This window comes from Nicotiana sylvestris, chromosome 6, assembly GCF_000393655.2.
Source record: "Nicotiana sylvestris chromosome 6, ASM39365v2, whole genome shotgun sequence".
NCBI classification, from domain to species: Eukaryota; Viridiplantae; Streptophyta; class Magnoliopsida; order Solanales; family Solanaceae; genus Nicotiana; species Nicotiana sylvestris.
The window spans coordinates 76,502,902-76,574,990 of record NC_091062.1 but is presented as its reverse complement, the minus strand read 5'-3'; the positions used below and the strand labels follow the sequence as shown (position 1 = coordinate 76,574,990).

At 39.3% G+C, this 72,089-nt stretch overlaps 2 protein-coding genes across 2 annotated transcripts; one reads left to right on the top strand and one right to left on the bottom strand.

Annotated features, from left to right (window-relative positions):
- Window positions 1-20,052: 20,052 nt before the first annotated feature.
- Window positions 20,053-41,635, top strand: LOC104236444 (ABC transporter B family member 14-like). The gene is given in 14 exon segments (XM_009790367.2): window positions 20,053-20,406; window positions 21,356-21,751; window positions 21,833-22,481; window positions 35,364-35,416; window positions 35,554-35,754; window positions 35,881-36,140; window positions 36,256-36,569; window positions 36,646-36,869; window positions 38,498-38,693; window positions 38,696-38,840; window positions 39,020-39,450; window positions 39,621-40,444; window positions 40,446-40,946; window positions 40,948-41,635. Coding segments are annotated over 14 exon segments (4,707 nt in total). The 3' UTR covers window positions 41,107-41,635.
- An 85-nt stretch (window positions 41,636-41,720) lies between these two features.
- On the bottom strand, window positions 41,721-46,129 carry LOC104236442 (uncharacterized). The gene is made up of 6 exons (XM_009790365.2): window positions 45,922-46,129; window positions 45,701-45,797; window positions 43,400-44,202; window positions 43,139-43,250; window positions 42,021-42,116; window positions 41,721-41,939 (listed from the first exon to the last, which is right to left on the bottom strand). Exons 1-6 carry the CDS (start codon window positions 45,978-45,980, stop codon window positions 41,856-41,858), a joined length of 1,251 nt encoding a protein of 416 aa, XP_009788667.1. The 5' UTR covers window positions 45,981-46,129; the 3' UTR covers window positions 41,721-41,855.
- Between the last annotated feature and the right edge of the window lie 25,960 nt (window positions 46,130-72,089).

The following is a 72,089-nucleotide window of genomic DNA, read 5'->3' as shown; positions in this document are numbered from 1 at the left end:
AATTGCCTAATGGTTTGCCTAAATGAGACCTATAGGCATGATATCTAACAGTGCTTGCTCTAATTTAAAAGAAAACTTACTGATTATAGAAAAAACGAAAGTTCCGCAGATTTTAGACAACATTGCAACTGATTCTAAACTTGCAGATGACATAAGCGAATCAGATTCAAAGGTTACTCTTATAGGCATGATTTCTAGGCGTTGTTGGTTTTAAAACGATTATGAAAGTGCAGGAGTCCTATAGACATGGTATCTAGAGTACAATTGATTATTACTCAACCTATTACTGTTTGCGTAATGATAGATGTAAAATGCAGAATCCTATAAATAGGTTATCTATATGATACGCGGAGGTGAAGAAAACCTAAAGACATGATCTTTATATATGCAGGAGTGCGGAAAAACTATAGGCATAATTTATATATGAAATGCATAAGTGCAGAATCCTATACTCAGGATTTCTATATGAAATATAGAAGTGCAGAATCCTATAGTCAGGATCTCTATATGAAATGCAGAAGTAAAGCAGGTTGTGATTGCAGGAATAAATACCTAAGGTCATGATGTCTACCCGTATGCATACATAAGTGACCCCCCCTTTTCACTAGAACCCCATAAGTTATTACAACATAGTACAGACCAGAATGAATTAAGAAAAGGTGAACGTACATCAGAAATTAAGCTACAACTAAGGAGCCTAATTCAGACCCAAAGTTTAACAATATGAGGTGAACCAACTTCCAGGAACAGATTTCCAAAGCCTTCTCTTATTTGGGATGTGTCAAATTTCCCTAAGAGCCTCGAGTGGACTCCGGGCAGTACTTACAACCCAAATATTGTAGAATTAAGAGCATAGTGCAGTGTGGAAATGCCAGCCCTCAAATGTCCAAGTTTAGAGGGAACTCAAGGTCCCAAAGCAAGGCTCATAAGAGGGGGGCAAAACTTAGAATCTAAGAGAGAGTGTAAGTGCACAAGGGGAAAATCAGGGAGAGCCATGGCAGGCTGATGGTCATGCCCAGCAATCAGGAGTGCTGGCACACCCCTGACTAGCCTATTAGCCACATTTTGAGAGTTGGGATCCCTTGAGGATCAGGTTCAGACTAAGCAGCAATTCAGATGTTGTCAGGCCATGAACCTTAACTCAAACACATAGAAGGGAGTGAGGTATAGGGAGTTCATAACAAACAGCAGATACAAAGAGAGAGTAGCATATTCAATATAGAACATGAACAACAAATAGACCGGAATGTAGCAACTGTAAAATAAACACATAGGGATGGTGCTGAAATCGAAATTAAGGCATACCGGTTTCAGGGAAACAAATAAGTGAAAGCTGAAGTCTTGTAAACCAAATTGCAAGCAATCAGTATAAAAGTTCTCAGAAGAGAGTAGAGTATTGAAAGAGTATTGAAATTGAAAGGTGTATGTGCAAAGTCTTGAATTCGAAGTAATGAACTAAAGGTTCCAGGTTGTCTAAGTGCAGAAGGGTCATGCCCCTTTTATAGTGCAGAAAACAAGTAAGAAAAGGTAAGGGAATAGTTTGCAATCAATCACACAGAATCTCCCTTCAGTTAAGGATTTTGATTTCAAACGGGCAGAAGACAATTAAGGAAAGAATTGGATTAAAATCTTTTCCAAAGTAGTACAAGAAGGGCAAATACATAGAAACTATTTAAGGAAAAAGTTTGATATCAACACGATTTGTGCAAATAAGGAAAGACAATCAATCAACAGCCAGTAAAATCAGAAATTGAGTTTTGGTATGAATGAATCCAACCAGAAAAGGTGAAGAAAGGTTTAATTAAAGAAAATCAGTAACAATCAATCGAACCTTATTAAAAAAGGAATTTTGAATCAATCAAAAATTGGCAAACCTTTTTTGAAGGAAGAATTCTTCATATATAAAGCATACAGACATGTCAAACAGGAAGGAACTGTCATGCTAATTAGAAAGATCTAGTGTAGAAAAGTTCAAAGTCGTAAACAAAGAAATTCAAGTTCAGTACATAGACTCGAAACGAGTCTGAGAAAGCCCAGAGTTCCAAAGTAGAACCCTAGTTCGAACCCCAGATCAGAACTCGCCCAAAAACCCCAAATCCTAGGGTTTCCAACTCGAGTAAGATACAAAATAGAGGTGGCAAGTAATTGAAACATGCTCAGGAATCTCTTTCAGAGACTTATGAGAAAAACAAGCAGATACAATAACAAGTTCGAGGAAAACATAGTGAAGAAACTGATTTGAAGCATAAAGACATATTTTAATAAAAGCTCGGAACTTAAACAGGTTCAAAGGAGAAAACAGGTAACATAGCACTTAAGAGAACAGTAGATGAAACATGTTTAGAAAGAACTCGAACAAAGTCTAGAAGAAGGCAAATAAGAACTAAGAGCTTAGTAGAAAATATAGTAAAGGGACACAGGGTTAAACAAACACATAAGATAAACGTGTGAAAACATGTCATAGAAACCAGTAGAAGAAAGAACGGAGCATAGTAGAAGAATATGCATAATAAAGAAAACATAAGAACACATGGGAGGATCATGCGAGGCATAAAAAGAAAACATAAGAACATAACATAGGCAGATACACAAAAAGAAAAGAAGAAGAAGAGTCAGAAAATATTTTGAAACTTTTCAGAAACACTAAATCGAAGAGAAACAAATTTTGAAAGAGAAGATTGGGGAAAACGTTTTAAAACTACAGTAGAACACAGATATAACATGGATTCAAGAAAACACACAGAGAAAAACCTCGAATAGCTAGGGCTTCAGAGAAACCCTAGAAATGAGAAAGGCTTGGAAGAAGGTCCGATCTTGAGTCGGATGAGGTCAGAAAAGGCTTCTAGTACTTGAATATGCCGGAGCATGGCCGGAGAAGCCATAGATCTACAGATCTGAGCAGGATCTAAAGAGAACCATCAGAGTCGGGCTTCAAATCATCGAACAACTTAGGTTTGATGGTGATAGAGGGTGAGTACAGGCCATCCATGGCCTGAGAAGCCATAGATTCTGGTGAAGTAACGGTTGAAAAGGGTGGACGTTGACTAGGGTTCCGAAGAACCTTCGAGAGAGTTTGAGAGACGAAGGGATTCAAAGGCAGCTAGTTAGGTGAAAGTGAATAGGGTTAGGGGTGTTTGGGAAATTAAAAAGGAAAGGGGGAATTATGGTCGTTGATCAAAATGATCAACAGCCTGGATCAAAAGGGAATCTGGGCGTTTTTTTTAATTGGGTCATGGGTCAGGTAAAAGATGAAATTGGGCCGGTCCAGCTGGGGTTAGGATTGGGTTAATTTGAGGGATAAAATTGAAATGTAAATAGGCTGTAATTGAAATGAAAATGAGGCTAAATGTTAAATAGCCAGTTTTCCCTTTTATTTTATAAAAAAAATAGTAAAAATGATTTCAAAAGCAAATTAAAAGTACTGACCCAATTAATAATGTATAAATATTAATTTAAAAATACTGGAACCAATTTTACAATTATAAAATGCTATTACTCTTAAAATAGGCTATAATTGCAATTGCATGCAATTTAGTCTTTTAAATACCAAATAAATTTGTAAAAATATACAAAAATTATTTTAGCTATATTGTGGTATAAATATGGAAGTAAAATAAATTATTTACCAAAATTGATGATTTTGGGAATAAATATGAATTTAGTACTGCTAAAATAGACAATAAATTGATTAAAACTCTTAAAAAATTAGGAAAAATACCAGAACTCTTGGGCATGCTTATTTATGCATGTACATGATATTTTTAAAGTATTTTGTATATAAAAATACATAGGAAAAAATTGGGTATCAACAGTGAAGCACAGTCATGATCAACCTATACATTTGAGGTGCACGTGAAGGAAATAAGTCATACTGATCAAGAATCAATATCTCCTGATCTGATCAAAAAGTTTGTATATTGGATAAGGGGAGAAAGTTTCCTTATATGAAGAGAACACAATCCAGGATAAAGATAGTGTTGGAGTTTGAGATCTTCAAGGACTCAATTACGATAGAAGATAAGCAATTGAGTTCCAATCAAACTCTGATTGCTAACCTATTAAATGACAGTGATTGTTCTCTTTTACAGGTATTGCACAAACACAAAAGTTAAACTAAATTGAGAGCGAATGAGTAAGGCGATTTTGCAAGCAATTTATGTGTGATTTGAGTTTGCACTCCTGAAGGTACTTGAACGAGATAGAAGAACCAGTTCCATTGTGTTTTTATTTTATTCTAGTTCAATTGTAGTAGGTGGTTTAAAGTTGTACCTTTCATCTTTCATAGAAGCAATTGTATTAGGTACTTAGAGTGTTCAAGTTATAGCTAACTTGAAGTTGTCGCAACAGTTGGGGCTGTATGGCACAACGGGATTAGAGTTAATCCTTAGGTTTACAAAGAGTTTTGTAAATGCTATTTTGGCTCAGTGATTTCAGTGGAACTTTGGGAAAATCCTACGGAGTAGTAGGTCATGGTTTTTTCACCTTTTGAGCCAGGTGTTTTCCACGTAAAAATCTCTGTGTTTTTTATTTTATGTACTTATTATTTCACAAACAGTAGTAGTTAGAACACCTAGAAGAACCAGGTTCTTCTAGAGCAAAAAATTGGGTATCACACAAATCACCCCCTCTTGTGTGGTATTGACGATTAGAACATCACCATTATTTTGTGCCACAAATCTGCAGAAATTTTATCTTGTGCCGCGTTCAATTCACCTCGGCATATTTCTACATTTGTCCTGTACTACGTGCCACGAGTAACTCCCTTTGCAATCACCAATGATCCCTTGGTAAGTCTCCACTTTTGATTTGTAAAATAGTTCTCATATCCGTCTCGGTATAAATCAATTCCCGAGATCAAGTTCATTCTCAAATCAGGTACATGACGCACGTCCTTTAGAAATAATGTGCATCCGACATTTGTCTTGATACAAATGTCACCAATCCCCGCAATCTTTAAGTAACTTGTGTTATCCATTCTCATAGTACCAAAATCACCTGCTACATATCAGCAAAAAAGATCTCTTACCGGTGTAGCATGGTAAGATGTCGTTGTGTCAACCACCCATTCCGACTCTGGATCTGCCAAGTGCATGCTTTCTTCTTCCTCATTTATGAAAAGAATAACATTATCATTATTTTGCACCATGTCGGTTATGTTGTCGTCATTCTTCTAGCCATTGGTTTCACCTTTACCCTTCCTTAGATTTGGGCAATATCTTTTGTAGTGACCTGATTGATCACAATTGTAGCAATTTTTGGCTCTTGATTTTGATCGGTTCTTAGACTTCCCACGAGTTCGGGATCTACCATAGTTGCTCGAACTCCTTTGATAACTCCTGCCAATATCTTTTGTGATGAAAGCATGTCCTTGATTTTCAGGCTTCTTTCTCATCTTCTCATTGAGTAGAAAAACCGATATGACATCTTTCAACTCAATGGTAGTCTTACCGTGCAGGATGGTTGTTGCTAAATTATCGTACGAAGATGGTAATGAGTTTAATAGCAAGATGACTTTATCTTCTTCCTCGATTTGCACGTTGAGATTGGCAAGCTGTGTGATTAGTTCGTTAAACACATTTAAATATGACAAAAAATTTGTACCTTCACTCATGTGCAGGGCGTATAACTGCTTCTTCAGGTACAATTTATTTGTCAGCGTTTTGGACATGTATAGACTTTTCAGCCTTATCCAAATGCCATGTGCGGTGTCTTCATCAATGATGTTATTTACCACATCATCTGATAAGTGCAACCTGAATGCACTAGTAGCCCTTTCATCCAAATCAGCCCAATCCTCAGCTTTCATGGTATCGGGCTTTTTGGCATCAGCATCTAGTACCTTGTGTAATCCTTGTTGGATGAGCAGATCCCTCATCCTTCTTTGCCATGTTGAGAAACTGCTATCTCCATTGAATTTTGCTACCTTGTACTTTACTTCAGACATTGTTTTCACCGAGTATAGTAACACCGATAGTGAATAGTACTCATGTGAACGAGCAGAACATGTGCTCTGATACCAGTTGTTGGAAATAAACCCCCACAGAATAATATTCACGGTAATAAAAGCGTAATAATAACGTAGTACCGAGATACGGTAATCAACAAGAATAAAAAGAACAACAAGAACACAACAATTTTCACGTGAAAAACCCTTCTGAATGAGGGAAAAATCTACGGGCCTGAGAGGAGAAAAGTAATCTACTATAATGAGAAATGTTATACTCCGTAGGCCCGAGTAAATACTCTAGAAACCACTATACACTCAAAAGAAATAACCCCCTTTTGAGTTGCCACCTCACCATAATTTCGCTCACACTCTCTATTTTTCTACACAGACTATTTTTCTATATGTAAAATATTTGAAGCTTTGTTGCTTCTGTGTGCCTAAAGAATGAAGCCGATGCATCCATTTATAGGAAGAATGACCTCACTTTCAACCAACAAGAAGCTTGGCTCATTGCAACTTGCCAATTTGATTCTTGCAAATGGATATCAAAATCAAGTTTGGTCAAAACTTGTTTCGGTGATGTGACAACCCACCATTTGCCAAATCCAATTTGACATCTTGCAAATTTCTCTTTTTTTTTTCTTTTTCATTATGGGAATGAACCCCACAATTATCATAGTACAATCGTCCTCCCTTAAAATAGAAATAACTCTGGGGAGGTAGAGTAGATATTAATTAGTATGAGAAAATATACTAAAGTAGTTAAAATAAATGAACACGTTCAATTCAATTAGATATTTTTTCGATTCATTTTTGTTTCAAATCTAAACTCACTCAAATCTAGATTCTTGTGAGCATTACACTGATGACAAATACTCTTTCCAGCTCTCACCTACTCTAACCTTGTCAAACCGAGAATGCAACAGGTGAAATAAGGAGAATATGATCAATGTCTTGGATCTATTGAGTGATGGTTTGGACCTCCACAACTCCCAACAAACCAAAGGAGGCATGATCTTACTAATATATGAAGCCCACGGGATTAAGGGCCTCGTGGACCAATTAAGATCTATTATTCCACAATTGATGTTTGTAGACCAATTGAGCAAAAACACCATAGCAAATTGGAGCAAGAACTAGTACAGATGTTGATTTATTACGATCAATGCCATTGTTTATATTTTGGTTTCTTCTAAGCCCTCCTTAAAAAGTTACACTTTTAATTACTTATGCAACCTAAATCAATCTTTAGATTGTAAAAATACTATGGATTCAAGTCAGTTAAAGGTTCGACTTTCTTATCCATCTTTTAGCCGAAAAGACAACTGAAATGACAAGAAACCAAATAAATTATCCAAATACGTCGAGACGGATCTAAGATTTTAAACTAGTCGATGTAAAGTACTGTCACACCTAGTGGTGGAGTCAGAACTTTATATAAAAAAAATTTAAAAAACTACTATAGAATGCATAGTTGGGATTCAATCTTGTGACTAAAGCAACTTTTAAACCCCTTTGCCATTAGTATTACACTTGAATTTTCTTTTATGTGCATGAGATTCAATAGTTTATATTTAACCAACAAATTTTACGTTCATCCTATTTGTACGATATAATTTTTTGACGAAGAAATTCAATTCTTACTAGCTCCAGCTCTCAATTGAGATTAATGGAAAGATATATTCTACTACTCTGATTTCTATGTTTTGTCTAAAGATTGTTGTATCTCGTTATCTCGTAGTTGTATATGCTAGAGTTTTGATACTTTACATTTGAAAACGTTCCTCCGCTTCCCCACGCCCCCTTTTTTCCCCTGAGAATATACAGTTGATAATTAAGGAATTAAAGATAGAAAGGGACATTAGATCAAAATCCAGTATCTATCATGCTCTCTCGATAATTTTAAATGTCACAATAATTTATAGCAAGGTATTACATTCCTAATTCTGTCAATCGAAAGCAGGCGAAACCTAGTGGTCAACCCAATAATTATACTTGATAGAATATACTGCAGAATATCGAATATAGCACCTGCATAACGATGGGAACTGGCTTCATGGTTTTCCTCAGCTGCATAAAAGAATACGTACCGGCTAATGATGGCCCAAGTCAAATCATAAGGGGGAATGAAACTATTAAAACTGAATAAGAGGGTGTTTGATTAAGCTTATAAGCTGGTTAAATTTGACTTATAAACACAATTTGGCTTATCTACGCGTTTGATAAACATCAAAAGTGCTTATAAGTCAGGTGCTTATAAGCTAAAATAAGCCATAAGTCATAAGTTGGTCACCTCCAACCAGTGGTGAAGCTAGGAATTTTCCCAAGGGTATTCAAATTTAAAAGAAGTAAAAAATATTTCCGACAAAGAGTGTTCAATATGTGTTATATACTTCTAAAATGTAATATTTTACCTATATACAGAATACAATTTTTCGACGACCCTTATCACCACGTGGCTTCGCCACTGCCTCCAACTTATGGCTTTTCACCTTATAAGCACTTTTAGTTTGACCATGACTTTTACTAGTTTATCCTTAATAATATTTTTTAATTCACAAAATATTTTTCCCAAATAAATTTTCTAACTTTCTCTTCATTTCATATTAAATCAACACTTGTACCCAAACATGAAACTGCTTATCTATTAAATCACATTCAACACTTAAAAGTATTTTTCAGCATTTAATGCTTATCAGCTACTTCAAACTAGCTAATCCAAACGGGTTCTAATCCTCAGATTCGGACAAAAAGAGAAATGAAGTGGCTTAGTCAAATCTTTTTGTTGATAATCTTGGACTAATCCATTGAATATTGATAAATACGTAATTGATCGAATACTGCTTTAAAACAGCTTGTACGCACTGAATCACAGTTTACCATTAAATAAAGGTTTAATAACATGTTTGTACAGTATTTTACTTAGGTATATCCGAGCAAATGTTCCTCTTGGACGTTATTAACAACATGCATGTTTACATAAGATATGTGAAACACATGCATATAAATACAGGCAGTATGTCTGCATGAAAACAAGAAAAGAGGAAATTAAGATGGCTCAAGTTAGAAAAGCCATTGATAATCAGAAAGAAAAAGCCGAGGACGAAGACGACACGATTAAGAAAGCTAGATCAGAGACTGTGCCATTTCACAAACTACTGAGTGAAGCAGATGCACTTGACTGGACGTTAATGGCTTTGGGAACATTGGGTTCCATTGTCCATGGACTTGCCCAGCCTGTTAGCTATTTTCTTCTAGGCAAAGCCCTTGATGCATTTGGAAATAATATTGATGATACTGCAGCTATGGTTAGAGCCCTCAAAAAGGTATGTCAAAAGGTAGTACTGTAACATATAGTTGTACTCTATATTGCTCGGACTCTCCAAAGATGTTGTTGAGTGCGTGTCGGATCCTTCAAAAGCAGTGTATTTTTGGAGGATCCGACACGGGTACGGCAGCACTTTGGAGAGGCCACGCAACATAGGTTGTACTCTCACATTATTTCACAAAAAAAAAAGTGAAGATTTGTGAGTGAAAAGCATTATTTCACTTGAAATATTCCTCAAACAAGTTTCTCCATATTTCACAAGTACTTCAAATATTGAAGTTTAGCATTTGCAAATATTGAAACATCATTCATGGCCACACAGAAAATTCACTATTTTATTCACTTGGAGTTCTGGGTAACGACTTTACTGGCGAAGGGTCTTATTGATCTGTTTTTCTTACAATTATTTCAGGTCGTTCCTTATGTATGGTATATGGCCTTTGCGACATTTCCTGCTGGAGTTCTGGGTAGCGACTTTACTAATATCGCACTAATTCTTTTCTTAAAATTAACGTTATTACTATATACTAAAGTTTCAATAAGCAAGACTCAACATTAATGTTGACTCTGTCTCGGAAGGATTATGATAACAGCAGTTAAGAAAATGTCAAGTTGAAAATTTGTTGCGACCTACAAAACCAAGCAACAACTTTTTACTGTGATTATGGTTTGAAACAGTAGAAACTCAACTCCATAGATTTTGAACTTAAAAGTGCTAGTATGTGATATGCAGAGATAGGATGCTGAATGTACGCTAGTCAAAGACAAGTAGCAGGCTTGAGACTGAAATTTCTAAGAGCAGTCCTGAGACAGGATATTGGGGCTTTTGATACAGATATAACTAGTGGCAAAGTACTTACTGGCATAAGCAACCACATTTCACTCATACAGGATACCATAGGAGAGAAGGTACATAGCTCATGTTCAACATTATTCTTGGCTTCCATTAGCAATCTATGATATGCTGCTTTATTTTAATATTAAGGTGCCATGAATGCAATGCTTCTCCACTTAAATATGACCCAGTAGCCGTTTGAGCAGACCAGGCCAGTAGGGGGCAGGTGAGCCTGGTTAAATTTGGAGCTTTATCCAATCTAGGCCAGTTCAGGCCATGGGGTTGGACACCAGAACCCGGCTGGTCCAGTTGAGAAGGTCGCCCGGTCCAGGTCCCTTTAAGAACACGGACCAGCCCCTTATGAAGGAAATCGATCCAGTCCAGGCAAAGTTGACCAAATTTGAAATGAATATTACTTTCTACGAGAGCTGTTAGTTTAAAAAAAGTCCAAGACCAAACTTTTTGAACCATATTCCTCATAATGAAATTTAATAAGAAAGCACTTAAGTGATCAATGAAGTTAAGATCCGTAGGATGAAGGGAACTTGATGATTGAATCAGTGATGCAACAGCTCAATAATAATAATAATAATAATAATAATAATAATAATAACAACAACAATAATAACAATAACAACAATAAAAATAATAATAACAACAATAATAATAACAATAATAATAACAACAACAATAATAATAACAACAATAATAATAATAATAATAACAACAACAATAATAATAACAACAACAATAATAATAACAATAATAACAACAATAATAACTGTGAACACCTAACTTTTGACAATATTTAATTTTTTTTATCATTTCTTCTATGAAAATATTTTAGGGGGTTTTAACCTACAATTTTTAGCTTTTTTACACTTTTTATTATAGGTTAAAAATAAAAAATTTAAGAAGGTGAATTATTATTATTAATATTTTTTTTATTATTATTTTTTTAAAAACAATCCGAAAAATATTTAATTTTTTTTTTAAAATTTTTGGGAGAGATATAAAAAAATAAGAAAAAGGAAAGTATGGAATTAAAAAAAATAAAAGTAAAAGTAGGTGGAATTCTCTTTTAAAAAAGTAAAAGAAAGTGGAAAATTAAAAAAATAAAAGTAAAGTTTTGTGGAAATTTTAAAAAAATAAAAAGTAAAAGAAAGTTGGAATTAAAAAATAAATATAAAGGTAGCTGAAAATTTAAAAAAATTAAAGTAAAATAAAGTAGAATTTTTTAAAAAGAAAAGCAAAAGAAATTGGATTGTTTTTTGTAAGAAAAGTAAAATAAGTGGAATTCTCTTTTTTAAAAAGTAAAAAAAAGTGGGATTTTAAATAAGATAAAAGTAATTAAAGTTGCAATTTAAAAAATAAAAGTAAATGAAGGTGGGAATTCTTTTTATAAAAAAAGAAAAGCAAAATGTAAGTGGGATTTCTTTTAAATAAAAAATAAAAAAATAATTAAATAATTAAAAAAAATCTGAAAATTTTCGAAAATTCTCCTATAAATAGAAGAGAAATATTTGAAGAAAAAAAAGAGGGAGGAGGGGAGGAAATTGAGAGAAAATAAATTTTCTTCTTCTATGCTAAAGAGAATTTCTACTAGTTTCATTCTTTCTACCTATTTCTTTCAAAAAAAAAATATAGCCATTCATTACCTTGTTTAAGACAAAAAAAAAAAACCTCAAAAACAGGAGCTAAATCACACCAAAAATCAAATCCAAAAGCTTCAAACTCAATTTAAAAGATAGTCCGAAGAAGTCGAAGTCGAGTTCGGTTCGAAAGGTTTCCACTCGTTGCCTCTGATTGTGGTTCGTTTGCACATTAAATTTGATGGTTTTTTGCTCCATATGTATTGAATAATATCTTCATCTATAAAAGGTTCATTCTTTTCTTAACCAATGTTTCTATTATTTTTCATTCACCGTATTTCCTTTTGATTTGTATATTATATTTTGGTTATCTACCAACTTGAAAGATATGAACAAAAAATGAAGGAAGAGCATCAAAAAAATAGAATTCGTGAGAGACAGAATGAGTTTCTTCAATGAGATTGTAGTTCATAGGGAAAGATAGGAAGATGTATTCAAAATGGAGAGAGAACGATGTAATAGCTTGGATCCAAATTAAAGGATGTTAAGTCAATAGTAGATTTGATACCGACATGGGTGATTAGGTCCATAATAACTCAAATCATATATTTCTTCAATAATAATTCCATATTCATAAATCATGACCTTACAATAATCTCAAAGTAATTTTAGGAAGAAACATAATCATGAACATTTGTAGTTTCCTTTAAATTGAATACAATCCTTTTAGAATAATCGAGGCGCGCCATGCCAAATAAAATCTCAAAACTCATGGCCCTCATTTAATTAATTTTAATCCTTAGAAATTGAGACGTGTCATTTAGTTGAATTTTCAATGGCCCTCGCAAACTTGAAAGTTCGTAGTTGTTTTAGGGGCGCTATTTTTAAAAATTAATTTCCTAAACTCGGGTGTGCATTTCATGTGACCCAAATCCAAATCTCAACAATGTTAGATAAAATGTGTCGTGGACCGCGGGTGCATTTCATGTGACGTGGTTCAAGACGTGTTTTAGATGACGTTGAATTTTCCTAAAATTAATTAAAAGCGGCTAATAAGTTAAAAAATATACCATAGGTTGAAACATGTTTTAAAATCAGATAATAGGCCAATTGTAATAGTTTAAGCGACCGTGCTAGAACCACGGAATCCGGGAATGCCTAACACCTTCTCCCGGGTTAACAAAATTCCTTACTCAGAATTTCTGGTTCGTAGACTTCAAAAGGAAAGTAGATTTTTCCTCGATTTGGGATTTAAAATAAACCGGTGACTTGGGACACCAATTAAAATATTCCAAGTGGCAACTCTGAAAAATTTAAATTAAATAATCTCATTTCGAATAATGTCACTTTAATTGGAAAAACTACCTTACACCCCCTCGGGCGGGTAAAAAGGAGGTGTGACAGCTCTGGTGACTCTGCTGAGGAACATAACCCAGAACTTTTAGTTCAGGGTTCAAGAATTCGAGCTTAGAATAACTGTTATACTTGGCTTGTGTTATCTGATTTTACGTGTTGAGCCTAATATGCTAAATGTTGCTTTTTACCGCTTTGATATTGCTTGAATTGTATATAAAACTGTTACGAAACCCTTTTCTCTCTGAGTCTTCTAAGTCATCTGGGAAGTGTGCACTTCGTGTGACTTCTTTTCTGTTAGAGTCATATCCCAAGTTTAGAATGAGGTTTGGACAAGTTGCAAAGCCAGTGAAGCTTCTTTATTCCCGGTACGCTGCCCCCCTCAGCTCGAGCTGTCCGCTCGGGTAAGCCAAGTCTAGAACAATACACATAGGTTTTTAAACCTAGAATAGCACAACCTCATGCCGGATCCCTAATTGGAACATTTGTTTGCATCACGTGCATTTGACTTTGGGAACTCAACACAGGGGATGGGTCCGTCTAGGACAGGTGTACCCAAATTAAAAAGACCACCCTGATGCATCTTACGTGCTACTTGCGCATCTGTTTGTTTCGGCTTGCATGTTGACCGGCTTTTAGAATCGTTAAAGAAAATCAAAAAAAAAAAGAAAAAAAAAGAGAAAAAAAAATCAAAAATCAAAAATAGGAGTGAGAGGTAGGTATTTAGAAAATTTTGAAACTCTGCCGAAATTCTGAAGAAAAAAAAGTCATTTCAAAATGAGCCAAAATTTTCAAATGCCATGTTTCCCCTGTTCTGTCAAAACTGACCGAACTACACGTGTCTGATTCTCACCGGATGTGAGATACGTAGGCAAACCTCATCGAGTCCGACCCCAATTTTTAAAAATCCAAAAATATTTTCCTTGTTTAAAAGTCTTTCTTTCGTTAGATATCAAAAAGAATTGTTGAAAAATTAAAGACCAAAAATATTTTTGCTTTTCTTTAAAAGTACACTCAGAAATCTGATATGTTTTCTTAAAAGTCCTTCTTTCGAAAATCCACAAGTCAAAACAAAAATCCAAAAAAATATATTCTTTTATCTCTTTTGAAATCTTTCTTTCGTAAATGTTTTAAAAAAATTGAAAAATTGAAGTCAAAAAATATTTTTGCTTTTCATTAGAAGTACTTTTGCAAATAAATAAAAAGCTCCAAAAATATTTTCTTTCTTCCTTAGAAAAAGATAAAACAAATGAAAATTCAAAAAAAAAATGTTTCTTTTATATTTGGAATTCTCAAAGTTTAAATCAAGAGAAAAGAATTTTTGTTTTTAGAAGTCTTACTTCTAAAAAATAAAAAATAAAAAGAATCAAAATCAAACTTTCGAAAATTAAAAAAAAAAAAGAATTCAAAAAAAATGTCTTTCTTTTTCTTAAAGCTTTCATGGTTGGAGTTTATAAAAGTAACTAAAGGAAAAAAAAAGAATTAGCTTATTTACTCCATTCTCAATCTTCCCGAACTACGCCAGTTTGATTCTCACTGGATGTGGGATATGTAGGCAACCCTCATCGGGTCCAACTTCCCTTTTGCAAAAATAGCCCAAAAACAACAAAATTTTAGTTTTTGTCACAAATAAGTAGGGTGATGTCATTCTTGTATAAAATAAGCCGAATGTCCCCAAAAGGGCGTCGGAAGGCTATTTTTGCAAGAACAGCCACCTCTGGTCATTTTTTTTATTTTTCGACCGATTAGTAAGCACAACCTTAAAATCTTCTTCCCCGAAGTGCTGAAAGGCCGTATCTGCAAAACCGGGTTTTATTTTTAAGTAAAATTTTGAAAAAATGGTGTTACTCTTTTGGGTCAAAATGAGTTATTAAATCACCTTAATAAAAGTGCAGGATGAGAACAAATGAAATTGAACCCTTCACAGCCCTAAAAGAGATCCCCTTACAGCTCCACATGTGGTGGAATGGTCTAGAAAAAGGCAGTAGAGAAACTGTGGTAAAGGTTCTGGGAGGCCTCGTCGGACTGTTGAACATCGAGCCAAGGTTGGACATAATTGAAGCTTTAGTACTTTTTTGGGACCCAACTCGCAATGTGTTCCGTTTCTCTGACTTTGAGCTCACACCCACGCTGGAGGAAGTTGCGGGTTATGAGGGCCTTATTGGAAACCTTAGAAGTCGATATCCAGTGTCACCAAGACCAGTATCTCCCCACAGATTTCTGGATTTGCTGAGTATTAGTCGGGATATCCAGGATGGAAGTTTATCTGAAGGTTATTACACTCTCCAGTTCTTGTATCAATGCTATGGTAACCCTTAAGGTTTTGAAGAGCCGAACACTGGTCTGACCCATGCCGGGAATAAAGACAAATGGGAGGAAAGGCGGGGTTTGGCTTTTATAGTAGCATTCTTGGGTGTTGTAGTCTGCCCGCGAAAAGATGGTAATATAGAGGTAGGTCTCGTAGAAATGATCGATGTTGCAATCAAGAAAGCCAACGACATTGTGGTTCCCTTGATCTTATCTGAAATCTACCGAGCCTTGACTATCTGTCGGGAAGGGGGAAAGTTCTTCCAAGGCTGCAATCTGTTACTACAATTATAGATGCAGGAACATCTATGCCACCGTGTTGGGTATATGAATTACGATATGACCGGTTTGAGTTGCATTGAAGAATTTGAAAGCCGAGTAGTGGGTATTGAATTCCCCGAGGGGACTGAAGCTTGGCTTGCACATTTGAGCTCATTGACTGCCGATAAAATTGAGTGGGCATTCGGATGGCTTCCTGTCACCGAAGCGGTATACATGTCAGCTCAAGTGTGTTATCTCTTCCTAATGGGCATCCGGAGCATCCAACCATATGCTCCCCACAGGGTTTTGCGCCAATTAGGAAGATTTCATACCGTCCCCCATGACGAAGATTTGAGTAAACATGTCATTGAATTGGGCCCAAAAGCCGTATTTCCTGAAGGGTGAATTCTCCAGGTGTGGAATGAATGTAGATTTCTTGAACCTAAGACCATGGTGCGAGATCTAGCTAGAGGTGAAGTAGACCCTAAGTACATTGTTTGGTTCGGTAAAAGATTTCAGATTCCTGAGACACTTGCTAAGAGAGCTTACATTCAACAATTTACTAGCGACTCGCAAGAGCAGTGGGGCTGGTTGGCAAAAGAAGAAAGTTACAGGGCTAAAATAAACTAGTTGGAAAGGCAAGTCATGGACCTTCAGTTTGAAAATGGTTTGCAAGCCGCCGCAGATGAGGGAGAAAAGAAAAAACTAACTCAAGAAAATGAAGCCCTCAAAGCTCAAATCCGGAAGATGAAAATAGCTGCTAGAAACCCGGAAAGAAGCCGAGCAGATGAAAGGCTTATAAGCAGTCTGAAAAAGAAAGCCCTTGAGTGTCAAGATGACCTAAAAAAGTCTGAGACCAGTCTAGCAAAAGCCCGGGCTCAATTAGCGGAAAATACAAAAGGTTGGACACAGTTTGTGCAACAAATGAAGAGAAAATATGAAGGGACAATCACCAGTCTGAGAAGAAAGGTAACTACTATTGAGAATGAGGCAGCCAAGCAGGCTAAAGATTTTGAAGCTGACAGGGAACACTGTTATGATTTGAGGGCTCAGATGGAGGAAGGAATACAACAATTGCAAAATCAACACCTTCACGACTCTCAAGTGTTAGAAGCCAGGAATCAGCAGGTCGGGCGTCTGCTTCAAGAAAAGGGTAGAATCCGAGAAAAGGTTAGAGTCATTGCCGACTACATTGTCATGAAATGCCAAGCATGTGAGTACATGACTCGAACCACTTTCTTTTCTGCAGTGATGACATTTGTCCGCCAGATAATGAGTGATTTGGAGCGACTTCAAGGGGATCTCGCATATAGGCCCGTGGCGAGACCGAATGATGTCCCATGAGCCCCAGGAGTCGAAGCCTTAATGTATTCCTGATTTTTCATTTATCGAGTTTGTATTTTGGTTTATTTTGAGTCTGTTCGCAGTTCCAAGAAAATGAGTAGTTTGAAGTCTTTTGTAATAGAAAAGTTAAGGAGTTTTTATTAATGAAAATCGAAAATTCCCAAATAAAATAAAATAAAATAAAATAAATTTGTTTCTTTATTTTTTGCATTTATTTTCTTGAACTACGTAATAATCTGATTCACGCGGCGGCGTGATACGTAGACAATCCTCATCGGATCCGGTCATGATTTTGTAAATAACTCCAATAAGAAAGGGATGTGAAAAGAAAGACCCAGAAGAAAAACCCAAAAAGGAAGAAAAGAGAGCCGAAGAAAAATCAAAGGAAAAATGAGAAAAAAGAGCGAGAAAAGAGATGAAAAAAAAGTGGAAGATTGGAAAGAAGAGAAAATCGGGGAAAATAAGTAAAGCCGGGATGAAACATGCAACCGTTGCGATACACGTAGAAACATATTTGACTGTATAGGTGCATCACACCCCAACATGCGATTACCTATGTGTTATTTGCTTTAAACTGACCGGTTGTTGTCTACTGATACAAAGGTTTTATAGAAAGGTGGTTGGTTTTGTGGTAGTCTGGCTTCGCATCCATACTTCACGAGGTCGAAGGGAAGCATTGAAATGTCTTCAGAAATGACTCTACCAACAGTTCCTATTACGGATGAGAGTCCGATCTCAGGCATCCCAACTTCAGAACAGGTTACTGTGTCTCCGCATGATGGAAATGTGGGACGCTTGGGCAAACGGAAGAGAACCACCAAGTGCAATCCCTGGATTTCCTGAGCTTTTTCCCAAGGCAAGTGGGACCTCCAAAATCCCCATAAACTATCCAAATACCCCACTAGGATACCCTACTATTTCCGCCAACTTTGTGGGAACACCTTCTGAGGCTCACCCCCAGGTGTTAGATTCAGGTGCAGCTTCGAATATCTTCATTGCTCCGCCTTGCTCGGCTACGGCACAGCCTACACTGCCCAGGCCCAGCTTTGTCCCATCATCCTTCACCTTCCAAACACCATCTTTCCCACTGGAACCTACACAGTTTCCCACCTATACTTACTCCCAACCACCCCGGTATGAGTTCACCGTAGGGCAAGAGAAAGCCACCAAAACCCTTGAGCAAGAAGAGATTGCGAAGAAGATGAGGAGTATGGAACAGAGTCTCAAAAGCATACAAGGCTTGAGTGGACAGAAAAGTGTATCCTATGACGACTTATGTATGTTCACTCATGTGCACCTTCCATTGGGATTCAAAACCCCAAAATTTGAGAAGTATGATGGAACGGTGATCCTATTGCTCATCTCAAGAGATATTGCAACTAGCTGCGAGGAGCCGGTGGGAAGGAAGAACTCCTCATGGCCTATTTCAGAGAAAGTCTGGTTGGCATCACATCTGAGTGGTACATGGACCAAGATATATCCCGCTGGCACATCTGGGATGACCTTGCTAGAGATTTCGTCAGGCAGTTCCAGTACAACATTGATATTGCTCCAGATAGGAACTCATTGACAAACTTGAAGAAGAAATCCTCGGAAAGCTTCTGAGTGTACGCAGTTAAATGGCGTGAACAGGCCTCCAGGGTAAAGCCTCTGATGGATGAGATTGAAATGATCACAGTTTTCCTCCAAGCTTAGGAAGCTGACTACTTCCAAAATATGATATCCGCAATGGGTAAATCGTTCGTTGAAGCCATCAAGATTGGCAAAATAGTTGAAAATGGGTTGAAAACAGGTCGAATTCTAAGCCAATCCGCCATCAGAGCTACATCCCAAACTATTCAGGGTGGGTCTGGAGGAGCAGCGAAGGGCAAGAAAAAGGAAGAAACATCCATGGCTGCGTCGGGGGCAAGAAAACACCGTACTCCCAGATCCCTTTTCTCAGAAAGGACCCCGCAGCACTATTACCCCTACCAAGATGTAACATATGCTCCACAGCCATAAACGGTCATGAATGCTCAACTTTATGTCCGGCCACAACAACAAGCCAACCGGAACCACGCTCCATTCTCTAGAAACCATCCTTCTTACCAAAACCACTACAACCCCGGCCTCCACAAAACAATTTCCACCCTCGTGAACCACCCAAGAGGCCAAATTTAACACCAATTGGCGAAACCTACTCCAGCCTGTTACCAAAGCTTGTTCAAATGGGTCTGCTACAGCCTGTTCCTCAAACCAGGCAAAACCCAGCATCACCCGCTTACAAAGACGGTACCCGATGCGTCTATCACTCATGGGCAGAAGGGCACGGCACGGATGATTGCTGGACTCTGAAGAGAGCCGTGGAGAACTTGATAGAACAAAGAAAGATAGTGTTAAGGAATGAAGATATTCCCTATGTGACCAACAACCCACTACTGACCCACAACAACGGGCCGGTAATTGGAATGATTTGTGAGGACAAGGAATTCGACCCAGCGTTGATGGCTATCATTGCCATCAACCAGATCTCCTTCAGCAAAAATGACTTGCCCCAGAAGGGGCCGCACATAACAAAGCCCTGTACCTGACAGTCAAATGCAAAGGGTACTACGTGAAAAGGGTTATGTTGGACGGAGGCTCTAGGGTAGACATTTGCCCACTCTCAACTCTGCAGCGTATGGAAATCGGTACCGAAAGAATATGACCCAACAACGTCTGTGTACGTGCCTTCGATGGTATCAAAAGGGACACAATTGGAGAGATTGATATGATTTTGACCATCGACCCAATAGACTTTGAAATAACCTTCCAGGTTCTGGACATGGACACATCCTACAACTTTCTTTTGGGGAGGCCGTGGATCCATGCAGCGGGGGCTGTACCCTCTACTCTTCACCAGATGGTGAAGTTAGAGCATGAGGATCAAGAGATTGTGGTCCACGGGGAAGATGAGAAATCAATTTATCGGGACCCATCAGTCTCGTGTCTTGAAACAAGAGAGGGCAGCGAGCACACAGTCTATCAGGCCTTTGAAATCGTGGTCGCTGATCAGTGCGAAGAAGGAAGACCTTGCCCTCAACCCTTCCTTTATAATGCATCAATAATGGTGGCCAAAGAAATGATTAGGCACGACTACAAACCTGGGAAAGGGCTTGGGAAATCATTGCAAGGAATAGCTGAACCTATCACCCTGACCGCCAGTGAAAAGTTCTTTGGGATAGGCTTCCGACCTACTCCAGTTGATGTAAAATGGGCAGATGATAGAAAGAATGATGGTTGGGTCTTGCCTCAGCCGGTGCCGCATCTGTATAGAACATTTGTCAAGACGAAATACAATGAGGAAGAGGAAGATAAGGCCTTTACGGCTAAAGAAATCGAAGAAATTTGTGGGGCCATGAGGAAGATACTGTATGAAGCCCACATGGTTCAACCAGGGGAAGGCTCAAGCACCGCTGAGGTGATGTATATGGGACCTAATGCCAAACTGCAGAATTGGAAGGCCACGCCATTCCCAATCAGGTGGGAATCCCGGTAGACCTGTCCTGCCACTTTTTCTGCATCACGAGTTATTCCAGGGTGTAACTCGGATGTTTTCTTTAGTTTCCTGTCTTTTAATTTCCAATCTAAACCCTGTTATCTTCAAATTCAATGAAATGAAATCAATATTTCATCGTTCATCTTTCTTTATTCTTTCTGATTCAGTTATTTTTCTCTTTTATTTCTTCTTTCAGTTCTAATAATGTGGCTGTAAATAACATGACATGCTTGCGGACTTCATGCCCAGATCCAAACACGTTATCTAACTGTGAAATAATGAACCAAGAACCGGAATACGATGAAGAAGAGGCTTTTAGGGAAATAAATCGAGAATTGGAACAATTTAAGAATAAACCTAAGCCGAACTTAAATGATACCGAGCCGGTTAATTTGGGCAGTTCTGCAGAGATCAGGGAAACCAAGATAAGCATTCACACAGATGGAAAAACTCGGGACGCATTAATCCAACTCCTGTTTGAGTTCAAAGATGTGTTTGCTTGGTCATATGACGACATGCCAAGACTAAGTGTTGATTTGGTGGTTCATAAGTTGCCGACTTACCCCGACTACCCCCTGTCCAACAAAAGCAAAGAATGTTTAAAATTGACATCAGTGACAAGATCAAAGAAGAAGTCACAAAACAGCTGAAAGCGGGGGTGATCCGAGGAGTTCGGTATACCACATGGCTAGCTAATGTAGTTCCAGTGCCAAATAAATATGGGAAGACCCGGGTGTGTGTGGATTACAGATATTTAAACAAGGCAAGTCCCAAAGATAACTTCCCTTTTCCGAACATCCACATCCTTGTTGATAATTGTGCCAAACATGAGATATAGTCCTTCGTAGATTGTTACGCAGGATATCACCAGGTGTTGATGGATGAAGAAGATGCAGAAAAGATAGCTTTTACCACACCATGGGGTACATACTGTTACAGAGTCATGCCATTTGGTCTGAAGAACGCCGGGGCAACCTACATGAGGGCCATGACTGCCATTTTTCATGATATGATGCACCAAAATATAGAGATATACGTGGACGATGTAATCATCAAATCCAAAACTCAGGATGACCATGTTCGGGACTTGAGAAAATTCTTTGAGCGGCTACGCAAATATGATTTGAAGCTAAACCCTGTCAAGTGCGCATTTGGAGTCCCATCTGGCCAACTCTTGGGTTTCGTAGTCAGCCGAAGGGGCATTGAGTTAGACCCAACAAAGATAAAGTCCATTCGGGATTTGCCTCCTCTGAAAACCAAGAAGGATGTTATGAGTTTGTTGGGTAGATTGAACTACATCAGCCGGTTCATTGCCCAGTTGACCTCCACGTGTGAACCCATATTCAAGTTGTTAAAGAAAGATGCGGCGATCAAATGGACAAACGAGTGCCAAGAAGCTTTCAATAAAATCAAGGAATATCTATCGAATCCACCAGTGGTGGTCCCACCTGAGCCAAAGAGGCCTCTGTTCCTGTATCTGACCGTCTTGGAAAATTCTTTCGACTGTGTCCTCGGGAAACATGATATGACCGAAAAGCGAGAGCAGGACATTTACTATTTGAGCAAGAAGTTTACCAGTTATGAAGCCAAGTACACTTTACTGGAAAGAACTTGTTGCGCTTTAACTTGGGTCGCTCAGAAGCTGAGGGATTATTTGCAGGCCTACACCACTTACCTCATAACCAGGTTGGATCCTTTAAAATATATATTCCAGAAGCCAATGTCCACTGGGAGGTTAGCGAAATGGCAGATCCTGCTCACGGAATTTGACATAGTCTACGTCACTCGCATAACAATGAAAGCACAGGCATTAGCAGATCACCTGGCTGAAAACCCGGTTGATGATGAATACCAACCTTTGAGCACCTACTTCCCGGATGAAGAGGCAAATTCAGCTGAGGCAATATCCGAAGATATTAATAATTGGAAAATGTTCTTTGATGGAGCGGTAAACGCAAAAGGTGTTGGAATCGGGGCAATCTTGATCTCACCCACTGGTCAGTATTATCCAGCCACGGACCGGCTTTAGTTTTTCTGCACAAACAACACCGCCGAGTATGAAGCCTGCATTATGGGTATGAACATGGCAATTGACCAAGATATCGAAGAATTGTTAATCATGGGAGATTCAGATCTGATTATCCGACAAGCCCAAGGAGAATGAGAGACTCGAGATGTCAAACTTATTCCCTACAGGCAAAATGTAGAAGATCTTAGCAAGCGGTTCAAGTCAATAGAGTTTAGATACATCCCTCATTGTCATAATGAACTGACCGATGCACTTGCTACTTTGGCCTCGATGCTGCCATACCCAGGCAATGCCCATATTGATCCCTTGGAAATCCAAATCAGGGAAAGGTATGGCTACTGTAATACGGTTGAGGCAGAACCAAATATTCAGCCATGGTATCATGACATCAAAAGATTTTTGAAAACCAAAGAATACCCCGAACAAGCCAGTGGAGACCAAAAGAGAACCATTAGATGGCATGCAAGTGGTTTCTTTTTGAGTGGTGATGTCTTGTACAAAAGGACCCCGGACCTCAACTTGTTAAGATGTTTTGGCGCCGAAGAAGCCGGAAGAATCATGTACGAAGCGCACGCAGGAGTGTGCGGACCCCACATGAACGGGCATGTTTTGGCAAAGAAAATCCTTCGAGCGGGTTATTACTGGATGACCATGGAAAAAGACTGCTTCAGTTTTGTTCGGAAATGTCATCAGTGTCAGGTGCACGATGATTTGATTCATGCACCTCCCACAGAGTTGTATCCCATGTCAGCGCCTTGGCCATTTGTTGCTTGGGGCATGGACGTCATTGGGCCAATCGAGCCAAAAGCCTCAAATGGGCATAGATTCATATTGGTCTCCATCGACTATTTCACGAAATGGGTTGGAGAAATCACTCTCAAATCTGTCACCAAGAAAGCTGTGGTAGATTTTGTGCACTCCAATCTTATCTGCCATTTTGGCATTCCTGCAACTATTATCACAGATAATGCTGCAAACTTGAATAGTCATTTGATGGGGGAGATATGCGAACAATTCAAGATAACGCATCGGAACTCTACTCCTTATCGGCCTAAAGCCAATGATGTCGTCGAAGCAGCAAACAAGAACATCAAAAAGATTTTGAGAAAGATGATTCAAAGTTCCAGGTAGTGGCATAAAAAGTTGCCTTTTTCATTGTTGGGGTATCGCATTATTGTGTGCACGTCGGTCAAAGCAACCCCGTACCTTTTGGTTTACGGCACTGAAGTCGTAATACCTGCGGAAGCTGAAATCCCTTCTCTCCGGATCATTATTGAAGCTGAAATTGAAGACAGTGAGTGGGTCAAAGCCCATCTGGAATAGTTAACCCTGATTGATGAAAAGCGAATGGCCGCAGTCTGCCACGGGCAGTTGTACCAACAAAGAATGGTCCGTGCTTACAACAAGAAAGTACGGCCCAGAAATTTTGAAGTGGGACAACTTGTTTTAAGGTGTATTCTTCCTCATCATCAAGAAGCAAAAGGAAAATTTGCTCCTAACTGGAAAGGCCCATACATTATCCGAAAAATATTTCCAAGAGGAGCGTTATATCTGGAAGATATCGAAGGAAACGACCCCGAGGCAGCTGTGAACGTAGACGCAGTCAAAAGATACTATGTCTAGTCCTTCTGCAGCAATAGCACTATCCGATTGGGATGATGAAGGCTTTCATTCTCGCTACCCCAAACACTCCAATCCTTTTGCTAACCCTTTGAGCCGGTTACTTTTCTTTCATTACCCTCTTTAAAACTCGGGAAAAAAACAAAAAAAAGGAAAGAAAAAACAAAATCAAAAACAAAGTTCCCTAAACTATGTTCGACTTGGTTCCGAAAGGATACGTAGGCAGCCTCTCTCCTGGGGTTCAGTCACACCAAAATAAAATCAAATTTTCCCCAAAAGTGAAACTGGGGCAGATGTTATAATGGTTCGGCGATGATCCCGCCTGAACGGTTCCAAAGTTGTAATTCGATCCAACTCTTTTTACCCAAACCTTGTTCAAGTCTTTCCGATCAATCGGCGAAAGGTTTTTAAAATCAGAGAATGCAGCTGTTTGGATCTGATACAATCAAGATGAGAGAAATAAAATGAGAGAGTCTTATTGGTGAAAACCCACGGGCACCATAAGTCGACGGTGAACAGAGAAATTGAAAATGAGAGAGTCTTGTCAGTGAAAACTCGTAAAGAGCACTATAAGGCGACGGTGAGAAGAGAAATGAGAGAGGTCGATTGGCGAAAACCCGCAAAGTGCGCCGTTGATCGAAAAAAAAGAAACCCCTCACCACCATTAGTACTGAAAGAGTCCTGGAAAAGTTTCTTGGTTTTAAAACACGGGTTGCAATGGGTTTATGAGAAGTTGGATAGTTGTGCAGATCAGGTATCCAGTCCAAGAAGCATGTCATGTCTATTGAAGTCCGCATGCGCTCCAGATAAGTCTTTCTTTCCTCCCTGAAAGGGACATTTCTTCTTAAATTCACTTTCTTGTCCTTTATTTTATTTTTCTTTGAATCTCTTTCGGTCTAACTCTGTTATGAAACTAAAACAAAGAAAAGGTGGAAAGATTGGTCTTACTGGGTTCTGCTTAACAAAAGCCAAGTTCAAAGAAAAGTACCCAGCCTCAGCGGGTGCATCAAGTCGATCCCGACTGGCCATGATGGCCGATACTTTGAAATCAAAGTCATTGAAAATGAAAAGAAATCAAAGTCAAAATCCCTTAGAGGCAGAATAAGATGAAAAGACCAAAGCCCCACGTGGTTGAACCGTCATATGGAAAGTTTGGAAAGTTGAGTTCCTCAGTTTTAGGAGAGAGATCAATCTTCAGAAAAGCCGGCAAATGGCAGGGGTCTCACCAGGAGAGTTGGGCCACGATCAAGTGATCAATTCAGTCAAGGCCACAAAACCAACCATCGTTTCAAACTAACAATTGTTCTTTGTTTGAAAAATTAAAACATGTGCAATCCAAAACAACCGTGCAAGAAGCAGGTGCAACCAAAATGGAAAAGGAAATGTGCAAGCGCTAGAAACAGCTTTGCAACAATAATCAACCCAAAAGGGAAGTCTCCTCCAAATACTTTCCTGCATTTTTTTACTAAAAAAATGAATTGAACTGAAAGAAAATAAATAAAAAGAAAATAAAAAAGAAAAATAAAAAAAAGAAGGGCAGTTTAGAAGCCCCAATATCAATCTTTAACCTTTTTCCCAACATTAGGGCTCCAATCCCTAAGTTGAGATTTTTAGACATAGGGCCTCCACTCCCTAGTCACCTTTTGCCAACATTAGGGTTTCAATCCCTAAGTTGAAATTTTTAGACATAAGGCCTCCATTCCCTAGTCTCCTTTTGCCAACATTAGGGCTCTAATCCCTCAGTTGAGATTTTAGACATAGGGCCTCCATTCCCTAGTCGCCTTGTTGCCAACATTAGGGCTTCAATCCCTAAGTTGAGATTTTCAGACATAGGGCCTCCATTCCCTAGTCTCCTTTTGGCAACATTAGGGCTCCAATCCCTGAGTTGAGATTTTTAGACATAGGGCCTCCATTCCCTAGTCGCCTTTTGCCAACATTAGGGCTCCAATCCCTAAGTTGAGATTTTAGACATAGGGCCTCCATTCCCTAGTCGCCTTTTTGCCAACATTAGGGCTCCAATCCCTGAGTTGAGATTTTTAGACATAGGGCCTCCATTCCCTAGTCGCCTTTTGCCAACATTAGGGCTCCAATCCCTAAGTTGAGATTTTAGACATAGGGCCTCCATTCCCTAGTCGCCTTTTTGCCAACATTAGGGCTCCAATCCCTGATTTGAGACTTTTAGACATAGGGCCTCCATTCCCTAGTCGCCCTTTTGCCAACATTAGGGTTCCAATCCCTAAGTTGAAATTTTAGACATAGGGACCCTATTTCCTAGTCGCCTTTTTGCCAACCTAGGGTCTCCAACCCTTAGTTAAGTTTTCTAGACATAGGGCCTCCATTCCCTAGTCGCCTTTTGCCAATATTAGGGCTCTAATTCCTAAGTTGAGATTTTTAGGCATAGGGCCTCCATTCCCTAGTCGCCTTTTGCCAACATTAGGGCTCCAATCCCTAAGTTGAGATTTTAGACATAATGCCTCCATTCCCTAGTCGCCTTGTTGCCAACATTATAGTTCCAATCCCTAAGTTGAGATTTTTAGACATAGGGCCTCCATTCCCTAGTCGTCTTTTGCCAACATTAGGGTTCCAATCCCTAAGTTGAGATTTTAGACATAGGGCCTCCATACCCTAGTCGCCTTTTTGCCAACATTAGGGCTCCAATCCTTGAGTTGAGATTTTTAGACATAGGGCCTCCATTCCCTAGTCGCCTTTTGCCAACATTAGGGCTCCAATCCCTAAGTTGAGATTTTAGACATAGGGCCTCCATTCCCTAGTCGCCTTTTTGCCAACATTAGAGCTCCAATCCCTGAGTTGAGATTTTTAGACATAGGGCCTTCATTCCCTAGTCGCCCTTTTGCCAACATTAGGGTTCCAATCCCTAAGTTGAGATTTTAGACATAGGGACTCTATTTTCTAGTCGCCTTTGCCAACCTAGGGTCTCCAACCCTTAGTTGAGTTTTCTAGACATAGGGCCTCCATTCCCTAGTGGTTTGCCAATATTAGGGCTCTAATCCCTAAGTTGAGATTTTTAGACACAGGGCCTCCATTCCCTAGTCGCCTTTTGCCAACATTAGGGCTCCAATCCCTAAGTTGAGATTTTAGACATAATGCCTCCATTCCCTAGTCTCCCTTTTGCCAACATTAGGGCTCCAATCCCTGAGTTGATATTTTTAGACATAGGGCCTCCATTCCCTAGTCGCCTTTTGCCAACATTAGGGTTCCAATCCCTAAGTTGAGATTTTAGACATAATGCCTCCATTCCCTAGTCGCCTTGTTGCCAACATTATGGTTCTAATCCCTAAGTTGAGATTTTTAGACATAGGGCCTCCATTTCCTAGTCGACTTTTGCCAACATTAGGGCTCCAATCCCTAAGTTGAGATTTTTAGACATAGGGCCTCCATTCCCTAGTTGCCTTTTGCCAACATTAGGGCTTCAATCCCTAAGTTGAGATTTTAGAATAGGGCCTCCATTCCCTAGTCGTCTTTTGCCAATATTATGGCTCCAATCTCTAAGTTGAGATTGTTAGACATAGGGCCTCCATTTCCTAGTCGCCTTTTGCCAACATTAGGGCTCCAATTTCTAAGTTGAGATTTTTAGACATAGGGCCTCCATTCCCTAGTTGCCTTTTGCCATCATTAGGGCTTCAATCCCTAAGTTGAGATTTTAGAAAAGGGTCTCCATTCCCTAGTCGCCTTTTGCCAACATTAGGGCTCCAATCCGTGAGTTGAGATTTTTAGACATATGGCCTCCATTCCCTAGTCTCCTTTTGCCAACATTAGGGCTCCAATTCCTAAATTGAGATTTTAGACATAGGACCTCCATTCCCTAGTCGCCTTTTTGCCATCATTAGGGCTCCAATCCCTGAGTTAAGATTTTTAGACATAGGGCCTCCATTCCCTAGTCGCCTTTTGCTAACATTAGAGCTCCAATCCCTAAGTTGAGATTCTTAGACATAGGTCCTCCATTCTCTAGTCGCCTTTTGCCAACATTAGGGCTCCAATCCCTAAGTTGAGATTTTAGACATAGGGCCTCCATTCCTAGTCACCCTTTTGCCAACATTAGGGCTCCAATCCCTAAGTTGAGATTTTAGACATAGGGCCTCCATTCCCTAGTCGCCTTTTTGCCAACCTAGGGTCTCCAACTCCTAGTTGAGATTTTTAGAAATAGGACCTCCATTCCCTAGTCGCTTTTGGCCAACATTAGAGCTCCAATCCCTAAGTTGAGATTTTAGACATAGGGTATCCATTCCTTAGTCGCCTTTTTGCCAACATAGGGTCTCCAACCCCTAGTTGAGATTTTTAGACATAGGGCCTCCATTCCCTTGTCGTCTTTTGCCAATATTAGGGCTACAATACCTAAGTTGAGATTTTTAGACATAGGGCCTCCATTTCCTAGTCGCCTTTTGCCAACATTAGGGCTCCAATCCCTAAGTTGAGATTTTTAGACATAGGGCCTCCATTCCCTAGTTGCCTTTTGCCAACATTAGGGCTTCAATCCCTAAGTTGAGATTTTAGAATAGGGCCTCCATTCCCTAGTCGCCTTTTGCCAACATTAGGGCTCCAATTCGTGAGTTGAGATTTTTAGACATAGGGCCTCCATTCCCTAGTCTCTATTTTCTAGTCGCCTTTGCCAACCTAGGGTCTCCAACCCTTAGTTGAGTTTTCTAGACATAGGGCCTCCATTCCCTAGTGGCGTTTTGCCAATATTAGGGCTCTAATCCCTAAGTTGAGATTTTTAGACACAGGGCCTCCATTCCCTAGTCGCCTTTTGCCAACATTAGGGCTCCAATCCCTAAGTTGAGATTTTAGACATAATGCCTCCATTCCCTAGTCGCCTTTTTGCCAACATTAGGGCTCCAATCCCTAAGTTGAGATTTTAGACATAGGGCCTCCATTCCCTAGTCGCCTTTTTGCCAACATTAGGGCTCCAATCCCTGATTTGAGACTTTTAGACATAGGGCCTCCATTCCCTTGTCGCCCTTTTGCCAACATTAGGGTTCCAATCCCTAAGTTGAAATTTTAGACATAGGGACCCTATTTCCTAGTCGCCTTTTTGCCAACCTAGGGTCTCCAACCCTTAGTTAAGTTTTCTAGACATAGGGCCTCCATTCCCTAGTCGCCTTTTGCCAATATTAGGGCTCTAATTCCTAAGTTGAGATTTTTAGGCATAGGGCCTCCATTCCCTAGTCGCCTTTTGCCAACATTAGGGCTCCAATCCCTAAGTTGAGATTTTAGACATAATGCCTCCATTCCCTAGTCGCCTTGTTGCCAACATTATAGTTCCAATCCCTAAGTTGAGATTTTTAGACATAGGGCCTCCATTCCCTAGTCATCTTTTGCCAACATTAGGGTTCCAATCCCTAAGTTGAGATTTTAGACATAGGGCCTCCATTCCCTAGTCGCCTTTTTGCCAACATTAGGGCTCCAATCCTTGAGTTGAGATTTTTAGACATAGGGCCTCCATTCCCTAGTCGCCTTTTGCCAACATTAGGGCTCCAATCCCTAAGTTGAGATTTTAGACATAGGGCCTCCATTCCCTAGTCGCCTTTTTGCCAACATTAGAGCTCCAATCCCTGAGTTGAGATTTTTAGACATAAGGCCTTCATTCCCTAGTCGCCCTTTTGCCAACATTAGGGTTCCAATCCCTAAGTTGAGATTTTAGACATAGGGACTCTATTTTCTAGTCGCCTTTGCCAACCTAGGGTCTCCAACCCTTAGTTGAGTTTTCTAGACATAGGGCCTCCATTCCCTAGTGGCGTTTTGCCAATATTAGGGCTCTAATCCCTAAGTTGAGATTTTTAGACACAGGGCCTCCATTCCCTAGTCGCCTTTTGCCAACATTAGGGCTCCAATCCCTAAGTTGAGATTTTAGACATAATGCCTCCATTCCCTAGTCTCCTTTTTGCCAACATTAGGGCTCCAATCCCTGAGTTGATATTTTTAGACATAGGGCCTCCATTCCCTAGTCGCCTTTTGCCAACATTAGGGTTCCAATCCCTAAGTTGAGATTTTAGACATAATGCCTCCATTCCCTAGTCGCCTTGTTGCCAACATTATGGTTCCAATCCCTAAGTTGAGATTTTTAGACATAGGGCCTCCATTTCCTAGTCGACTTTTGCCAACATTAGGGCTCCAATCCCTAAGTTGAGATTTTTAGACATAGGGCCTCCATTCCCTAGTTGCCTTTTGCCAACATTAGGGCTTCAATCCCTAAGTTGAGATTTTAGAATAGGGCCTCCATTCCCTAGTCGTCTTTTGCCAATATTATGGCTCCAATCTCTAAGTTGAGATTGTTAGACATAGGGCCTCCATTTCCTAGTCGCCTTTTGCCAACATTAGGGCTCCAATTTCTAAGTTGAGATTTTTAGACATAGGGCCTCCATTCCCTAGTTGCCTTTTGCCATCATTAGGGCTTCAATCCCTAAGTTGAGATTTTAGAAAAGGGTCTCCATTCCCTAGTCGCCTTTTGCCAACATTAGGGCTCCAATCCGTGAGTTGAGATTTTTAGACATATGGCCTCCATTCCCTAGTCTCCTTTTGCCAACATTAGGGCTCCAATTCCTAAATTGAGATTTTAGACATAGGACCTCCATTCCCTAGTCGCCTTTTTGCCATCATTAGGGCTCCAATCCCTGAGTTAAGATTTTTAGACATAGGGCCTCCATTCCCTAGTCGCCTTTTGCTAACATTAGGGCTCCAATCCCTAAGTTGAGATTCTTAGACATAGGTCCTCCATTCTCTAGTCGCCTTTTGCCAACATTAGGGCTCCAATCCCTAAGTTGAGATTTTAGACATAGGGCCTCCATTCCTAGTCACCCTTTTGCCAACATTAGGGCTCCAATCCCTAAGTTGAGATTTTAGACATAGGGCCTCCATTCCCTAGTCGCCTTTTTGCCAACCTAGGGTCTCCAACTCCTAGTTGAGATTTTTAGAAATAGGACCTCCATTCCCTAGTCGCTTTTTGCCAACATTAGAGCTCCAATCCCTAAGTTGAGATTTTAGACATAGGGTATCCATTCCTTAGTCGCCTTTTTGCCAACATAGGGTCTCCAACCCCTAGTTGAGATTTTTAGACATAGGGCCTCCATTCCCTTGTCGTCTTTTGCCAATATTAGGGCTACAATACCTAAGTTGAGATTTTTAGACATAGGGCCTCCATTTCCTAGTCGCCTTTTGCCAACATTAGGGCTCCAATCCCTAAGTTGAGATTTTTAGACATAGGGCCTCCATTCCCTAGTTGCCTTTTGCCAACATTAGGGCTTCAATCCCTAAGTTGAGATTTTAGAATAGGGCCTCCATTCCCTAGTCGCATTTTGCCAACATTAGGGCTCCAATTCGTGAGTTGAGATTTTTAGACATAGGGCCTCCATTCCCTAGTCGCCTTTTGCCAACATTAGGGCTCCAATCCCTAAGTTGAGATTTTAGACATAGGGCCTCCATTCCTAGTCACCCTTTTGCCAACATTAGGGCTCCAATCCCTAAGTTGAGATTTTAGACATAGGGTCTCCATTCCCTAGTTGCCTTTTTGCCAACCTAGGGTCTCCAACTCCTAGTTGAGATTTTTAGACATAGGGCCTAGTTGAGATTTTTAAACATAGGGTCTCCATTCCCTAGTCGCCTTTTGCCAACATAGGGCTTCAATTCCTAGTTGTGATTATTTTTAGACATATGGTCTCCATCCCCTAGTCGTATTTTGACAACATAAGGTCACCAATCCCTAGTTGAGATTATTTTTAGACATAGGGTCTCCATCCCCTAGTCGCCTTTTGCCAACATAGTATCTCCACTCCCTAGTTGAGATTATTTTTAGACATAGGGTCTCCATCCCCTAGTCGCCTTTTCCAACACGGGGTCTCCACTCCCTCTCTGATTTTTTATAGATATAGAGCTCCACTCCCTAATCTGTTTCTCCTAAAGACACACGATCTTTATTTTATTGCTTTCAATAGACAAATAGTGTAGGGTTTGCTACAATAATTCACGAAATTTTCCTCGTGAAAACTAGGGCAGAAAAATTTCGTTCGTTTGTTTGTTTTTGGTGTCTGAGCAGGTTTTACCCCGAGGCACAGAGTTTGAGATGACCAAAAGAATGAGACTCAATCCAAAACAAAGAAAAGAAGAAAAAGAACAAAAAGAAGTGAACTTAAGTTGTGGAAGCGAATAAAGATGCTGGTTGCTCAAGATATGATTGATGTCACAAGCTTCGCATGTCCCGCCTTGATCCGAAAAGCAGAAGAAGAAAGAACCAACACCTACAACTGATGAGCATCGAGATTCAGATCAGAATCTGCATGAAGAACCAGCCAAGACTCAAGATCAAGCTTCAGAAGACTCATAGATAGGAATCTTTTAACTTGTAGCTGATAAGCTTAGTTAGTCTTTTTTGATTTTGATGTAATTATAGGACCACAGATCGGAGCCTCGACGGGACCTCACTCGACTCTCGAACTCATCACTCCATCATTTTTTCTTGAACTACACGCGACCTGATTCCTTTATAACCCGGGATATGTAGGCTGTCCAAAATCAAGACTCGGTTGCACCCTTTCTCTTTTCTCTTATCCTTATTTCTTCTCTTTTAAATAAAGATATGTTCAAAAATTAGTCACATGGCTCACCTTATCTTTGCTTGAAAACTTTTCATGTTTCCAAGCAAAGAGGGGCAGCTGTGAGCACCTAATTTTTGACAATATTTAATTTTTTTTTTGTTTTTTGTCACTTCTTCTATGTAAATATTTTAGGGTTTTTAACCTACAATTTTTAGCTTTGTTACACTTTTTATTATAGGTTAAAAATACAAAATTTTAGAGGGTGAATTATTATTATTAATATTTTATTTTATTTTTTTATTTTTAAAAAAAATCCGAAAAATATTAATTTTTTTTTAATTTTCGGGAGAGATTTAAAAAAATAAGAAAAAGGGAAGTATGGAATTAGAAAAAATAAAAGTAAAAGTAGGTGGAATTCTCTTTTAAAAAAGTAAAAGAAAGTGGAAAATTTAAAAAATAAAAGTAAAGTTTTGTGGAATTTTTTTTTAAAAAAAGTAAAAGAATGTTGGCATTAAAAAATAAATATAAAGGTAGCTGAAAATTTAAAAAATTTAAAGTAAAATAAGGTAGAATTTTTTAAATAGAAAAGCAAAAGAAAGTGGATTGTTTTTTTAAGAAAAGTAAAATAAGTGGAATTCTCTTTTAAAAAGGTAAAAAAAAAGTGGGATTTTAAATAAGATAAAAGTAATTAAAGTTGCAATTTAAAAAATAAAAGTAAATAAAGGTGAGAATTCTTTTTATAAAAAAAGAAAAGCAAAATGTAAGTGGGATTTCTTTTAAATAAAAAATAAAAAAATAATTAAAAAAAATCTGAAAATTTTCGAAAATTCTCCTATAAATAGAAGAGAAATATTTGAAGAAAAAAAAGAGGGAGGAGGGGAGGAAATTTAGAGAAAACAAATTTTCTTTTTCTATGTTAAAGAGAATTTCTACTAGTTTCATTCTTTCTACCTATTTCTTTAAAAAAAAAAAATAGCCATTCATTACCTTGTTTAAGACAAAAAAAAAAATACCTCAAAAACAAGAGCTAAATCACACCAAAAATCAAATCCAAAAGCTTCAAACTCAATTTAAAAGATAGTCCGAAGAAGTCGAAGTCGAGTTCAGTTCGAAAGGTTTCCGCTCGTTGCCTCTGATTGTGGTTCGTTTGCACATTAAATTTGATGGTTTTTTGCCCATATGTATTGAATAAGATCTTCATCTATAAAAGGTTCATTCTTTTCTTAACCAATATTTTCATTATTTTTCTTTTACCGTATTTCCTTTTGATTTGTATATTATATTTTGGTTATCTACCAACTTGAAAGATATGAACAGAAAATGAAGGAAGAACATCAAAAAAATAGAATTCGTGAGAGACAGAATGAGTTTCTTCAATGAGATTGTAGTTCATAGGGAAAGATAGGAAGATGTATTCAAAATGGAGAGAGAACGATGTAATAACTTGGATCCAAATTAAAAGATGTTAAGTCAATAGCAAATTTTATACCGACATGGGTGATTAGGTCCATAATAACTCAACTCATATATTTCTTCAATAATAATTTCATATTCATAAATCATGACCTTACAATAATCTCAAAGTAGTTTTAGGAAGAAACATAATCATGAACATTTGTAGTTTGCTTTAAATTGAATACAATCCTTTAGAATAATCGAGGCGCGCCATGCCAAATAAAATCTCAAAACTCATGGCCCTCATTTAATTAATTTTATTCCTTAGAAATCGAGACGTGCCATTTAGTTGAATTTTTCATGGCTCTCGCAAACTTGAAAGTGCGTAGTTACTTTAGGCGCGCTATTTTTAAAAATTAATTTCCTAAACTCGGGTGTGCATTTCATTTGACCCAAATCCAAATCTCAACAACATTAGATAAAATGTGTCGTGGACCGCGGGTGCATTTCATGTGACGTGTTTCAAGACGTGTTTTAGATGACGTTGAATTTTCCTAAAATTAATTAAAAGCGGCTAATAAGTTAAAAAATATACCATAGGTTGAAACATGTTTTAAAATCAGATAATAGGCCAATTGTAATAGTTTAAGCGACCGTGCTAGAACCACGGAATCCGGGAATGCCTAACACCTTCTCCCGGGTTAACAGAATTCCTTACTCAGAATTTCTGGTTCGTAGACTTCAAAAGGAAAGTCGATTTTTCCTCGATTTGGGATTTAAAATAAACCGGTGACTTGGGACACCAATTAAAATATTCCAAGTGGCGACTCTAAAAAATTTAAATTAAATAATCTCATTTCGAATAATGTCACTTTAATTGGAAAAACTACCTTACACCCCCACCACCACCACAACCACCACCACCACCAACAACAACAACAACAACACCACTACCACCACTACCACCACCACCACCACCACCACCACCACCACCACCAACAACAACAAATTTAATATTAAATAATCTCATTTCGAATAATGTCACTTTAATTGGAAAAACTACCTTACACCCCCCCACCACCACCACCGCCACCAACAACAACAACAACAACACCACCACCACCACCACCACCACCACCACCACCACCAACAACAACAACAACAACAACAACAACAACAACAACAACAACAACAACAACAACAACAACAACAACAACAACAACAACAACAATAATAATAATAATAATATTTGAGTAGATTTTAGAATTGCTTCCTCAGAGTTGTACCAGTTGCCTGTCGCACGAAATTGAGTTCAAGGACGATCCATAACAGTTGGAAAGATGTAGTTAACAATATTTACCTTATGAAATCTTAGACATCAAGAAGTCTCACAAATCTCTAACTTGTTTATAATCTAATATTAGCACTTACCTTGATATCATCCATTTAAACCTAACATTTTTTCCTTTACCATGACAGTTGGGACATTTTCTATCATGCATTGCAACTTTCGGTTCTGGAGTCTTGATTGCATTCATATCGTGCTGGGAAGTGTCACTCCTATCCTTACTAGTTGTGCCACTAATTATGTTAACTGGCGCCAGTTATACAAAGAGAATGAGTGTGATTTCGAATAAAAAAATGGCATACCTGTCAGAGGCCACATCAATGGTAGAACAGGTGACAAGTTATAGTAATTTCTTTGGTGACGATCTCATATTATAAAGCATAGGCCAATGAGCCAAGCTTATTTTACAATATCAGATGACAATTTCTTCATACTGCATATCTGATGCTATATGACAGACGATCTCCCAGATCAGAACTGTATTTGCTTTTGTTGGAGAGAATCTATCAATCAAATCGTTCTCAGACTGCACAGAAAGACAAATGAGCATAAGCAAGAAAGAAGCATTTATTAAAGCTCTTGGGACAGGCATGTTCCAAACAATAACTTTCAGTTCGTGGGCTCTTATTGTGTGGGTGGGAGCTGTTGTAGTAGCAGCCAGGAGGTCCAGTGGAGGAGATGTCATAGCTGCAGTTATGAGCATCCTCTTTGGAGCAATGTAAGAGCCAAAACTTCATATTCTATATACAGACGCTTCGTATTATGAAAAAGAAAAACCAAGTATCTTAGAAGCAGCAACTAGATGAGTTTTTGTTTTCTTTCTCAAATTTCAGATCACTTACGTATGCTGCACCAGATATACAAATCTTCAATCAAGCAAAAGCAGCCGGAAGAGAAGTTTTCCAGATGATTGACAGAAAACCCACAATAAATGCTGACTCCGGAAGGATGACATTTGAAGTAATCGATGGCGAAATCAAGTTACAGGATGTACACTTTGCTTACCCATCACGGCAGGAGAAGTTGGTTCTTCGAGGGTTTTCTTTGACAATTCCAGCGGGAAAAGTAGTGGCACTTGTTGGAAGTAGGGGGTGCGGTAAAAGCACCATCATGTCACTACTAATGAGATTTTACGATCCCATGAGAGGTTGGTCATATATTCACTATTAATTACAAATCTCAGACGTGTAATCCAAAAACTCACTGTGTATATAAACCATCAGGTGATATTCTCCTTGACAACCACAACATCAAGGATCTTGATTTAAAGTTTCTTAGAAGAAACATAGGAGTAGTTTCCCAGGAGCCATCACTATTCGCTGGCAGCATCAAAGATAACATTAAGATGGGAAACATCAATGCAGATGATCAACAGATTGAGAGAGCTACCCTCTTGGCAAATGCACATGCTTTCATATCCCAGTTAACGGATCAATATCTAACAGAGGTCAGACCACTAGCACTCAGATAATGATAACTGTTTCATTAGGTTGATTCTAGAAAAAAGAAATATAGCCATTTAGACAGTTTGTGGTATTGAGTTCTGCATATTTTCAATTAAATGAATGATTAAATTTCCTATTTGGTCATGGAGTAATGGAAGAATCATGCTGGAAGAAACAGGAAAATTAATATAATAATAAAAAAATGTTTCTACAATTCATAAGGTCAATTAGAGGTGTTGCTAAAGGAAGGAAAAAGAGGAAGATGAGGAGAAAGATACTCATAAATAGAACAAGTTAGCTACCACATGAATTTAGGTAAGCCTTATATCCTCTAATGATAGTTCATACATGAAAAGACTTTTCTAGCTTCATCAAAAAAGACAGACCACCACACCTGTCTACAATTACTTGAACATGCTAGTTCATAACGTAGTAGATTCCTAAAGAATCAAAGTTGAGGAGAAACATCTGAGAGTGTCTCCTGAATCCAACAATTCAGTTAGAAACATCTAAGGGGCCAAATGAAACAGAACAAAAATATAAATGTATTTCGAGAAATAAAACAACAAGAAGTACCAAAAGCTAATGTTCGCATCCTAATGAAATTCTTAGGTGTTGACTTCTCATTCTAAAACTAAAGATATTAGCATTATTTTTTGCATCAGCATAGTTCGAACTCTCATCTGCAGAGAATCCTTAATTAGCTGGGATAATCAGAAGCTGATTAGACCTTTATGAACTCTAAAAAGGCAAGATTCAATTAAAAAAGAACTTATGCGCATAGCTTGCCAACCAAAGCCAGATCATGATAAGTTTTGCTCCTCCTCATGATCAGGGGGAAAAAAAGAGAGTTTCTGCTTCTCCACTTCAGAAACAAAAAGGGCACCCAAAGGCATGTCTCGGGCTTGAGAACGCCCGGAGGAAAAAGGTGTGCACCTAGCAAGTCTTACTGCCTTTACCCAAACCACGGTAAATGACTTCCCTGTTAGATCCTTTTGAGACATTGACAGTAAGAGATTGCTAAAATAGAAGGATGAGAACATACAGCTTTCCTACAGTAGACATACAATTCAAACGAACCAATATAATTCCATGAACACCAATTTCAGCTGTAGTATAAGCATTTTGCTCAAGAGAGCATTTGTTAAGATCACCTGAAAGCTGAAAGTGCTGTTTCCTTATTCAATTTTCCTGTATGGCACAGTAGGACAATGAAAGAAAGAAGGCGAATAAGAACAGCTGGTTACCACATACAACCCCATATTAGAAGTACTCTGACATAAGATGAAACCATTTGATAATCAAAGATGGTTACTCGCGTAAGAAAATCCCTAAAGTAATAACTTGAAATCTAATGGCGGAATACGATTAACGCTAAAATTTACTAATTACTACTATAGGACATCAAGAGCCAAATGCCCTAAATTGAGGATTCCAAATTCTTATCAGTATCTGAAGAAATAGTTCATGCTCCTCTGTCATCCTCCCAGAATGATAATCAGAAGAAAAGTAGCTTTAAAGCATGACCTCAAAGTACATTCTAAACTAGGCACTAATTCTTGTATTAGCACAGCTTCCATGAAAAAACCGATGCATGCTAAATTAGCTTTCCTGTAATGTTCTCTCCTAGGTAGGGCAAAGTGGTCGGCAACTATCAGGTGGACAGAAACAAAGAATTGCAATAGCAAGATCAATCTTAAAGAATCCTCCAATTCTTTTGCTTGATGAAGGCACCAGTGCACTTGACACAGAGTCGGAGAAGCAAGTTCAAGAAGCACTTGAAACAGCAGCGCAAGGCAGAACAGTCATCTTAATTGCGCACAGAATGTAACTATTGTTAATGCAGATATGATAGCTATTGTTGAGAACGGGAAAGTAGTGGAGACAGGAACACATCATAACCTATTAGTTACGAGTACATCCTACAATAGCTTATTTAGCATGCAGCACATCAGTGAAGAATGTCAAACCAGGTCAGATTATACTCCACTTCATATTCATCGTTACAATTTCTTTTTCCTTTTTTGGATAAAATAAGGTAATTTTATTAAGGCAAGTACCAAGGAGGTACTGCCAACAAACAACAACAAATACATATTCATCGTTACAAATTAAACTGGTTGAGCTTAAATGAAATACATTTAATTGACAGGTCGGAAGTTACAAAAAAGAAGACTCTTCCGATAAAAGAGGATTCATCTCAGGACGATGAGCAACCTGATGAGCCAAGGGAAAGCAAAAGAGAGGTTAAGGAACTTCCTGAGAAGGAGCAAATCCAGAAAAAAGAAACACATATATTCTTCAGAATCTGGTTTGCCTTGACTGAGAAAGAGATCATAAAGACTACTATTGGCTCCTTAGCAGCAGCTTTTGCAGGCATCTCCAAACCTTTTTTTGGGTTCTTCATCATTACGATAGGAGTGGCATATTACCATCCTGATTCAAAGGAGAAAGTAGCTCTGTATTCAGCAATATTTGCTTCAATTGGGGTGCTTTCTTTGTTTGCTAACACTTTGCAGCATTACTTATTTGGAATAGTTGGAGAAAAGGCCATGACAAATCTCAGGCGAGCTTTGTATACAGGTATCCTACTTACATAAACTCCTGGAAGATCAGATACATCAATTTCTGTTTTTTTCCCTTCCATTTCCTCCTTTCTCCATGGCTATTTTACCTTCAGTTTTGTTCCCTACGCAGAAACTTTGTTTTGCCATAAAAGTTGACGTTTATGATATTTCAAAAACTACTTGCAGCCACACTACGAAATGAACTAGCTTGGTTTGAAAAGCCCGAAAACAGTATTGGATCAGTTACATCAAGGATAGTCAGCGACACATCCACAGTCAAGATCATAATATCTGACCGCATGTCTGTCATTGTTCAGTGCATTTCATCCATAGTGATTGCAACAACTGTCAGCATGATAGTTAATTGGAGAATGAGTCTGGTAGCCTGGGCTGTGATGCCATGCCACTTCATAGGTGGCCTCATTCAAGCAAAGTCAGCTAAAGGATTTTCTGGTGATGGTACTCTAGCACACTCAGAACTTGTTGCCCTAGCTTCTGAATCTGCAACTAATATAAAAACTGTTGCGTCTTTTTGCCACGAAGAGCAGATACTTGAGAAGGCCAAACTGTCTTTGAAGAGGCCACTTAGGAAAGGGAAGACAGAAAGCATCAAATTTGGAATTATCCAAGGCACTTCTCTCTGCTTATGGAACATAGCTCATGCAGTAGCCTTGTGGTACACAACAATTCTTGTCGACAGGAACCAAGCCAGCTTTGAGAATGGGATAAGGGCATACCAGATATTCTCCCTAACTGTACCCTCAATTACAGAACTATGGACACTGATACCCACAGTACTATCAGCCATAGATGTACTAAAACCTGTATTCCAAAATCTTGACCGGTGCACAGAAATTATACCAGACACCCCAGATACTTCAGAACACGAAACCATTAAAGGAGAAATTGAGTTCATAAATGTCCAGTTTTGTTATCCATCGAGACCAAAAGTAATAGTTCTCAACAATTTCAGTCTACAAATTGAAGCTGGATTAAAGGTGGCACTTGTTGGGCAAAGGTGGAGCTGGAAAATCTTCAATTGTGGCATTGTTATTGAGATTCTATGATATTAACGAGGGAAAAGTTCTGATCGATGGCAAGGATATAAGATATTACAATCTTAGAAAGTTAAGGGCACAGATTGGATTGGTACAACAGGAGCCACTTCTGTTTAGCTGCTCAATTAGAGAAAATATCTGCTATGGGAGTGAAAGAGCATCAGAAGCTGAAATAGTGGAGGTGTCAAGGTCAGCACACATACATGAGTTTATAAGTAACTTGCCTGACGGATATGATACTCTTGTGGGGGAGAAGGGTTCCCAACTTTCTGGAGGGCAAAAACAGAGAATAGTAATAGCAAGGGCCTTGCTCAAAAAGCCAAGAATAATGCTGTTGGATGAAGCAACAAGTGCCTTAGATACCGAGTCAGAAAGGGCAGTGGTGAGTGCACTGGAATCAATGAAACTAAACAGTTTTGGGGGCACAAAAGTGACACAAGTCACAGTGGCACACGAGGCTTTCCACAATAATAAATTCAGATACTATAATTGTTATGGACAAAGGTAAGATTGTAGAAAAGGGTAGCCACTCAAACCTGATGGCAGAAATAGATGGTATTTATTCAAGATTTGTTAGGCTCCAAAGTATAGGGGGGAAAACTGAAGCACACTGATAATTGAATAAAATATACCAGATAGGGGTCGCCCTCATGTATACCATATATTTGTTAGTTTTCACACTGTTGCATATGTTGAGAAAAGATATACCAGATAGGGCAGATATGGCCATATGGGATTGATAGGTGTTGACTTATTTAGTTAGATTTAGATATATTTCCTAAGTGAATTACAGCTCTTGCTATTTTTATTTTGTTAGGACTTTGCTATTATTGCAACCAGTGAGTTAGGATTCTAGATAATTTTTTAAATTTGTTTTGTTACGATTCTTGCTATTGTAAGTTGCAAGACGCCATTTAAGAGAGTTAACGTCTATCAGTGAAACAGGTTCAATCTCCCTTAAAGTAAAGAGATTAGACACTCTCCCAAATGAGTTCCAAGGTCTGCAATTCCCTTTTAGTAAATTGCAAAATTCAGCAATTATAGGCAAGCCAAGGAATAAGAACAAGGGCCGAGACCTGTGTGTTGGGCCTGATTTTCTTGTTAATCGTCTAGTGACTCAGATTCAAAACTAGGGACCTTAACACACTTCCACCTCCCAAATCTTTTTTCTCGTTTTGGTAGATAAAAGAGCTTAGTGTCTAAGTAGCTATTATATGAAGAAATCATATGGTAAAACAGTTAACTTATATTTCATATCCACAATGGCTGAGTACACAGGATTGTTACATGTAGGGAAAGAGCATCCCCTTAAGATTTTGTCTAAAATCCAAGGTGGATATTGTACATCCTTTAGATTTTAGGACTAAACTTCAACACGGACACTGTGTAGATTCTTTAGTCTTTCCATCTCTTCCCCAGAGGCAATTCCAGGATCAATAAAACACAACTGCAAGAGAAATAGTATGTTAATTGATAGCATAACACAGGACACTCAAATAAATGCCAGACGGTTGAAATGCAGTAATACCTGATATAATGGCTTCTTCAGGGTGTGGACACCTCTTTTTACTAGCTTTTGCCAACCGGCATTTTCTTTAAGAGATTTTGCCAGGGATTCTGTTGGCTGAGACATGGCATAGTGGAACTTCTGGTAAGTAATCTAGAGCTATTATAGATGATTTATCATAAAGGGAACATGGAAGGCCCCCCAGCAATTTGATATTTTGACAAAATGTATGAGTAAAAAGAACAATAAAATCAGAAGTCTTTCAGCTTTTGCCCTAACTTGGAAGGGCATTAAATAGCTTTGCAATGAACAGCATCATTTGATTTCTTCTCAACAAGGGAGGGAGGGAGGAGAAAGAAAAATATTTTGATAACTGTCCCATCTCAGGCATTCCCAAATCATGTCTTAACCTTAAGTGATGAGAACTACAACATGCAAGGAAACATGATTGAGAACCTTACACGATAGCCTTTAATAAGTGTGCACATTTGCAGCACAGCTCCATTAAATGAGAGCAGCACAGTCACAAATCGCTCATATGTGCCTATCTAGACCACATAATACAATTGCAGATAAATTGATAATGTAAGAATACCCTTAACAACACATTTAATGCAAAAGTCAAAAATCCCTTAGGACTTCTTAGTTCTGGAACCAATGATACATAAGCAGGTTAAACCATGAAACCAACTGCCAAAAGAGGAAGTGATGAAGCATAGCCAACTTTCTGAATCATAAAACCAACATTAATGTAATATGCTGTTCCATCTTCAGTTAATACAATAACAACAACAAACCCAGTGTAATCCCACGAGTGGGTTCTGGGGAATGTAGTGTATACGCAGACCTTATCCCTACTTTGAGAAGGTAGAGAGGTGAAAAATGCAGTAGCACCAGCAAGATAACAAGAAAATGGTTTATAACAGTAAATAAAATCATTATAATCATTTAACTAGGGAAGAGGAGACTAGGGATGTAGATGTAACATACACCTTTCAAGAATATGCCAAATACGGTCATCAGGGATGACTCAAAACTCCTTTCAAGAAGTATGGCAATACAGCCATCAGGGATGTGCTTAAAGAACAAAGCAGTAACAGAGATGGCAATCGCTTATCAATGCATGTGCATATACTTACATGACCTGGATCTAAGATCAATAGATTGTAATGTATTGACCCATTTCTCTGACATCTACTTTGAATCCCGACGATGGTTCTTGAATGGCCATCATGCTGGAAGTACAAGGGCCTGTTTCAGTGAAGCTTATAAGCGATTCCACTACCAAAAGAGATAATGCTGATGAAACAACTCGGGAAAGGAAATTCATGGACAAATAAGGATGATTGCATATGTCCTAGTTAATCAAGGAAATACAGTTGTTGACTAAATTCACTTACGCTTTTTGACTGACTAGGATACTATGATTGCTTGATTTCTTTAATTCATTGTCAGAGAAGTAACTCCACACCCAATCAATGAGTGCCTGTTGGACCCTAGGCTTAGCCTTTACATCGTACGAAATAGAAACAGCTTCAGATATATCATTTTTCTTTTTGGACAGATATCTATCCATTGGTCCATAAACCTGTGGTGACATCTTACTGACATATTTCCCGACTCCATTAGAACTAGAGACTATTTCATGGCTTATAAAGTCCACTATTCTGGCCCGAACCCCAAACGAACGGAAGAGTGTAGCACATTCTGTTGTTCCAATCCAATTTCTTTTGCCATAAATTGCTTGATCAAAGTCTTCTGAGCCCTGTTTATCAAAGCCTCTTTGCCAAGCAATTTCAAGCCATCTTTGGAGTGAAGGGATGTCAGGTACAAACCCAGAACCTCCATACAACACCTCCCTTGCTTCTTGATGTTGCTTAAGCAAGTGAGAACTAAGCATCTGGATATTACGCCACCCACAACCCCACCCAAAATCCTCTGAAGGGCTGCTTTGAAAATGATCAACAAAACCACACAAAATAGTGGTGGTCTTTTCAGTCTCCAACTCTAAACAGTTCTTCAACAAATCCATCAAGCCTTGTCCAATCTGAGGGCAGATTTCTTTGATCTGCACACTAGCTAAAATCCTTATCTTTTCAGTTATATCTTTCTCTCCAGGTGTGCAATTTTTGGCATCACATTTCAAGAAACTATTCTCATGATTCTTCCGAGAACTGGTTTCACACTGCATGGCATCATCAACCTGATGATCAGGTAAACAAGTCTTTAGAATTAGAGCTAGCAAAAAACAAGGTTACAACCTTTTCATTATTTTTAGGACCCTATATCCCATCTTGTGTAACAAGCCATCTTTGGGGGCCAAATTTTACCAATTTAAAGTACAATCAGAGTATTAGAAATTTTATTGCTCTAAAATTCTTAAACATTTTCAGCCAAAAAATACAAATTTGACTCCAAAATTTATGGAGGTAGGAACAGTTCTATAAAATTTGACGGAGGAAAAGAAAAGAAACTCGAAGTGTAACGCTGAAAAAAGTTAGGCAAATTCTCAAAATTTTTGATTAAATTTGAAGGAGGAAAGAAAACCTTCAAAATGTAACTTAACAAAGTTACAGGTAACATGAAAAAAGTTAGGCAAATCCTTATAAAAATTAACTAATATGAAAGAGGAATAATCCTTCAATGTAACTTAACAAAGGTACCAAATGTCAAAAAGTAAGAAAATCATTAAAAATATAGTAAAATTTGAAGGAAGAAGAGACCTTCAATTCCTCCTTCAAATTGTAACTTAACAAAAGTTATAAATAATGTTGAAAAAGTTAGGCAAATCCTTAAAACTTTTAATTAATCAAGGAGGAAAAACCCCTTCAGAATGCAACATAGCAAAAGTCACGATTAATAAAGACAATTAGGCAAAATCTTGGAAGTGTTATGCATATTTTATTAGGAAGTCCTTGTAAATTGTTAGAAGGACAACTTGTAGACCATGTATAGTCTATCCTAGACGCTACAGAGTCCTTGTAAGAAGAACAAGGATACACTTTCTTGTTTTTTAACAGTAACACGGGATTTAGCACTGCCTTCGTGCTAATGATAGATGTATACAAGTTGTTACCTTAAAAAATAACTTATTAGGAAGTCAAAAAACCAGCTTCTGCCAGATCCACATAGAAGAATGTTCCATATGAAATTTTGCAATCATAGTTACAATTAAAGATATATTTACAAGAGACGTTAACCAATTTCAGACTATAAGGTTATCTACGAAATGATTAAGAAAAGGGCAGCTTGGTGCAAGAAGCATCTCGCGTTCACACAGGTCCGGGGAAGGGACGCACCCCAAGGGGTATAATGTAGGAAGCCTACTCTGATGCAAATATTAATGGCTCATTCCATGCCTCGAACCCGTGACATGTAGGTCACACGGAGACAACTTTAATGCTGCTCCAAAGCTGCTTCCTAATGATAAAACCAGCTAGCAAATAACAAAAGCACCCATATCATTGGTAAAGATGCTTATCCATCCCACATTGCTAACGGCAGTTCGAAAGCTTACCCTATTATTAACGAGAAGTATGAAACCCTAACCCTACTTTTAGATTTTGGAGTTTTGGCCCCAAAGAGGTTCATTAGTCAAATATGTCCTTAAGGGTTACAAAAATGGTGATGGCCATTGTGTAGATAGTCAAATTAATAAAAAAGCAGTATAATAGTTCATTCACAAAGAGAAAAAGGGGTACCTGGAAATAAGGTGGACTTGAGGAGGCAAGGGCAATTTCTTGTGCCAATTCCAAGTCGTTGGAAATGTCTTCATCGTCGAAGTGATTGTTTGCGTGTCTGTATTAATAGTGTCAAATGTGAAAGAAAAAATTAGCAATTGGCATAGAACATAGTAACAAAATAACAAACAAGCACAAAGAAAAGAAAATAAGAGTAGACAAGCGAACTTTTACGAGTATACCTTTCGAGTTCAAGGGTGAGAACTGTGAGATTACAGAAAGGGCAAGTTGACAAGTCCATGTCAAGCCAAGAAAGGAGTGTGGAGGAAACCTTAATAGATTCAAGTCTTGGCAATGGGAATTTGAGGTTTTGACGAAAATCATCCTTTAAAGTATAGCTGAAGATTCAAGTACATCCTTAGCATATTATGGCTAACAAAGAACATCCCTAATGTGTCCTAAAATGAACAAGTTTGGTCCATAGTTAACATTTTTCGTCTAAAATTAACCGTACAACAAAATCATTGTGCATAGCACGTGATTTTTAATCTGAAAAGAAAGAAAAAGCGCTGCCTGCCCCTACCCTAATTTTTATAGTAATAGTTTAGGTGACAATATGATACCCCTTAATATTTTTCTCCCTGCTCTTTCCAGCCTGAGCGGACTGTTCTTTTTCTTTCTTTTGTGTGATTTCGTTTTGTTAAACACTCAGTCAATTTGAACAGTGATATTAGCACAGGTTGGACGTGGGAATAATAACAAACTAATGTTCGTATTCTAAAACATGAAAACTCGCCCATTAAAAAGAAGAAGAAAAATCAAAAGAGGAAATATTAAAAGAAAAAAAAAAGAGGCCAAGAATCATAACGGCTTATTGAACTAAGGCGCGCGGAATAACTACCCAAAGGGCCAAAGGCAAAGCTTTCTGATTTTCTGTTCAAGAAAATAAGCAGAAACCCATAACCCATTTCAAAAAAAATGCTTAGGTCTAAATCGTCAAGTATACCAAAAGATTATCAGCCAGGAAAAGTTGGCAAGACCTTTATTGATCCACACACTAAGGACACTTACCTTCTCAACAAAGAAATTGGTACTCCTTCTGATGGTTGTTGCCGATTTTATAAAGCTTTACATTCCGAATCTATGGAAAATGGTACACTTATCCCTTCTGGTCACATCACATTGAAGACCATTAACAAGAATCATGAAAATGAATGTGTGGAGTTGCAACTAGAAGCTCATACGAGTTTTACTGATACTCGTGGCAATTTAATAGCAGTCAAGAATTATTTCGACACTAATGAAGTTTTATGCGTTTCATTGCCGTACATGTCAGAAGGATCTCTTCGTTATATTCTTTCTACTAGAACGCAGAAATTTTTTATTGCTATTGTTCTAAAAGAACTTTCAACGCTGATGATATTTTTGTTCACGTTGAAGAGTTTATCTCACTACCCAAACCCAACCTGTCGTGATGACGCCTATCATGGTACTAAGCAAGCTGACTACTCAGACATTTCCAACACTTTCAACTTTAAAATATACTAAAACATTTTAAATAAATAAAAATCTCATAAAATAGGATAGAATATCATAACTCAATATATAAGATTTCCGAAAACCGGGGTATCACTAAGTACATGAGCATCTACATAATCACATAGTCTAGTACACTGTCTAGAAAGTAGAACTAAGTAAATAAACTGAAAGATAGGGGAGGAGAGGCAAGGTCTGTGGACGCCAAAGCAGCTACCTCGATGATCTCCGAATGTCTGAACTCTGTTGAATCAGCAACCGCCTAGACCGGAAACACCTGGATCTGCACATGAGGTGCATGGTGTAGCGTGAGTACAACTAACTCAATAAGTAATAAATCTAACCTTTGGACTAAAAGTAGTGACAGACTCGAACATTACAACCTACATACAGTATTACCAATACGGAAATTCATAGAAAAATATGACCATGATATTTCAGAAATTTCATAATCTACAGGTAATGGTACAAGAATTTAGGCATGCTTTTAGGTTTTGCAATAAAATTCAAAACAGGGCAGATCCAACCCAAATGCAAATAAACTAGGGTAGATCCAACCCAAATGCAAATAAACCAGAGCAGATCCAGCCTAAATGTAAATAATCGCTAGCAACGGCGCCCACTATGGATGTGTAGACTCCGGGGGAGCAGATCCAGCCCAAGCGCTATAATAAGCCAAATTCTGGCATGAATTAATAAAGTCTGTTGCTGTGTGGAGCCCGATCCGATGAATATCACTCACAAGAGACCCTCACCCTCACTTAACCATTAATCTCTCCAATCTCTCGGGCTCATAAAAATCATGTAATTAGCCCAAACAATAATGATATGATGTCTCAATAAAGGATAACAGAGACTGAGATATGATATGCAAATAATAGCTGTGACTGAGTATAAAATAGCAAGTTAAGCAATTAGTTCAACATTGTCACACCTCCTTTTTGCGCGCCCGGCCCCGAAGGGTAAGATGCGCGGGTGGAGTTTTTCCAATTTAAGTGACAATATTCGAAATGGGATTATTTATTTAATTCAGAGTCGCCACTTGGGAAAGGTTTGGCTTTTGGTGTCCCAAGTCACCGGTTTATCTTGAATCCCAAATCGAGGAAATTTTCGACTTTTCCAAATGAAGTCTGCGAACCAGAAATTCTAAGTAAGGAATTCTGTTGACCCAAGGGAAGGTGTTAGGCACCCTCGAATCCCGTGGTTCTAGCACGGTCGCTTAAATTGTTATAATGGCTAAACATCTGATTTAAATACATGTTGTGACTTATGTGCTTTTATTAAGTTTAAACCGCTTTTATTATTATCATTTATTTTTATAGAATTGCAACGTCGTGAAAATGCATCTCGAACCACGTCACAATCAATGCACCCGTAGTTGTTAACACATTTCGACTCCGTTGAGATTTGAATTTGGGTCACATCAATGTGCACCCGTGTTTAAGAAGGTTAAATCATTAAAGGCGCGCCTAAAGCAACTAGCGTATTGTTATTTTGGGAAGGCCGTAAAATTCGCTAAACGGCCTGTCCCGAATTCTAAGTAGTTTAATATATACGTTTAGAGGGCCCCGCAGCTTGTGCATTTTGTTTGTCGAGTCTCGCCTCATTTTATTTAAAAGGATAAACCTGCAGAGACTACATCTTTGTTATGTTTAGTCTAAAATAGGAAAAGGAAGATACATGTTGATTCAAGTATATGCTTTGGGCCTAATTCTTATTACTTTCTGATTAATTATTTATAAAAAACGTCATACTTTATGAGAAATGTTCTAATTTGACAAAGAAATTACATGACAAAATGCTATGCTTATATACAAAACATCTCTTGAATCGAATTAGACTCATTTAGGCTAGATTAAGGGAATTAACCCACTAGACACTATTACCACTGGGGGGTTCGAACGTGCTCCTATATACTGCCTAGCGGATTTCTGATGAAAGAAACTGAAATAAAACAGAGCATCATTGTGAAGGTGGAAGCATTTTATCCTATGCATATTGTTATAACTAAACAGGAATCCGGTCAGTAACTATGCCAAATATTTGTACAATTCTACGTATTGTACTATTACTTAACTCATGTCAACAAACATCTATGAACTAAGATATAAGAGGCTGAAACTCAGTTAAGTATTAACTAACTAGATTTTTTTTGCTATTGAATTGCACATTAATCAATTTATACAGAGAAGTCAATATGCCATGAGCATTACAAAAACAGACATCTAAACTTTCTTCAAAACTCCTTTCATTTCATGCTTTGGAACTGTTACAGTTAACACCAAAGTGGGATTTGAAATGTGTACCTGGAAACACTGAAAATGCAAAGGAGAAGAGGAAGAAGATGGGGAAATCAGCAGCAGCAGGAAACAGAATTAACAGTAGCAGCAGGACATAGAATAGCAGCAGCAACAGGGACAGAATAGCAGCAGCAACAAACACACGAAATAATTGAAGTGGGATCAAGACCTCAACTGGGAATACTCAACTAGACCAAGTCTTCGAGTAAAACGACAACAATCAAGCAGACTCAGCTGGGATTTGGAAGAAATCAATGTTGCACAAACAGGTCAAGACTAGTGAAATCAAGACAGCAATCAAAAGATGTAATTTCTGATCCTGCCTGTCTGTGTCATCAAAGAGAATTCTTTTCCAGTTTTCTGTTTTCCTCACTTTAATTCTCAAAATGATCTCCCCTCAAATCACTCTGTTCTTGTCAATGTCTGTTTCTATGTGTGTGTGTGTATATATCTCAATGTGTATCACCCTCTCTTTCTTTCAAATTATTCCTCACAGTGTTCCTCTCCCTATATCTGTATGTCTATATCTGTATGTATTTTAGCTCTTTCCCCAGAAAATCCTCACAGTCCTCCAGTCCCCTCTTTATCTCTGTATGTCCTCCCTTTTATAAGCCTTCCATTACCCCTTTTACAGCCTGATAAGTTAAAAGAAAACCCTTCCCATGTGCCCATCTTCTTTTCAGTTCTACTTTAGCTATTTAAGTATTAAACCCCATCATTCCCTGGCAGTTCTACCCTTTAAGAGGTTTAATATTTCTTAAACTAAAGCAAAGTATGGGCAGTAGAATATATCTGACAGCATATGCTGTCAAACCATTTTTAAATCAAAAACCCTTTTATGCAGGAAACAGGCTGTGCACAATGCACATGCTGTGCACAAGTGCACATGCCATCAACTCAGATTTCAATTACAGACCAGGCCTTAGGTTTCTGAAATCATATTAACAACTATAAGTAACTGAACTTGGTTCTTAATTGATTCAGGCAATGTTCAACAGAAGCAAATCGATTTATTTTTGTTCAGACAGTTGAAACTAATTGACGACACATGTCGACTCGACTATATTAGTTATAACACATACAATCGTAGCCAAAAATCCGACATTTAACAGTATCACACAAGGTTCGCATTATATTGACTGAGCAGAATTGTGCTTCGAGGAATCAGTTAATCAGTACAAATTTGGAATTCAACTAATTGCACAACAAATACATACATACACACTATCAGGACAAGTAGAAAAAGACACTCAATCAAACAACAAAGGTTCAGGCAAAGTGGACAGGACACAGTTAATAGAAACTCAAAACAAAGCAGACTTCAACAATCATGAACAGCTTTTAAAACAAATCACACGGACTAAAACAAGTAAAGGAAAGAAAGCAAACTCACCTTAAAACTCGAAAAATCAAAAGTCTTGAACTCGGATTTGGACAGACCTTTCTTAAGGCTGAACGGGCTTTAATCGAAGTGTTTCTCAGGTGAGAAACACTTCGATTAAGGTCCATTAGACCTTAATCCTTTGGTTTGAACAAAACAACGGACCAGTGACGAGGAACCCTAAGGTTCGAAAACTAGATCCGGGATTCATGCTTCCCTGGTCAGATTCGGACCAAACCAAGTATGGTTTGGTCACGAGGGGGGTCTGGGGAGTGTCTGGTATGAATTTAAGGCAGATCGGTGTAGATTAGGTTCCGACTCGAATCTTCAAATGAAGATTCGAGAAGGTGGGATAGGATTCGAGGTGTGTGGTTGGTAGATTTGGGTTCAGGACGGCACGGGGGTTCTATGGTGTTAAGGGCAAGGTCACCGGCGTCCGTGCCGCCGGTTTTCATGGTGAAGGATACAGGGGCGGCTCTAGGGTTTGATGGGGAAGATGGTGAAGATGGGAGCTGGGGTATCAGATGGGGGGCAGGGTAAGGTTAAAGGGCTTATATATGGAATGGGTGGGTTGATCTCAGCCGTTGGATCAACTGAAATCAATGGCTTGGATCTAAGGGCTTAGGGGAAACGGTGTCGTTTCAACTAAAGGGGGTTTGGGTTGGTCCGGGTGGAACGGGTCGGGTTTTGTTCGTGGGTATGGGAAATGTGATCTTGGCCGTTGATCAATCTGAGATCAACGGCCCAGATCAGGCTGGATTAAAACGGCGTCGTTTGGACACCCTGGGTATCAACTCGGACTGGACCGGGCAGGCCTGGTTTGGGCATTGTTTGTTTGGGCCAATTTTAACAAATTGGCCCAAATCCGGAAAAAGGAAAGGCCTCTTTTTTTCTTTTTTTTTTTATTATAAAAATACAAAACTAAGTAAAAATCAAATTAAAATAAACACTTAATACAATTATTTGCACACACATTAAAATAATTCAAAACAGGTAAAAATCAAACAAAACAAAATCAAGGACAAAGATGCCTGTTTATGCTTTTCTATTTAACAACCATGTTACGGTTCAGATTATGCATGACACGTACATTTTTTGTATTTTGTTTTAATAAAGTAAAAATGGGCCAAAGTCATAAACAATTAACGAAGTGCCATGTAAAAATCCCAAAATTTGTACAACGGGATCAATTGTTGTTATTTTTTATTTCTTTTGGAGCGATTGTCTCGTGAAGCAAAAATCACGTGCTCACAGCTGCCCCTCTTTGTTCGGAAACACGAAGAGTTTTCGTGCAAAGATAAAGTGAGCGTGTATGAGCGATTTTTTGCCTATGGACTACTCCGTGTGAAACACATTTTTTGAAAGATCTGAACGAATCTTGCTTCAAAGATTTCCTACATATCCTGGGCTAAATAGGAATCAGGTCAATGTAGTTCGGGAAGTTTTGGTAGCTGGGACTACCATGGGATTGCAATGCTTGCTGCTACTGCTGTTGCTGTTGTCACTGCTGCGTCACTGACCGCCTTATTACAACCAAACGAAAATTGGAAACTGAACTAACTACTTATATGCATGTCAACTGCTAGTTACAAGATTCCTATCTATGATTCTTTTACGACTTGATCTTGGGTCTTAGCTGATTCTGCTTGTAGACTCCGATCTGAATCTTGATGCTTGCGAGTTGCGGCGACTTGTTTAATCTCTGGGATACTGAGTGAGACGCGATTGGCAGGGTTCAGGACCTTAACCAAATGTTGGAGTCAATTTGCCTTCCATTTACTCCGATATCTCGGGACATCTTCTCTCTTTTTCTTCTTTTTCTTCGTTGATTCTGAACCGGGACTCATCTCGTGGGTCATTTCGATCCATGTGGCTCGAGGTTAGACCTGCGGGAGAAAACAAACAAACGAACGAAATTTTTTGCCCCAGTTTCACTAGGAAAATTTCGTTAATTATTCGCCAGGAAGTTCATAAAATTGATGAAGGAAGATAAAAATGTTCAGTTCAGGGTTGGAGCCTTAATACCGACTAGCTGAGGAAAGGTTCAGCTTAGGGTTTAAAACCCTAAAGCCGAACAAAGGAAAAATTCAGTTTAGGGTTTCAAAACCCTATTGCTGATTGCATGGAAAAGCTCAGTTTAGGGTTTAAAACTCTAATGCTGGCTGAAAGGAAAAAGTTCAGTTTAGGGTTTAAAACCCTAATGCTGACTAAAGGAAAAAGTTCAGTTTAGGGTTTAAAACCCTAATGCTGACTAAAGGAAAAATTCAGTTTAGGGTTTAAAACCCTAATGCTGATTGCATGGAAAAGCTCAGTTTAGGGTTTAAAACCCTAATGCTGGCTGAATGGAAAAGCTCAGTTTAGGGTTTAAAACCCTAATGTTGGCTGAATGGAAAAAGTTCAGTTTAGGGTTTAAAACCCTAATGCTGACTAAAAAGGAAAATTCAGTTTAGGGTTTAAAACCCTAATGCTGATTGCATGGAAAAGCTCAGTTTAGGGTTTAAAACCCTAATGCTGGCTGAATGGAAAAAGTTCAGTTTAGGGTTTAAAACCCTAATGCTGACTAAAAGAAAAATTCAGTTTAGGGTTTAAAACCCTAATGCTGATTACATGGAAAAGCTCAGTTTAGGGTTTAAAACCCTAATGCTGGCTGAATGGAAAAAGTTCAGTTTAGGGTTTAAAACCCTAATGCTGACTAAAAGGAAAATTCAGTTTAGGGTTTAAAACCCTAATGCTGATTACATGGAAAAGCTCAGTTTAGGGTTTAAAACCCTAATGCTGGCTGAATGGAAAAAGTTCAGTTTAGGGTTTAAAACCCTAATGCTGACTAAAAGGAAAATTCAGTTTAGGGTTTAAAACCCTAATGCTGATTACATGGAAAAGCTCAGTTTAGGGTTTAAAACCCTAATGCTGGCTGAATGGAAAAAGTTCAGTTTAGGGTTTAAAACCCTAATGCTGACTAAAACGAAAATTCAGTTTAAGGTTTAAAACCCAAATGCTGATTACATGGAAAAGCTCAGTTTAGGGTTTAAAACCCTAATGCTGGCTGAATGGAAAAAGTTCAGTGTAGGGTTTAAAACCCTAATGCTGACTAAAAGGAAAATTCAGTTTAGGGTTTAAAACCCTAATGCTGATTACATGGAAAAGCTCAGTTTAGGGTTTAAAACCCTAATGCTGGCTGAATGGAAAAAGTTCAGTTTAGGGTTTAAAACCCTAATGCTGACTAAAAGGAAAATTCAGTTTAGGGTTTAAAACCCTAATGCTGATTACATGGAAAAGCTCAGTTTAGGGTTTAAAACCCTAATGCTGGCTGAATGGAAAAAGTTCAGTTTAGGGTTTAAAACCCTAATGCTGACTAAAAGGAAAATTCAGTTTAGGGTTTAAAACCCTAATGCTGATTACATGGAAAAGCTCAGTTTAGGGTTTAAAACCCTAATGCTGGCTGAATGGAAAAAGTTCAGTTTAGGGTTTAAAACCCTAATGCTGACTAAAAGGAAAATTCAGTTTAGGGTTTAAAACCCTAATGCTGATTACATGGAAAAGCTCAGTTTAGGGTTTAAAACCCTAATGCTGGCTGAATGGAAAAAGTTTAGTTTAGGGTTTAAAACCCTAATGCTGACTAAAAAGAAAATTCAGTTTAAGGTTTAAAACCCTAATGTTGATTACATGGAAAAGCTCAGTTTAGGGTTTAAAACACTAATGCTGGCTGAATGGAAAAAGTTCAGTTTAGGGTTTAAAACCCTAATGCTGACTAAAAGGAAAATTCAGTTTAGGGTTTAAAACCCTAATGCTGATTACATGGAAAAGCTCAGTTTAGGGTTTAAAACCCTAATGCTGGCTGAATGGAAAAAGTTCAGTTTAGGGTTTAAAACCCTAATGCTGACTAAAAGGAAAATTCAGTTTAGGGTTTAAAACCCTAATGCTGATTACATGGAAAAGCTCAGTTTAGGGTTTAAAACCCTAATGCTGGCTGAATGGAAAAAGTTCAGTTTAGGGTTTAAAACCCTAATGCTGACTAAAAGGAAAATTCAGTTTAAGGTTTAAAACCCAAATGCTGATTACATGGAAAAGCTCAGTTTAGGGTTTAAAACCCTAATGCTGGCTGAATGGAAAAAGTTCAGTGTAGGGTTTAAAACCCTAATGCTGACTAAAAGGAAAATTCAGTTTAGGGTTTAAAACCCTAATGCTGATTACATGGAAAAGCTCAGTTTAGGGTTTAAAACCCTAATGCTGGCTGAATGGAAAAAGTTCAGTGTAGGGTTTAAAACCCTAATGCTGACTAAAAGGAAAATTCAGTTTAGGGTTTAAAACCCTAATGCTGATTACATGGAAAAGCTCAGTTTAGGGTTTAAAACCCTAATGCTGGCTGAATGGAAAAAGTTCAGTTTAGGGTTTAAAACCCTAATGCTGACTAAAACGAAAATTCAGTTTAAGGTTTAAAACCCAAATGCTGATTACATGGAAAAGCTCAGTTTAGGGTTTAAAACCCTAATGCTGGCTGAATGGAAAAAGTTCAGTGTAGGGTTTAAAACCCTAATGCTGACTAAAAGGAAAATTCAGTTTAGGGTTTAAAACCCTAATGCTGATTACATGGAAAAGCTCAGTTTAGGGTTTAAAACCCTAATGCTGGCTGAATGGAAAAAGTTCAGTTTAGGGTTTAAAACCCTAATGCTGACTAAAAGGAAAATTCAGTTTAGGGTTTAAAACCCTAATGCTGATTACATGGAAAAGCTCAGTTTAGGGTTTAAAACCCTAATGCTGGCTGAATGGAAAAAGTTTAGTTTAGGGTTTAAAACCCTAATGCTGACTAAAAAGAAAATTCAGTTTAAGGTTTAAAACCCTAATGTTGATTACATGGAAAAGCTCAGTTTAGGGTTTAAAACCCTAATGCTGGCTGAATGGAAAAAGTTCAGTTTAGGGTTTAAAACCCTAATGCTGACTAAAAGGAAAATTCAGTTTAGGGTTTAAAACCCTAATGCTGATTACATGGAAAAGCTCAGTTTAGGGTTTAAAACCCTAATGCTGGCTGAATGGAAAAAGTTCAGTTTAGGGTTTAAAACCCTAATGCTGACTAAAAGGAAAATTCAGTTTAAGGTTTAAAACCCTAATGCTGATTACATGGAAAAGCTCAGTTTAAGGTTTAAAACCCTAATGCTGGCTGAATGGAAAAAGTTCAGTTTAGGGTTTAAAACCCTAATGCTGACTAAAAGGAAAATTCAGTTTAGGGTTTAAAACCCTAATGCTGATTACATGGAAAAGCTCAGTTTAGGGTTTAAAACCCTAATGCTGGCTGAATGGAAAAAGTTCAGTTTAGGGTTTAAAACCCTAATGCTGACTAAAAGGAAAATTCAGTTTAGGGTTTAAAACCCTAATGCTGATTACATGGAAAAGCTCAGTTTAGGGTTTAAAACCCTAATGCTGGCTGAATGGAAAAAGTTCAGTTTAGGGTTTAAAACCCTAATGCTGACTAAAAGGAAAATTCAGTTTAGGGTTTAAAACCCTAATGCTGATTACATGGAAAAGCTCAGTTTAGGGTTTAAAACCCTAATGCTGGCTGAATGGAAAAAGTTCAGTTTAGGGTTTAAAACCCTAATGCTGATTACATGGAAAAGCTCAGTTTAGGGTTTAAAACCCTAATGCTGGCTGAATGGAAAAAGTTCAGTTTAGGGTTTAAAACCCTAATGCTGACTAAAAGGAAAATTCAGTTTAGGGTTTAAAACCCTAATGCTGATTACATGGAAAAGCTCAGTTTAGGGTTTAAAACCCTAATGCTGGCTGAATGGAAAAAGTTCAGTTTAGGGTTTAAAACCCTAATGCTGACTAAAAGGAAAATTCAGTTTAAGGTTTAAAACCCTAATGCTGATTACATGGAAAAGCTCAGTTTAGGGTTTAAAACCCTAATGCTTGCTGAATGGAAAAAGTTCAGTATAGGGTTTAAAACCCTAATGCTGACTAAAAGGAAAATTCAGTTTAGGGTTTAAAACCCTAATGCTGATTACATGGAAAAGCTCAGTTTAGGGTTTAAAACCCTAATGCTGGCTGAATGGAAAAAGTTCAGTTTAGGGTTTAAAACCCTAATGCTGACTAAAAGGAAAATTCAGTTTAGGGTTTAAAACCCTAATGCTGATTACATGGAAAAGCTCAGTTTAGGGTTTAAAACCCTAATGCTGGCTGAATGGAAAAAGTTCAGTTTAGGGTTTAAAACCCTAATGCTGACTAAAAGGAAAATTCAGTTTAGGGTTTAAAACCCTAATGCTGATTACATGGAAAAGCTCAGTTTAGGGTTTAAAACCCTAATGCTGGCTGAATGGAAAAAGTTCAGTTTAGGGTTTAAAACCCTAATGCTGATTGCATGGAAAAGCTCAGTTTAGGGTTTAAAACCCTAATGCTGGCTGAAAGGAAAAAGTTCAGTTTAGGGTTTAAAACCCTAATGCTGATTGCATGGAAAAGCTCAGTTTAGGGTTTAAAACCCTAATGCTGGCTGAATGGAAAAAGTTCAGTTTAGGGTTTAAAACCCTAATGCTGACTAAAAGGAAAATTCAGTTTAGGGTTTAAAACCCTAATGCTGATTACATGGAAAAGCTCAGTTTAGGGTTTAAAACCCTAATGCTGGCTGAATGGAAAAAGTTCAGTTTAGGGTTTAAAACCCTAATGCTGACTAAAAGGAAAATTCAGTTTAGGGTTTAAAACCCTAATGCTGATTACATGGAAAAGCTCAGTTTAGGGTTTAAAACCCTAATGCTGGCTGAATGGAAAAAGTTCAGTTTAGGGTTTAAAACCCTAATGCTGACTAAAAGGAAAATTCAGTTTAGGGTTTAAAACCCTAATGCTGATTACATGGAAAAGCTCAGTTTAGGGTTTAAAACCCTAATGCTGGCTGAATGGAAAAAGTTCAGTTAAGGGTTTAAAACCCTAATGCTGACTAAAAGGAAAATTCAGTTTAGGGTTTAAAACCCTAATGCTGATTACATGGAAAAGCTCAGTTTAGGGTTTTAAACCCTAATGCTGGCTGAATGGAAAAAGTTCAGTTTAGGGTTTAAAACCCTAATGCTGACTAAAAGGAAAATTCAGTTTAGGGTTTAAAACCCTAATGCTGATTACATGGAAAAGCTCAGTTTATGGTTTAAAACCCTAATGCTGGCTGAATGGAAAAAGTTCAGTTTAGGGTTTAAAACCCTAATGCTGACTAAAAGGAAAATTCAGTTTAGGGTTTAAAACCCTAATGCTGATTACATGGAAAAGCTCAGTTTAGGGTTTAAAACCCTAATGCTGGCTGAATGGAAAAAGTTCAGTTTAGGGTTTAAAACCCTAATGCTGACTAAAAGGAAAATTCAGTTTAGGGTTTAAAACCCTAATGCTGATTACATGGAAAAGCTCAGTTTAGGGTTTAAAACCCTAATGCTGGCTGAATGGAAAAAGTTCAGTTTAGGGTTTAAAACCCTAATGCTGACTAAAAGGAAAATTCAGTTTAGGGTTTAAAACCCTAATGCTGATTACATGGAAAAGCTCAGTTTAGGGTTTAAAACCCTAATGCTGGCTGAATGGAAAAAGTTCAGTTTAGGGTTTAAAACCCTAATGCTGACTAAAAGGAAAATTCAGTTTAGGGTTTAAAACCCTAATGCTGATTACATGGAAAAGCTCAGTTTAGGGTTTAAAACCCTAATGCTGGCTGAATGGAAAAAAGTTCAGTTTAGGGTTTAAAACCCTAATGCTGACTAAAAGGAAAATTCAGTTTAGGGTTTAAAACCCTAATGCTGATTACATGGAAAAGCTCAGTTTAGGGTTTAAAACCCTAATGTTGGCTGAATGGAAAAAGTTCAGTTTAGGGTTTAAAACACTAATGCTGACTAAAAGGAAAATTCAGTTTAGGGTTTAAAACCCTAATGCTGACTAAAAGGAAAATTCAGTTTAGGGTTTAAAACCCTAATGCTGATTACATGGAAAAGCTCAGTTTAGGGTTTAAAACCCTAATGCTGGCTGAATGGAAAAAGTTCAGTTTAGGGTTTAAAACCCTAATGCTGACTAAAAGGAAAATTCAGTTTAGGGTTTAAAACCCTAATGCTGATTACATGGAAAAGCTCAGTTTAGGGTTTAAAACCCTAATGCTGGCTGAATGGAAAAAGTTCAGTTTAGGGTTTAAAACCCTAATGCTGACTAAAAGGAAAATTCAGTTTAAGGTTTAAAACCCTAATGCTGATTACATGGAAAAGCTCAGTTTAGGGTTTAAAACCCTAATGCTTGCTGAATGGAAAAAGTTCAGTTTAGGGTTTAAAACCCTAATGCTGACTAAAAGGAAAATTCTGTTTAGGGTTTAAAACCCTAATGCTGATTACATGGAAAAGCTCAGTTTAGGGTTTAAAACCCTAATGCTGGCTGAATGGAAAAAGTTCAGTTTAGGGTTTAAAACCCTAATGCTGACTAAAAGGAAAATTCAGTTTAGGGTTTAAAACCCTAATGCTGATTACATGGAAAAGCTCAGTTTAGGGTTTAAAACCCTAATGCTGGCTGAATGGAAAAAGTTCAGTTTAGGGTTTAAAACCCTAATGCTGACTAAAAGGAAAATTCAGTTTAGGGTTTAAAACCCTAATGCTGATTACATGGAAAAGCTCAGTTTAGGGTTTAAAACCCTAATGCTGGCTGAATGGAAAAAGTTCAGTTTAGGGTTTAAAACCCTAATGCTGACTAAAAGAAAAATTCAGTTTAGGGTTTAAAACCCTAATGCTGATTACATGGAAAAGCTCAGTTTAGGGTTTTAAAACCCTAATGCTGGCTGAAAGGAAAAGTTCAGTTTAGGGTTTAAAACCCTAATGCTGACTAAAAGGAAAATTCAGTTTTGGGTTTAAAACCCTAATGCTGATTGCATGGAAAAGCTCAGTTTAGGGTTTAAAACCCTAATGCTGGCTGAAAGGAAAAAGTTCAGTTTAGGGTTTAAAACCCTAATGCTGACTAAAGGAAAAAGTTCAGTTTAGGGTTTAAAACCCTAATGCTGACTAAAGGAAAAATTCAGTTTAGGGTTTAAAACCCTAATGCTGACTGGCTAGGGACAAAGTTCGAGAATACTAAACGATCTCCTTTTTTTTTTGAATTTTCTTGTTTTAGTAGAAGATAAAAGGGAGTTTCGTGGAAACTTACCTTTCGAGTGAATTCCTTATTGCCAAAATGTTTCTTGTACCCATGTACCTTCTTCTTTGGGCGACACCTGCTTCTGCCTGGTTGTCTTGGATTAAACCTATTTGAACTTTTCAGACAAAGAACAATTGTTAGTTCGGAAATGACGATCGGTTTGGTGACCTTGATCGTTCCCGGTTGCTTTGTTACGTCTTCATTTCTGTTGCGAAGTCCCGTCATTGATTTGATTCATATGTCGGAACTTTTTAGACTGCTCAGGCTTGCATTTCCAGATTCTGTAATGATTTTCCTTGTAAGGCTCCTTTCTTTCCTCTTTTTTTTGTGTCCCGTTTTTGCTTGGAGGTTCTCAACGGGGATTTTTTTGGAGGTAATCTGTGGGAATTTGTACAAAAGGAAGCTCTGCGGGGGGAATATTTACAAAGTGGATTCTTTGTGCGGATTTTGTACAATGGGGCATGCTGGTATTTGTTTCAAAACGAGTTTCCCAGGGTTCGTTGGGGTAAGCTTGTTGGAGAATATTTACAAAGGGACTCGCTGGGGATGTGCTGAGGATATTCCAACGGGGATTTTTTTTTTTTTTTTTATATTGGGGAGACTCTGTGGGAGATTGTACAAAGGGAGACTCTGTGGGGATTTGTACAGAGGGGGACTCTATGGGGATTTGTCCGAAGCGGACTCGCTGGGGAAGATTTCTCTCTTTCCTCTTTACCATCAAACGTCATGATTCATCATGCTTGGGCAATCGTACCAACGAAATGAGGCGTTTTCCCTCATGAGACGGGATTCCGTGCAAACAAACCTGCCACCTGCCCTTTCCGGTGTATCCTGAACTTGGGGTTAAAACACAAAAGGGATTCGAAGAGAAATAAAGAAAGGAGAAAACGAATTTTAGAAAATGAGTGCCCCCTTCGGGACGAGGAAGACTTATCTGAGGAAGATAATGCTGGCTTTAAATGACATGACACGCTCTTTGGACTGGATGCCTGACTTTCCCTGAGCCTGCGTTTCCCTCAATCAGAATGGATCTGTGATTCCAAACCTGGTGGAACTTTGCCGAAACCTCCTTGGGGTGGAGTCATTCTTTTTCGGCCAACAGCGCCCTTTGCGGGTTTTCGTTGGCTGACCTCTCTCATTTCTCTTCCTGTCATCACTTGATAGCACTCTTTGTGAGTTTTTACCAAACAAGCTCTCTCATTTTGGTTTCTCTTCTCCCGTCGCCTCGTGGTGCCCAAAGGTTTTCACCGCCGAGACTCTCTCATTTTATTTCTCTCAACTCAGAGTGTGCCGGTTTCCATTTGTGATGCTTATTGGTTTCCCACTATCTTTGGTAATTGATTTGAAGGCTTGTACTTGGTGAAGCGAGGTAGCTGATACTAACTTCTAAACTGCTCGACGTGCCCCGGTTTCAATTTCAGGGTGAATGGGATTTTATTGTTGGTGTGACTGAACCTCAAGGAGAGGCTGCCTACGTATCCTTTCGGAATCAAGTCAAACGTAGTTCAGGCCTCAATCAATGTTTTGTTTTGTTTTCTTTTTCTTTTTTTTTTTGTGGAGAGGATTGGGTAGTGTTTGGGAGTAGTGGGGGATAAAACCTTCGCCATTTTCAAATGTGTCAGGACTACTTGGAGTATGATCTAGACGTAGTATCTCTTGACTGCATCTGCATTTACTGCTGTGTCGGGGTCATTTCCTTCGATATCACCTAAATACAATGCTCCTCTCGGCAATATCTTCCTTACGATGTATGGGCCTTTCCAATTTGGGGCAAACTTTCCTTTTGCTTCTTCATGATGCGGCAGAATACGCCTTAGTACCAGCTGACCTACTTCGAAATTCCGGGGTCGGACTTTCTTGTTGTAAGCACGGGCCATCCTTCGTTGGTATAACTGTCCGTGACAAACTGCGGCCATTCGCTTTTCATCAATCAACGTCAATTGCTCCAGTCGAGCCTTAACCCACTCGCTGTCTTCGATTTCTGCTTCGACAATGATTCGAAGCGAAGGAATTTCTACCTCTGCCGGTATTACAGCCTCGGTCCCATAAACCAAAAGATAAGGAGTCGCTCCCACCGATGTGCGTACCGTAGTGCGGTACCCCAATAATGCAAAAGGTAACTGCTCATGCCACTGTCGGGAACTTTGGATCGTTTTCCTCAAAATCTTCTTGATGTTTTTGTTTGCCGCTTCCACAACACCATTGGCTTTTGGCCGATAAGGAGTGGAATTCCTATGCGTTATCTTGAATTGCTCGCATACATCTCCCATCAAGTGACTGTTCAAGTTTGCTGCGTTATCTGTAATGATAGTCGCAGGAATACCGAAGCGACAGATAAAATTTGAGTGTACAAAATCCACCACAGCTTTCTTAGTGACCGACTTGAGAGTGACAGCTTCTACCCATTTTGTGAAGTAATCGATGGCAACCAGTATAAACCTGTGTCCATTTGAAGCCTTCGGTTCGATTGGTCCAATGACGTCCATTCCCCATGCGACAAATGGCCAAGGTGCGGACATGGGATGCAACTCCGTGGGAGGTGCATGAATCAAATCACCGTGCACCTGACACTGATGACACTTCCGGACAAAGCTAAAGCAATCTTTTTCCATGGTCATCCAGTAATAACCTGCTCGAAGGATTTTCTTCGCTAAGACATACCCGTTCATGTGAGGTCCGCACACACCTGCGTGTACTTCGTGCATGATCTTTCTCGATTCCTCGATATCGACACATCTTAGGAGATTGAGGTCCGGGGTCCTCTTATATAACAATTCACCGCTTAGAAAGAAACCACTTGCATGTCGCCTAATGGTCCTCTTCTGATCTCCAGTAGCGTGCTCGGGGTACTCTTGTGTCTTCAGGAATTTCTTGATGTCATGGTACCAAGGCTGCGTATTTGATCCCGCCTCGATTACACTGCAGTAACCGTGTCTTTCCTTGATTTGGATTTCCAAAGGATCGACGTGGGCGTTGCCCGGGTAGGGTAGCATTGAAGCCAAAGTAGCAAGTGCATTTGCCAGTTCATTGTGGCACCTCGGAACATACCTGAACTCTATTGACGTAAATCGCTTGCTGAGGTCCTCCACATGCTGTCGGTAAGGGATAAGTTTGACATCCCAAGTTTCCCATTCACCTTGGACTTGTCGGATGATCAGGTCAGAATCTCCCATAATCAGTAAGTCTTCGACATCCTGATCGATTGCCATATGCATGCCCATGATGCAAGCTTCATACTCAGCTGTATTATTTGTGCAAAAGAAACGAAGTCTAGCTGTGGCGGGATAATGCTGACCAGAAGGCGAGATCAAAATTGCCCCAATCCCTACACCCTTGGCGTTCACGGCTCCGTCAAAGAACATCTTCCAAACATGAGCTTCCTCCGAGATCACTTCTACGGTGTTTACTTCTTCATCTGGAAAGTAGGTATCCAATGGCTGGTATTCCTCATCGACCGGATTTTCGGCCAAATGATCTGCTAACGCCTGGGCTTTCATTGCCGTGCGAGTGACATAAACTATGTCGAATTCCGTAAGCAAGATTTGCCATTTAGCCAGTCTCCCAGTAGGCATTGGTTTCTGAAATATATACTTCAAAGGATCCAACCTGCTTATGAGGAACGTAGTGTGGGCTTGGAGATAATGTCTCAGCTTTTGAGCAACCCATGTGAGAGCGCAACATGTCCTTTCCAACAGTGTGTATTTGGCCTCGTAGCCGGTGAATTTCTTGCTCAAGTAGTAGATTGCTTGCTCTTTCTTTCCGGTTACGTCGTGTTGCCCGAGGACGCAGCCGAAAGAGTTCTCCAAGACTGTTAGATACAAGAAAAGTGGCCTTCCCGGTTCTGGAGGGACCAAGACCGGGGGATTCGAAAGGTATTCTTTGACTTTATCAAAGGCTTCTTGACACTCAGTTGTCCACTTAATCGCCGCATCTTTCCTTAACAGCTTGAATATGGGCTCACACGTGCTTGTCAGCTGGGCAATAAACCGACTGATGTAGTTCAACCTGCCCAACAAACTCATCACGTCTTTCTTTGTTTTCGGGGGAGATAGATCTCTGATGGATTTTATCTTAGTTGGATCTAGCTCGATTCCTCTCCTGCTTACGATGAAGCCCAAAAGTTTGCCCGACGGAACTCCGAAAGCGCACTTGGCTGGGTTTAGCTTCAAGTCATACTTCCTTAATCTCTCGAAGAATTTCCTCAAGTCTTGGATGTGATTATCCTGCGTCCTGGACTTGACTATCACATCATCCACGTACACCTCTATTTCCTGATGCATCATGTCATGGAAAATGGCAGTCATGGCCCTCATGTAAGTAGCCCCCGCATTCTTCAAACCAAATGGCATGACCTGGTAGCAGTAGGTGCCCCAAGGCGTGGTGAAGGCAGTTTTCTCGGCGTCCTCTTCATCCATCAGTACCTGATGATACCCAGCGTAACAATCTACGAAAGACTGTATCTCGTGCTTGGCGCAATTATCAACGAGGATGTGGATGTTGGGCAGTGGGAAATTATCTTTAGGACTTGCTCTGTTCAGATCTCGGTAATCTACACATACCCGAGTTTTCCCGTCCTTTTTCGGTACTGGAACCACATTTGCCAACCAAGTTGTATACTGGACTACCCGAATCACTCCCGTTTTCAATTGTTTGGTGATCTCCTCTTTAATCTTGTCACTGACCTCAGTTTTGAACTTTCGTTGCTTTTGTTGAACTGGAGGACAATCAGGATGAATCGGCAATTTATGAACCACTAGATCAACACCTAGACCCGGCATGTCATCATATGACCAAGCAAACACGTCTTTAAATTCAAAAAGAAGTTGAATTATCGCCTCTCGCGTTTTCTTGTCCGTGTGAATGCTTATTTTGGTCTCCCGGATTTCTTCCGGGGTTCCCAAATTTACCGGTTCAGTGTCATTCAGATTTGGCTTAGGTTTATTCTCGAAATATTCCAACTCTCAGTTTATTTCCCTAAAAGCCTCTTCCGGATCATATTCTGGTTCTGGGTTCATTAATTTGCAGTTAAATAGCTCATTGTGATCTGGGCGTGAAGTCCGCAAGCATGTCATATTTAAAGCCGCATTATTAGGACTGAAAAGAAAGATAAAAGGCAAAATAACAAAAAATTAGAACAAAAGAAAGAATGGGAAAGCAATGATGATTTTTTTTTATTTTCTTTGGAAAGTTGGAAGACAACAATGTTTACAACTAGGGATTCAAAACAACAAAAAGAAGAAAACGTTCAAGTTATGTCCTGGAGATAACTTGTGACACAGGAAAGGTGGCAGGACAGGTCTACCCGGACTTCCGTTTAGTCGGGAATGGCGTGGCTTCCCAGTTTTGGAGTTTGGCGTCTGGCCCCATGTACATCATCTCAGAAGTGCTCGTGCCTTCGCCTGGTTGAACCATGTGGACCTCGTAGAGCATTTCCCTCATCGCCCCACATATCTCCTCGATTTCCTCAGCTGTGAAGACCTCATCATCTTCTTCTTCAACGTACCTTGGCCTGATGAAAGTTGCATATAAATCCGGCAGTGGTCGAGGTAACTTCCAAACCCTCATTTTTCCTTTTCTTTGCCCACTCTTCGTCTGCTGGAGTAGGTTTGAAACCTAGTCCAAAAGGTTTCTTGATGACTGGCAAAGTAATGGGTTCTGTTATTCCCTGAAGGGTTCGTCCAAGTCCCTTCCCTGGCCTAAATCCGTGCCGGATCATCTCTTTGGCCACCATAACCGAGGCGTTAGACAAGAAAGGCTGGGGGCAGGGTATTCCCTCTTCGTGCTGCTCTGCCAGTACACTCTCGAAAGCTTGATAGACCGTATGTTCGCTCCCTTCTCTCGGTTCAAGGTACGGGATGGATGGGTCCCGATAAATGGCATGCTCATCTTCCCCATGGACCACGATCTCCCGGTCTTCGTACTCGAACTTCACCATCTGGTGAAGAGTGGAAGGCACGGCTCCTGCCGCATGGATCCAAGGTCTGCCAAGGAGAAAATTGTAGGATGTGTCCATGTCGATCACCTGGAAGGTTACTCGAAATTCGACTGGTCCTATGACCAACAACAGGTCTATTTCTCCCATGGTATCTCTCTTGATGCCGTCGAAAGCTCTTACGCAGACATTGTTGGGTCGGATTCTTCCGGTCCCAATTTCCATCCTTTGTAGCGTGGAGAGAGGGCAAATGTCAACACCTGATCCCCCATCCAACATTACCCGCTTGACATAGTAGTCCTCGCATTTAACTGTTAAATGCAAAGCCTTGTTGTGTGCCGCTCCTTCCGGGGGTAAATCGTTCTTGCTGAAAGAGATTTGGTTGACGGCGAAGAATCTTTCTGTCATTCGCTCTAGTTGTTCCACCGAGGTTTCAGCTGGTACATATGCTTCATTCAGGGTTTTCAATAGGATCTTTTGATGCTCGGTCGACCTCATCAATAATGACAGCATGGATACTTGTTCAGGGTACTTGCGCAGCTGATCTATCACTTCGTAATCCGGCATTTCCATTTGTTGGAAGAACACTTCCGCTTCTTCAACACTCACGGGCTTCTTTGGCGGGAAGCGCCTTTGTGTGGCGTTGTTCAGTTCTTGGGTATTTGAATACCTTCTGATGAAAGTATTTTCTGGAAGTTCTCCCATGACCTCTTTACCTTTGTACATTACCAAAGTCTTTTGATAATTCCACGGCACTGTGGACGGGTTGGTCATTGGCTTTTGTGGCACGCGTCCGATAACCACTGGCTCATTCAGCCGAGGTGGTTGAATCGTCCCCCGGACCACATAGGCCCCTTTTGGTACGTACATAGGTTTTGTCTTTTTGATCCCGAAGTTCTGCGCCTTCTCAGCTCGACCTCGTGGTATGTAAAGAACTTCATTTTTTACAGGTACCACTTTCTTCTCTACCTTCTTTTCAGGCTTGTTCTTTATAGCCTTGACCTCTTCCCCCTTTTCTGGTTTCTGGTCCATTTCGGGCCTCTTCCCCGTGTCGACAATGGCAATTATAGCTTTCAAAGCAGGATCGAACTCTTTGTCTTCACAAATCATTCCGATCAGCGGCCCATTATTGTGAGCAGGTAATGGATTGTTAGTTACGTTCGGGATTTCCTCGTCCCTTAGCACTATTTTCCCTTGCTCTATCAAATTTTCGACCACTCTTTTCAACGACCAGCAGTCATTTGTATCATGTCCCTCGGCCCCTGAATGATAGGCGCATCTGACTCCGGCTTTGTAAGAAGGTGATGTTGGGTTTTGCCTCGTTTGAGGGATTGGTTGTAAGAAACCCAACTGGACTAGCTTCGGGAACAAAGTAGAGTATTGTTCACCGATGGGCGTGAAAGTTCGCCTTCGAGGTGGCTCCTGAGGGCGAAAGTTATTCTGCGGGGGTTGTGGGTTATAGTGGTTGCGGTAAGGAGGCTGATTTCTGGGAGGTGGAGCTGGGCCTCGGTTGGCTTGTTGTGGTGGATGGTTATAAGGTTGGGCATTCATGACCATATAAGGTTGATGAGCATATGCCAAATTTGAGTGGGGGTAGTAGTGTTGTGGGGCTCTTTCCGGAAAATGGGGCCTGGGATGACGATACTCCCTTGCTTCAGAGGCTGCCATAGTCGTTTCTTCCTTCTTCTTCCCCCTTGTCGTTCCTCCGGACCCGCTTTGGACGGCCTGGGAGGTCGCCCTTATGGCTGCTTGACTCAGAATCCTACCTGTTTTCAAACCATTTTCCACCATCTCTCCAATCTTGATCGCTTCCGCGAATGGCTTACCCATGGCTGACATCATGTTTTGGAAATAGTCAGACTCTTGAGCCTGGAGAAAGGTAGTGACCATTTCCACTTCATCCATGGGAGGCTTCACTCTCGACGCCTGTTCACGCCACTTAATAGCATACTCTCTAAAGCTTTCCGAAGGCTTCTTCTTCAAATTCGACAGAGAGTTTCGGTCTGGCGCAATGTCGATGTTATACTGGAATTGTTTTACAAAATCTCTGGCGAGATCATCCCATATATGCCATCGGGACATTTCCTGATCCATATACCATTCCGAAGCTATCCCTACTAGACTTTCCCCAAAATATGCCATTAGCAGTTCTTCTTTTCCGCCGGCTCCCCGCAATTGGTTGCAGTATTTCTTAAGATGTGCAATGGGGTCACCGTGCCCATCGTATTTCTCGAACTTTGGGGTCTTGAAACCCGTTGGCAGGTGCACGTGAGGGAACATGCATAGGTCGGCGTAAGAGACGCTCTTTTGTCCGCTCAATCCTTGCATATTCTTCAAACTTTGTTCAAGGCTTCACATTCTCTTGGCAATCTCATTTTGTTCTGCAATTCTAGGGTTCTGATCCTGTCCCGGTGCAAGCTTGCACTGAGGCGGTAGAGGATTAGTACTGGTAGCGAACCTAGTTGGTTCCATTGAGAACGATGGTGCTTGGAATGTAAAAGAGGATGAGTCAAAGCTTGGTTTGTACGTGGTAGGCTGTGCTGTAACCGGGCAAGGCGATGCGGTAAAGATGTTCATACTTGCATCAGTGGGTGACATTCGGGGATGAGGCTCAGAAGGCGATCCAGTAGAGAAGGCTGAGGTGGCTGGGTACCCGAATGGGGTGGCAGGATAATTTATGGGAACATTAGACGTCCCACTTGACCTGGAGAATAATTCAGGGAATCCGGGGACGACACTTGGCGGCTCTTTCCCATTGTTCCAATCGTCCAACATTTCCAACATGCGGAGCCATAGGATTCTATTTTCCTCCGCAGTTGCGGACTCAGGTGTGAGGACGGCTGAGATCGAGCTTTCCTCGGAAACAGGGATCGTTTGCAATGGAATTTCTGAAGACATTTCCACACTTCCTTTTGACCTGGTAAAGTAAGTGTGAGTACTGCTTCTGGTCCTAACAATAGGTAGTTGAACACTTCTCCTTGACCTCGTGAAGTATGAATGCGAGGCCAGACTTTCACCAAACCAACCGTCTTTTCAAAAACCCTGGAAATGCTCAACGACAAACGCACGGTTAATTTGTAGCAAATAACAGAAGTTAATCTCATGTTGGGCATGATGCACCTATACAGTTAAGTGGATTACTATATGTTTGCTACGAGAGCATGCGTCATTCCGGCATTTTTATTAGTTTTTTTTCTTTCTTTTCTTTTTCTTTTTCTTTTTCTCTTTTTTTTTGTTTTTCTTTTATTATATTTTTTTTTATTTTCGCAGTAAAAGAAATGCGACCGTATCCGATGAGGACTGCCTACGTATCACGATGCCTACGTGAATCAGATCATTACGTAGTTCGAAAAAACACAAATGAGCGTAAAAGAAACAACCTCTTTATTGTTGAAATGTTCTGTTACAAACTACATTTTGCAAAAGAAAAAGCAAACTTTGAAAGTAAACCTAGACTCAAAAATAAACTAAAAATCACCCTGATGGGAAAAACAGGCGGAAGATGCTAAGATACAGGCTTGACTTATGAGTGCATTATGGTTTTGAAAATTGGTGTCCGCGGGGCATCGTTCGGCCTCGCCGCGGTCCTAGGTGTGAGATCCCTCTCAAGTTGCTCCAACTCATGCATAGTCTGTTTGACATAACCCATTACTGCCGAGAGGACGGTAACGTTGGACATGTTCTCGCATCGTAGACATCGTCTGGTGATGGTATGGGCGATGGCCTTGATCCTATCTCTGGCTTGCTTCTTCTCTATGAGTAGGCATTTTATCTGATCGCTACATATCTTGAATACTTGAGCATCCTGTATATGCTGGTGCTTCAGTCGTCGTACTTCCAACTTCATCTGGGCTATTGAGTCGTACCAGTATCTGCTCTCAATTTGGAAACCCTTGGCCTGATTAGCTGCTTTGATCTCAAGTGCAGCCATCTCTCTCTTTATTTTAACAACAGTTTTCTCGTGGTCGCCTTCCAATTGATTTAGGTATCAGCGATGCTTATCTACTCTTGTATCCCACTGTGCCCTGAGCTCTGCTATGACGTTTTCAGATTTCTCCAAACCATCTTGTCATTCCCTGATTTCACCTTTTAGCCTTTTTATCAGCTGCTCGTCTGGTCGATGCCTTGGCTGTTTATCCGCATCCACCCTTATCTGTTTGATCTGGGTTCTGAGTCGTTCATTGTCCTGAATTAACCTGTTCCGCTCTCCCAGTTTGGTAGCATCTTGCACGTTGTGCTCATATTTCAAACTTTCCACTTGTTGCTTTAACCTGTTGATTTCGGCGCAATAGCCTCTTTCCTTTGCTAACCAATCCCACTGCTTCTGCGATGATTCGGTGAAATTCTGGATGTGGGGCCTCTTAGCTGGCCTTTCATGCTCAAGTTCCCTTCTGTACCATGCAAGGTAACCTGGCGCCGATTCTCCTTTGGCTCGATCCCGCACGCAAGTATCTGATTTCAAATATTGACACTCACTCCAGATTTGACGAATCTTTGCTTCTGGGAATTGTCCGTTAGGACTTATCTCAATTGCTTGAGTGCTAAGATCTTCCTCATGAGGTACTGTTTGGCATCTTCCGAACTGTCTCAAAACTCGGCAGGGTGCGTAAGGTTGAATGCTCTTAAGCCCCATTAGTAAGAAATGAGTTTTAGCTGCAGACATATATAGGATCTCATCAACAGGCAACCATCCCAACGTCCATTGTATTTGGCTGGCAGTAAGAGCTTGAAAGAACGAGGTCCATGCCAGGACTCCTTTGGGCAAACTGATCTCTTTGGTTCTCGTGTAAGATTCTTCTATGCAGGTCTTTTCCGGGGAACCATGGCTCAAAATCTCGGAATGATGGCAGAGGTGCTCGGTCATCCATATCTGTAGGAGCAAGTTACAACCTTCGAAGAAATTTCCCCCAGCTTTACAAGCTGTAAGAGCTCGAAAGATGTCAGATACCACCATAGGCGCGAGAGTACTGTCACTTTGCGTGAGTAAAGTGCTGACGACCCCGGATATCTTCAGATCAATGTTTCCGTCTTTCCTTGGAAATACCAGAAGGCCTAGGAACATCACCATGAAAGCTACCCGTCTGTGCTTGTCCCACTTCTGACGAACTCCTTTGCTGCACAGTTTGTTGATTGGATTATTGAATCCCCCCTCATGACCGTACCTATCATATATGAAGCATGGAGTACAAAATCCGGCTGCCAGATCCGGGTTGTGGACTGTTCTAGGTATCTTCAATGAATCTAGGAACCGATGTACCGTGACGACTCTTGGGGCGACCAAGTATTTTTCCCTCAAGGGAAGTTCAGTATTCCCGATGTATCCGGCCATTTCTTCCAAAGTTGGGGTGAGTTCAAAATCAGAGAAATGGAAAACATTGTGCGCCGGGTCCCAATAGGTAACCAAAGCTCTTATGATATCCCCCCGAGGCTGGATTTCCAATAAACCCACAAGACCTTTCAGGTATTTCTTAACCTCATTTTGTCCTTCAACACCTAGATCATTCCACCATAGCCGTAACTTGACAGGGATTTTGGTCATTATTGAAAAATGTTCATTTCGCATCGTGCTCATCCTGCACATTTATTAAGGTGATTTTAACAAAACGAACTGACTCAATTTTTTTTTATTGAGGGGATCGAGTTTTAAACACGACCTTTAAACACTTCGGGGACGAAGATTTTAAGGCTGTGTGGGTCTACTGGATAAAAATGCTAAACAAGACCCAAAGGTGGCTATTTATGCAAAGTCAGCCTTCCGGCGTCCCTTTCGGGAACATTCGGCTATTTATGACAAAACAGCGTCACCCGATTTATTTACGACTTTTTTTTTTTAAAGTTTGAAACGCATTTTTTATTTATTTATTGATTTTGGCTATTTTAGCAAAATGGGGTTGAACCCGACGAGGGTTGCCTACGTATCTCACATCCGGTGAGAATCAAACCGGCGTAGTTCGGGCATATCATGAATAGAGAAAATCAAATAAACCTAGAAATCAAGAATAAGTATTTTTATTATTTTTGAAAAGAGATAAAGACTAAAGAAAATATTTATTATTATTTTTTTAGGCAATATTTGGACTATTAGTCTGAATTTATAAAAGAGGTACTACAAAAGAAACAACACATTTTTTTTTGAATTAT

Coding starts and splice junctions, on each gene's coding strand:
- LOC104236442 (XM_009790365.2), bottom strand. CDS start 45,980: ATGGACTTGTCAACTTGCCCTTTCTGTAATCTCACAGTTCTCACCCTT. Junction 44,203..45,700: donor CAAGTCCACCTTATTTCCAG/GTACCCCTTTTT, acceptor CCTGATCATCAG/GTTGATGATGCCATGCAGTG. Junction 41,940..42,020: donor TGAAGAAGCCATTATATCAG/GTATTACTGCAT, acceptor TTTCTCTTGCAG/TTGTGTTTTATTGATCCTGG.